We start from the raw sequence: 71,276 nt of genomic DNA on the forward strand, positions 1-71,276 counted from the left end.
GCTCGGTCCTCATTGGTCTCTGGGCTCCAAGCCTTCCTCTGCTGGGGCCGAGTGAGTAGGCAGGAGACCAGGCACTGGACAGACCCCAGCAGGCCCAGACCTTTTCCTGGACATCCAAAGGGATCAGACGGGTTGGTTTACAACAAACGCCTCCTGATTAATAAAAGTTTGATGGAAATTTCATATGTTGACCAGGGTCCTAAACATTTTCCAGGCACGTCTGGCAGAGGCCAAGCCGCCTGCTTATGTTCACAATGAGAAAATTTTTCCAGTGAGGTCCATAGTGATTGTCTCCTTCCGAACCAGTGTGGGGGACAGACACATTTGGAGTGGGACTCTGGGTTGCTGCTACTGCCCAGGCCCACCCCCTCAACTGGTGACAATCTGGGCCCTCCCCAGAAGAAGGCGCCAGGTCCTTCCCCACAGTGGGAACCTTAGGCCGGATTCTTCTCCCTCATCATCTCTTCCTCACAAGGTTCTCGAATGCCCCCAGCTCCACAGAGGGACTTCCTGGTGCACGGCCCACAGGTGCACAGCCTTGGAGGAGGCTGTTTGTGGAACATCAGAGAGGGTCCCTACCCTTCCCATGGGGTGGGAATTTCCTGCTGTGATTAGGGCCAGCTCCCCATGCCTGGCTCAGAGCCTGGACTGGACGTCTCACTGGGTAAGAACACACCAATATGTGTGTACAAACAGTGAATGTCTGGGGTGTTATTTGGGTTGGAAGAATGGGTGCCAGGATGGGGTCCCCAACTGTGTTAAGCACAATATACCAGGACTTCAAGAGGAAAGAGAGCCAATGACATCCGACCAGAAGTACACCATGACGACAAGGTCTTGATACGTCCCCCAAAGCACTCTAGTCCCTCGGAGTTCACAGCCCTAGGGCAGCCTCAGAGAGCAGCCATGTGCGGACTCATGGTTCTACCTATCAAGCCCAGGTCTACCCTCTAGGCTTCTACTGCCGTGGGGGTCCAGTTTGGAGGGGGCAGTGACGGTGCAGTGAGCCAGCTGGGGCCCAGCCTGCCCTGCGGCCGCACCAGGCCTCTGTGTGTGGTCCTTGTGGGAGGCTCTCATTTATTTTTCTTTCTTTTTTCTCCCCCCTTCCTTTTTAATAAAATGTGTGGGAGCGGAAGCCAGACACCACCTCCATCCCATGTCCTTATAAAATGTGTGTGCCTGTAGTGTGTGCACATATATGCAAATGCATGTGTTCATGGCTGGCTTCGGGCAATAATAGGTAGTTAACTTACACCAGTGTCCTCCCACTCCAGTATCCTCCCACTCCAGTGTCCTCCCCACACCAGTGTCCTCCCACTCCAGTGTCCTCCCACACCAGTGTCCTCCCACTCCAGTGTCCTCCCACTCCAGTGTCCTCCCCACACCAGTGTCCTCCCACACCAGTGTTCTCCCCACACCAGTGTCCTCCCACTCCAGTGTCCTCCCACTCCAGTGTCCTCCCCACACCAGTGTCCTCCCACACCAGTGTCCTCCCCACACCAGTGTCCTCCCACTCCAGTGTCCTCCCCACACCAGTGTCCTCCCACTCCAGTGTCCTCCCCACACCAGTGTCCTCCCACACCAGTGTCCTCCCACTCCAGTGTCCTCCCACTCCAGTGTCCTCTTACACCAGTGTCCTCCCACACCAGTGTCCTCCCACTCCAGTGTCCTCCCACTCCAGTGTCCTCTTACACCAGTGTCCTCCCACACCAGTGTCCTCCCACTCCAGTGTCCTCTTACACCAGTGTCCTCCCACACCAGTGTCCTCCCCACACCAGTGTCCTCCCACTCCAGTGTTCTCCCACACCAGTGTCCTCCCCACACCAGTGTCCTCCCATACCAGTGGCCACCCAATACGCTCATTCACCCCACACTGAGATGTGCTGTACTTCCCAGGTTTGGGGCCTCCTCTCCTCACTCAGTCACAGACTGTGCCCCTTCCCAGGCCTGTGCTCTGGGTGAACAGCAGACAGAAAATTGGGAAGGCAGAGCATTCTGGGAAGGGCATTTCATGGAACACCTTCTATCTTCATCTCTACCCTCTGGTAGGCCCCTTCCTGGGCAGCTCAAAAGAGGCTGTTGCACTCCTCCCCAGGAAGAAGATCGAAGGGAACTGGGGCTGGGTACTGGGGCTACCCCTGTGGTCACATGTATCTGACTGCCCTTGGGCCAGATGGCTCAACAAATGGCTTTCCTCTTAGAGATCACTTTCTCCTGAGCTAACACCTACACCCACAGCTGGCCAATTGCAGGATGGACCCCTCCTTGGGAACCCATCTCATTCACGCTCTTCCTAGAGGCCACCCCACACTAGCCAGTCCCTCTCAGGAACAACCCCTTTTGCTTTAAGCCTGCCTCCAGCCAGACACCTCTGGCCTAGGGCACTAAGGAACTGCCCCCCTCCTGGGCCCTTCCTCCTCCCGCTCCTCCATCATATCTCAAACCTCCTCCCACCCTCTGCTATATCCCCCCATGTGTTTCTTAGAAATGCCCTATTTGTCCTCTCGTGGGGCTGTGTCTGGGAAGGACGGTTTGGAAAAGAATGCTCCCATAGGCTCGTGTATTTGAACACTTGGCCCTTTAGGGGGAGACTTGGGGGTGTGGTCTTGTTGGTGGATGTATGTCACTGGAGGTAAGCCTTGAGAGTTTGAGGACTCCATACCATTTCCACTTCCTTTCTCTACTCCATGACTGCAGTTCAAGATGTGAGCTCACAGCTTCCCATTCCTGCCACCATGCTTGCCGCTCGTTGCTATGTCTCCCCGCCATGATGGGCATTTAGGCCTCTGGTACCATAAGCCAAATTAAGCTCCTTTTCCCTAAGTTGTTTCAGTCATGGCGTTTTACCACATCAACGGAAAAGTAGCCAATCCAGACCTCTAACTCGGCTGAGGTCCCCCGCCTCTCATCCTGTTCTGTCTCCGCCAAAGTCCTGGAAAGGAGGCGTCTTCAGCGGGGGCAGCATCTGGGAAGGCAGGTGCGGCAAGCTGGAGTCCTGGAGGCAGAAGGGAAGAGAGAGAAGGGGACAACGGAGGGGACGGTGTGGGGAGACCACCTGTGCCCCACTCTAAGGACAGCTGGGAGTGCTCTCAAAAGCAGTCCCAGTCACTAACACTCCCTACAGCCCTTGGTCTAGGCTAACCCTGTAGCCCCGAGTTTGGCTTCCAAGCTACGCAAGATGTCCTTGGTAGGAGCAGTCCCCATCGTCCTTGCCACTGTGTGTCCTGCCTGGGATCAGGACTGGACTTAGAAGCAAAGAAGGTTTATCCTGGAAACTTTGATTTGCCTGGAGGCCGGGGTAGCCTGTGGAATCCACAGAGTGAGGCAGGACTGACGTGTGACCCCTGAACTCAGTCAGTTTCAGTTTGTGAATAAGCAGCCATCATAGCATGGAGAGCTCCCCATGCAAAAAGACCCCACCCAGAAGCATCCTGCCTCCGTAGCTAGCCACCACACACGGTCTGCTCCCCAAGACGGTTCTTCCAGTTCCATCTGACCCTTAGAGGTCTGCTGGCTCAGTCAAACATCTAGTCAGTCATTCCTGAACCCTAGCCCATGAAGATCGTGGGGAAGAAATGGTTTGGGATTATGTGATTATTCAGTATTGGGGTGAGCCTCTCAGGTGCACGGGGTCATGATGCAGCAGAATGAATATCCTTAAGGGGTTCTGGGGTGGTCCTCAGCAGGCCTGGAGGAGACACAGTAAGCCTTTCCGGAGTGAGTTGTCCCAGATCCGTGAAGGCAGCTGTGCACATGTGTGTCTACAAAGAATGGGTGGCAACTTTGCTACCCCCGGGTCCCAGAGTTTCGTGTGTGGGATGCCATTCTGACTGAACTTGCCCCTGAGTCAGGATGTACGGTCACTGTTTCCACCACAGAGAGAAACAGGACCTGGCCCTGCACCCATGTCAGAAGTCTCTGTGACCTCTCCTGTGGCACCACATGTTCCCTGACCAGGGTCCTCAGGCCAGAGAGGCAGGATCCAGAGATCAGCTCATTGTTTCTGAAGGCAGGAGAAGGCAGGAGAAGTCGTGAGTCCTGCCCACTTCATAAGGGTCCCTTTTCCCCATAGGGCCTGTCCTGGGGAGCCTGCAAGTCCAGGGGCCACCAATCCACCCTAGTATACCTTCTAGAGACAAGGTAACTACAGAGGTCATTGCTCTCCCTCAGCCTCCAGCTTGTCTGTGACTGAGTCCACCAAACAGCAGAGACGGCCCTTGTGTGCAGATGGGCACAGAGCGCTGGCAGGAGAGCCCCAGCTCCATTTGCTCCCTCAGTTCATGGGTAGGGTAGAGAGGCTTCTTGTGGTGGTCTGAATGAGAATGGCCATATTTGGCTCATATATTTGAATGCTCGGTCCCTAGTTGGAGGACTGTTTAGGAAGACTAGGAAGTGTAGTCTTGTTGGAGGAGGGGTTTCCTGGGATGGGCTTTGAGGTTTCAAAAGATCACACAGGCTCTGCCTCCAACTTGTGGATCAGACATAAGCTCTCAGCCACTGCTTCTGTGCATGCCTGCCTGCTTGCTGTCTTGTTCCTGGCCATGGTGGCCATGGACTCAGTCTCTGAACTTGTAAGCAAGCCCCCAGTTAAATGCTTTCATTTATAAGTTGCCTTGGTCATAGTGTCTCTTCACAGCAATAAGAAAGTAACTAATACACTCCTGGAACTCTGAATGATACCACCTTCTTGTCTAACCAGAGAGCAAGACCTCCACTTCCAGGAGGACAAGAGGCCAGGGACAGGTAGGGCAGGTAAAGAAAAGACCTGACTCAGCAGGCACCAGGCAGTGAGAGTGCACCACAGGGGACAATATATCTGTGAGCACACTTACCTACGCAAGTGTGTTTGAGAGTACAAGCCATACTCATGCACATAAACAGCACATATGTGCACATACAAACAAACCTGCTTGTGCACATAAACATATGCTTACATGAGCATATGCACATAACTCCACACAGTATCTTCCTCAATCACACATACATGCACACAAATGAGCATATTCATGCACACACACAAGCACATAGCTGTACCCACAAGCCTGTTTTTACATACATAAGCAAACACATGCACACATATGAACATAAGCATATACCTATACATGGGAGTCCCCTCATGAACACATATAAAGCCCTCATGCTTATACACACAAGCACACACAAGCCTGCTTGTGCACATATAAACATACCCACACAACATATGTGCACACACCTAGACACAGAAGCCTAACTGGGCATACACGTGTAAGCATATACTTAAATGCAGAATGTGTGCTCTCATATACAAACACACTCATACATATGCAATGCACAGATGATCATAATATTGTGCACACACATGTACTCTCACACACACATGGTGTGCAAACTCATGTAAGTACAAACGTGCACCAGGACTGCTCAGTCCAAAATGCATTTTGCCTTAGCGTTTCTGGCCCAAGCCTTCTCAGTTTGGCCTCCCTCCCTTTCCCTGGCTCAGGGAAGCTTTGTGGGAGGCGAGGGGCAGCAGCCAGCAGCTGGACCTCAGAGCAGCCTGAAGCTTGGCTCCCAGGAGGACAGCCGCTGGGGCCTGTGTACACGTGTGAGAGGCCAGGCGACCCCCTGCATGGACGCAAGGGTGGACCCCAGGCTTGATTTATGATAGGCTCCTGCACATGTGTCAAACATGCTGTGTTAAGCACTGGCATAAAAATAATATATAGGTTACCACAACGTTTTTATGACCTTCCCCAGCCCTGCCCTGGAATGCCGGAATCAAGCAGGTGAAATAACACACGTTTCAGTGGTTGTAGCCACGCCGGGTGCAGGCATGGAGCCTGGGCAGCCAAGGAGACTTCATCTGGGCCGGGTTCTTATGGAAGATCAGTCAGTCAGATGCTGCAGCACCATGGGGAAGCAGACTCCTGGGTGTTGTAGAGGGAGCTTCTGAAGCTTGGAGGGAAAGCTATCCTGAAAAAGGATGCCCAATGAGTTCTCTGTATATCCCTTCCCATTCATAGTGCACTTGCTATGTGTCCCAGGACAGGCTGCAGGAGACCGTCTCTTTCCAGGTGTTAGGTCACGGAGGATGCAAAGGAGGAATTCGTGACAGCCTCAGGCTACAATGTGGAAGGCAGGTGAGGGTGGTCATGGAGAAGCTACAGATGTCCCCTGCATGTGATATCAGGCTGTGCCGCTAACGGCTGCCCTCACGCTCAGCTCCTTCAAGCAGAGTGTGTTCTTGTTTCTGTCCTCACACTGGGAAACAGGATTTCTTCTTTCCACAGATGGGGAATGTCTTAGTTAGGGTTTCTATTGCTGTAAAGAGACACCATGATCACTGAAACTCTTATAAAGGAAAAACATTTAATTGGGGTTGCTTACATTTTCAGAGGTTTAGTACAGTATCAACCTGGTGGAACGTGGCGGCATGCAGGCAGACATGGTGCTGGAGAAGTAGCCGAGAGTCCTACATGTTGACTGACAGGCACCAGGAAGTGGTCTGAGACACTGGGCATGGCTTGAGCGTATATGAGACCTCAAAGCCCACCCCCACAGTGACACACTTCCTTCAACAAAACTATTCTTATTCCAACAAAGTCACACCTCCTAATAGTGCCACTCCCTATGAACTTATGGGGGCAATTACATTCAAACTACCACAGGGAAAGTGGAGTCTTTTACAGGATAAAGTCACCTGTTGGCGAGACATCTTGAGGATACAAACCAGGTGTGGTAATATGGATCTGTAGCCCCAACACTGGGAGGCAGAGACAAGAATCTGAGTTGGAGACCAGCCTGGCCTACATAGCAAGTTCCAGGCTAGCCAAGGCTATCTATTGAGACCACGTCTCAAACATACAAGCAAACAAACAACCCAAGCACCATCATTTGGAATGCTAGAAAATAGGTGGGATGGGTTGTTCTCAGTTGACTATAGGCTGGATAAATCTCTGTAGCCAGAAGAACAGTGGGCAGTAGCTAGAGTCTTTTGTGATTGGGGACTTGGTGTCCAGGGACACAAAGAGGCAGATTAGGCTCCTTTGCTTGAAAAGAGGACATCTCTACCCCTAATCTAGGTGGGACCTTAGGGCTTCTGGCTAGAAGCCTTGGTCTTTCTCTAGTTCCCTGTCTATTAGACCTACTGTCGGGTACCCCAAGGTGCCTGGACTACTGGCTGAGACTACCTTCTGAGTCCTTGCCACAAGCTCCTCTTTTATGTCCCTGCTAGGCCCCTCCACAGAGACCTCTCCTGGATGGATTTCCTACTTCTCGAAGAGAGTGTGATGTCGGACCTATTACCAGAGCTGTCTCAGCAGTAAGGGGCTTGTGTCCTAGCCAGAGGACTTTAGTGGAAGCAGCCTTGCCGACCCAGCAAGGAAGGAAGCAGACACCCCTCCACTGGGTATGACTGGTTGTCCTCACGGGCTGCATGGATGGGGCCCAGAGATAGCCAGTCTGGGTTCCTTCTCTGGCTGGGCCCTGCAGTGTGGTGACCTCTCACCTAGACAGAACCATATAACATCCCAATGAGAGTGAGGCCTAAGACATCCAGCTCCACTAAGCCCAGGATGTATCCTCTCCAAAGAAGGTGCTACATCTCCAGCTTCCGTTTCCCCATCCGAGGGGCAGGGCACGACGTCACTCACTGAGGTCTGCAGCCCCTCCTTACCTGAGACTCAGAGAGTCAGTCACCTGGGCCTAGAAGAGCAAGAAACCAAAGGAAAAGTCTTTTTTGTTTGTTTGTTTTTTCAAGACAGGGTTTCTCTGCAGCTTTAGAGCCTGTCCTGGAACTAGCTCTTGTAGACCAGGCTGGTCTCACAGAGGAACTCACAGAGATCCACCTGCCTCTGCCTCCCGAGTGCTGGGATTAAAGGCGTGTGCCACCACCGCCCGGCAGGAACAGTCTTGCCCTCCTGTCCTTAGCAGGAAACAGAGGAGTCAGACCAGCCTAGGCAGGTTCTGGAAACCCTTTGTCTCAGGCTGTTAAACCATCATCCAGGTGCTAAGTTAAGGGATGCTGCCCACATGGTCCTGCTATGGGCAGCACTGAGGGAAATTAAGGGGGCATGGGAAGGGAAAAGAAGTCTGGCTGAAGCTTTTCCACAGCGGAGAATCAAGAATGCCAGCACAGTCACATGCCATGAAGATGGGTGTTGGGGAATATTATTTTCAGGTGTATGACTTTAGTTTACACTGCATTTATTTAACTTTGTTACTGTGCCTGTATGGTCTAATAGCGAGGCAGGAGCAAGGATAGGATATGCGGGGCTGGCAGGCAGAGAGTATAAATAAAAGGAAAATTCTGAGAGGAGGGAGAACAAGGAGAGGAGGTCACCAGGGGCCAGCCGCCCAGCCTGTCACGAGTAAGAAGGAAAGAAAGGTATACAGAAATAGAGGAAGATAAAAACCCAGTGGCAAAAAGTAGTCGGGATAATTTAAGACAAGCTGGCAAGAAACAAGCCAAGCTAAGGCCGGGCATTCATAGCTAAGAATAAGCCTCCCTGTGTGATTTATTTGGGACCTGGATGGCGGACGCCCCAAAAAGCCAAAAGTGTAAAACATCATACAATAGGCTGGTGACACAGAAATAATATTCCTTTTATATAGAGATATTTTATGTTGAATAGCAATAACTCCAAGCGAAGGCCTAAGTCTACAGGACCTTCAAGTATAACCTTACTCTTTCCCACATATTTTCTGGGGAATCTTTTTGTTGTTGTTGCTGTTTTGTTTTGTTTCAAGACAGGGTCTCACTGTGTAATTCTGGCTGTCCTGGAATTTGCTCTGTAAACCAGGCTGACCTTGAACTCGGAGAGCCACGTGCCTCTGCCTCCCAAATGCTGGGATTAAAGGCATGAACCACTCACTACACATGGCTTGAAAATTTACTATTTATTTATTTATTTATTTATTTATTTATTTATTTGCTTGCTTGCTTGCTTTAAGCGCTTTAATGATTATTTTTAGTGTGCATGTTTTGCTTACATGTATGTGGGTACCTCGGATCCCCTGGAACTGGGATTAGAGATAGTTGTGATTTGCTATATGGATGCTGGGAATAGAAACCTGGTCCACTGGAAGAGCAGGCAGTACTCTTAACCTCTGAGCCATCTCTCCAGCCCTCTGGGAATCTTTTTTTTTTAAATTTATTTATTTATCTATTTATTATGTATACAATATCCTATCTGTGTGTATGACTGAAGGCCAGAAGAGGGCAGCAGACCCCATTACAGATGGTTGTGAGCCACCATGTGGTTGCTGGGAATTGAACTCAGGACCTTTGGAATAGGAGGCAATGCTCTTAACCTCTGAGCCATCTCTCCAGCCCTCTGGGAATCTTAAAAACAATACTAAACCATTTTTGTTTGCTTTATTTTGTTTATAATATAAATGTCTTAACTTCCCCAGCAACTCCTGTGACCTAGTAGGGTTTTACCTTATCAACTACTACCATACACAATGCATAAAAACTACCCTATGATCTCACTTAGGTTCCTTAGCAACCCTGGAAACATAGCTTTAGATCCCACCCAAACTGATTGATATATGTCTATTGTGAAGAAAATCAAAACTCTCTTTGAGAAAGCCATACCCATGCCTCTGGGCATGTCTCACCATTCTCCTGAGTGCCTCTCTCTCTCTCTCTCTCTCTCTCTCTCTCTCTCTCTCTCTCTCTCTCTCTCTCTCTCTCTCTCTCTCTCTCTCTCTCTCTCTCCTCTCATTAATTTCTGTGCCAAAATCCACATTGAACTTTCTTCTCAATAAACTCCAACTCTATCTCATATTGGCTCATCCTGAAGTTATTTTCTGTGGCCAGGTCAGGAATCCAGCTCTGTCACCCACTCAAGGCCTAGGGAACATCACAGAAGAGTGTAGGAGCCAGGGAAAGGGTGGAGGGCTGCGGAACTGTGGGACAGTGTCCTCTGAGCATGACATAGCTGTTAGCTGTTGCGCTCTTTACCCTCAGCGACCATAACTGCTTGTGCAAGATTGGGCCCATTAACACTGTCACAGAAAGGGGAGGGGTCAAGAGGCCTAAACCATTCCTAGCTGACGGGAGAAGGATATTTTTCCCAGTGCTGTAGCCACTGGTAAGGTACCCATGTGCCTGTAAATAATCCCTGCCCATGATCATGTAAGCAACTCTAATTAAACTAAGTGGGTTACAAAAATAAGGGACACAGTAGAAGGGAAGAGGGAAGAGCTCAGGGAGATTTGAAGAGGACAAGAGAAGGTGTCTTAGTCAGGGTCACTTCTGCTGCAGTGAAACACCATCATCAAAGGAACTTCGGGAAGAAAGGGTTTCTCTGGCTCACACTTCCATATCACAGTTCATCACCAAAGGAAATCAGGGCAGGAACTCAAACAGGGCAGAACCCTGGAGGCAGAAGCTGATGCAGAGGCCATGGAGGGGTGCTGCTTACTGGCTTGCTCCTCATGGTTTGCCCAGCTTGCTTTCTTACAGGAAACCAGGACCACCGGCCCAAGGATGGCACCACCCAGATCGAGCTAAGCTCTCCCACATTGATCCACTAATTAAGAAAATGTCTTGCAGGTTGCCGACAGCCTAATCTTATGGAGGTATTTTCTCAGCTGAAGCTCCCTCTTCTCCAATGACTCTGGCTTGGATCACGTTGACATAAAACTAGCCAACACACAGGGTGAATATGATCAAGCTACTTCATATACATGTATGAAAATGTACTAATGAAATCTATTATTCTGTATAATTAATATATGCAAATACAAAACTTAAAATAATGAAAAGAATTTGCCTGTACCCGAGTGGGGTTCCCTGAAGGATATAAGAATTCCTCAGGCTGCTGGCAGCAGTTCCAGGCTATGCCTTCTGCTTGCCATCCCTCACCCCACTTGTCCCTCACCCCCACATATCTTGTATCTGCAAGGATGGCATCTTGGTTTAGATTCCACAGGCCAGGATGGTGCTAGAGAGGGTGGCCCGATGAAACTGAGCCTGAGGTGCCGTTGAGGCTGAAGATGCAACTGATGGGTGAAGGACCAGGAGGTGAGTGGGGAAAAATTTGGTCTCTCATCGGCCAGGGGACCTGCCAGGGTCATGCCACTGTAAATCTTTCAATGGGGCTCAACGGACCTTTTTAGGAATCGTACACACAGTCCCAATCCTCCATTCCATGTGATACTTCAATAATGTGTACCCTTGCCTGGTAGTGCAGAAGGAGAAACTGAGGCTCAGGGTAAACCAGCTTCAGAAACAACTTGCTTCTTCTGAGGGTCTCCAGTAGAACCAGCAGACCTGGGGAGATGCCCAACAACCTGCCACTACCCTGGCTGGTCACCACATTCCACCCTTGGGCTACCCTGACCCTGTCAGGCCTCCAGATAGCTGAGGGGCCACACATGATCTGGGAGGTAAGAAATAGTTGGGCAAGGACTACACCGTTGCCACCATGAGCCCTGTGGGGCCAGCGGGGCATGACAAGTCAGGCTTGGGGTTGTGTGGGATCATCTCTCGCAGCCGCTGCTCCAGAACAGTGTCACCTGCTGTTCCAGAATACCTCCCAACCTCTGGACATAGAGGGCTGGGTGGGGCCTCAATAGTTCAATAGTGCCCACAGTAGGCACAGGGTTCCACTCTCTCTGATATTCAACCTCCTGATGTTCCTGTCTCTGCTTGTCTTTGCCTCCTTTTCAACACATCTAATATCTTATTCTCTCTCTGTCTCTCTCTCTCTCTCTCTCCCTCCTTTTATTTCAATTGTCTCTGGGTCTGTTTCTCTTCTTCTCGGACCTCTCCTCTGTTTCTCCCCATCTCACTTTGTCTCTCTGCTTCTGATTCCATGGATCTCTCTCAGTCTCTTTCTTCTCTCCCTCACTGTCTCTTTTCCTAGCTTTTTATTTTGTCTTTTGTTCTTGGTCCTCTCTTTCCACCTTCTTCTGTGTCTCTGTCTCTTTAAATCTGTCTTCCTTAGCTCCGGTGTCTGTGGCTCTGTATCCTTCTCCTCTCTCTCTCTCTCTCTCTCTCTCTCTCTCTCTCTCTCTCTCTCTCTCTCTCTCTCTCTCTCCTTCTCTCTCCATCCATTCTTAGAGCCAGAGCAGATTCTCAGGAACCCTGGTGCTCAGGATTAGACACTATGAGGTTTGGCCAGCCTAGTGGGTCCTCCTGTGAGTAGGTGGAGAACATCAGGTTTCCAGTTCCTTCCAAAGCAGTCTTCCATCAATCCCTTTCCCAACAAGAGCCAGGAGTGTGAGCTGGGATCTTACAGCCCTGGGGGAGCTCTGAGGGCTGAGAAGCCCTGAGAGGCCAGGACTTTATCCAACCAGGAGGCCATAGGCCAACAGATGCTGGGAGAACTGCAGCCGCCTGCATCTCTCTCAGCCCTGCAAGGGGATTGGGGAAAGGAATTTCGGGAATTCGCTAGGAGGGAGAGGGAGGGTTGCCAAGGCAGGCGGCAGATGCCTGGAGAAGGGGCCCAAGATCTCTCTCTCTTCCTCCAGTTTTCGAAGGTTGCCAGAACTATTACATCTCGGACCAGCAGAGACCATAATGGCTAATGGCCACCCAGAGGCCATTTTCTACCTGCTGGGCACACTCTAGCCCCTCATGGCTACAGCCACCTCAGACTGGCTCTAGCCCTGTCCTCTGCTCTCTGGATCACAACCCCAGCCTGGGCTCATGGAAACATCCCCAGGTCTGCCTCTAGTTCTGGGGTAACAAAGGTAAACGGGAGGTTCCCTTCCAGGAAAGGTATGGGGCTCAGATATCAAATGGACCAAGGGGAGGTAAGACTCCATCCCAGAGACCCAGGGAGATCCTGGTTACTGGAGCCAGGCTTGGCCCTGGGCAAGACCCATGGGAGTAAAATGGCCTGGAACTTGCTCCACAGATCAGGCAGGCTGCCCTCAACCTCAGAGATCCGCCTGCCTCTGCCTCCTGATTTAAAGGAACATGCCGCCACACCAGTCCCACTTTGTGTTTGGTTTTGTTCATTTTTACTGCGTGTGCCTCCTCACCTGTGTATAGAAACAGTGACCACTGACGAGCAGAAGTTGACATGCCCACCTGAGCAGGTTAGGGAGCATGTATTATGCTGCTCTAGGCCAACACCCCCCAGGCCTGGCCCTGGTGACTCAAACTGTCTCTTGACTGAGGGCAGGACCTTCCCAGGGCACGTGTAGGAGGCAATAGTGTTCCCAACTGCCCTTTAGCAGAACACTAATCAGAATGTCAGACCTCAAATTCTCCATCCCAGAGTTCAGGATCTGAACCTGAGCCCTTAGATCCCCTCACTTAGTGTCCAAGGTGCCCCCCCCCCCGCCAAGAGTTGTGACAAATGCCATTTGTTACCTGACTGCTTCCACCCAGCAAGGTTACCTGGTACCACTAACATATGTGACAGGTGGCACGGCCTAAGATGGGAAAAGAGGATGAGCCAGGGAGTCACAGGCACTAGTGGAAGAAAGGGAGACACTCTCTTCTGGCCCCTGGTCCCTGTCCCAGGACAGTGAGGAATCTGGGGACTTGGTGGCAAGTGGAAACTAAAGGGCAAGGAAAGTCCTTTAGCTACCCCGAGCAGCAGCCCTGTCCCTTGGCACCAGCTGTGCAGAGACTCCCCTGTCACCTCCATGGTCTCAGTCTGCTGTGGATCCTGTCTTCTCTGTCTGTCATTGCTGCTTCTCCTTACAGTCCTCACAGTCTCTGTGACTCTCCCACGGTGTCTGTCCCCTTCCCCCAACCCCAACTCTTCTACTCTGTCACTCTGTGTCTCTTCTGTCTCTACCTCTGTCTTCCTCTGGCCCTCACATCAGGGTACCTCAGGCTGTCCTGAAACTCATGGTCATCCTTCCCCCTTAGCCTCTCCAATGCTGGAATGGCAGATGTGAGCCATCTGTCCCCTCTTTCCCCGACTCCTTCACTCTGTGTATCCCTGCATCCTCTGTGCTCCTGACCCTGACTGTAACTCCCTCTCGGTCTCCCGGTGTTTCTGTCTTTATGGCTATCTCCCACCCTCTCTGTCCCTGTCTCCCTCTCCCTTCTTGGTGTCTCCACCCATCTTTTTGTCCCCATTTCTCATCTCTGCCTTTAGGCAAGTCTCCTGTCTCTGTCACCCCACACATCCCTCCCTTCTCGTTCCCAGATGTCCTCTGGGTTGAGAGCGGTACGGGGGAGTGTAGCTCATAAGCAATCCTGTTATTGCAAAACTGCCTTCATCTTTGGGCAGGACTCTGAGATTGCAGGACAGAGGGGAAGCCATAGCTGTGCTGGCCACCAGGTGCACTACCAGGAGATGGCCTTCAGGTAGGCGACAAGAGGTATCCAATTCCACAGTACCTCTAAGAGAGAACATGCCCCTTCTCCACCCCACCCGCCCCCTGTCTAGGATGTAGCCTCAGTGACCACACACACTCCTTTTACTGCACAGGTATGCCATCCCTGCCAGGAGAGAGAGCCTGAGAGCTAGGGTTGGAACACAGTCACACAGAGCAGTCTGCCATTGATCTGCCAGTTCTGCCACAGACACAGCAGGCCAGCGCAGCCGACTGCCCGGTACCACCTGATGTAGAATGGCCAGCCAGTCTTTGTACCTTGTCCTTTCATCCTTGTTCCATGCGATGACCCCATCTACCCTCTCAGTGTCCTGTCCCTCATGATCTGAAGTGTCCCCCGCATGTCCTTGGATGTCCCATTCCTCATTCTTTGAGGTGACCCAATGTCCTCTTAATGTCCTGTCTCTTACTGTAGGGTTTGAATAAATCCAATAAATCCCTCATAGTACCAGATGTTTGCACACTTGGTCTCCAGTCGATGGCATTGCTTGGGGAGATTTAGAAGGAGCAGCCTTGTTGGAGGAGGTGTCCTGAAGCCAGGTTTTGGAATTTAAAGACTCCATGAAATTTCCAGGTCGCTTTTCTCTGCTTCCTGCTTATGATTCAAGATGTGAGTTTTCTAACCCTGCATGATAGACACATATCTCCCTGGAACCAAACGCCAAAATATATGCGTCTCTCTATAAATTCCCTTGGTTATGGGATTTTATCCCAGAACAAAGAAGAAATTAATACACTCATCTCCTGAAGTGACCCAGCTTGTCTTCGTGTGTGTGTGTGTGTGTGTGTGTGTGTGTGTTTTGCTTTGCTTTGCTTTGCTTTGTTTGGTTTTTCATGACAGGGTTTCCCTGTAGCTTTGGAGCCTTTCCTGGAACTTGCTCTGTAGACCAGGCTGACCTCAAACTCACAGGGATCTGCCAGCCTCTGCCTCTCGAGTGCTGGGATTAAACGTGTGCGCCAACATGTCTTCTTAATGACCTGTATCACATGGTCTGTGATCCTACAAGCCCTTTTAGTGTCCTGTCCCTCATCTCTGAGGTGACCCCACATGTCCTCTTGGTGGCCTATCCCTCATGCTCTGAGGTGGCCTTACATACTCCTTCAGTGTCCACACTTCCATAGAATATTCATGCAAGATAAACCTTTAAAAGTCTAGGCATCTGGGTCTGCCTAGGTCTGTGTCCAGCCCTCAGTGAGTGGGGTGTATAATGGTAGTGTCTTTGCTGGCTTCAAGGCCTCTCGCTAGCTCCCTGGCTTCCAAGAGTTGACATTCTAGAAGATAAGTCATCTATAGGGCTGCCCTAGGTCCTGGCACAGTTGAAGCACCCTCTCTTTTCCACATCTCAGTCCGCTGGAATGATCCAAATCTCACAGGAGTCTGGCTGGTTCAGGATGGTCCCCGGATGGTAGGACCTTGACCCTTCTTACTCCAGGCCCTGGAGCAAGAAGTCTAAATATACCCTTGAGCCCAAACAGGGAGTCCCCCAGCTGTTCCTTCTGCAGCTCCAGAGATGGTTGTACCCTGCAGTCCCTGCAGCCATGGGACTCAGATGCCTTTCCTTGCTAAGTTCTCTCACTGAGGCCCTGGTGCAGCCCCAGGCCAACTCAGCCCTCCTGGCCAGCTCCCCAGACCCTGAGCCAAGCAGTGTGATTTCATCTTGGGAGAATCCAACACCGTATGGCATTTACATAAATAGTCCTCCTTTGCCCTGCCCCCATAACCAGGCGAAAAGAAAGGCCTGAGCCCGGTGAGGCCAGGCCTCCTCCTGCCGGCTCCTGGGCTCCTCTTTGGCTCTTGGCAGTCAGCCCTTCCCATTGTCTCTCTCAGCATGCAGAAAGGATGTATGAGGCTTCTTCCCTCCCTGTCTAGGTACCCTGTGCCTGCAAGCATCCTCCTTGAGAACCCCAAGGAAGGTAGAGTCCCAACTTTCAGTCCTGACTGAGGCTACCTGCAGGTGGCGCACTGGAGTCTGGGGAATTTGACAGGAGAACAAGAAAGCCTGGAGGGTCAGGACTTGGTTCTTAGGCCTGAGGAAAGTCCAGCTGCTGTCCAGAGGAACAGAGCACAGGTGGATTCATTGAAAGCCTGAAGCCCCAGGTTTCTTGACTGGGGCTTGATAGGGGTGGGAAGATGGGCTGAGCATCCGGGCACAGAGGCACAGTGCTACCCCGTCCTCTAGGCTGAGCAGACTGAATTCTTGCTCCAGTGTGCCCTAGCAATGAAAGGAGAGGCTGTGGGGGAAGAGAAGTCACTGGATGGACAGGACCAGTTCACTTCTGAGTCTCTATCCCCAGATCTCCCCTCTCCTGCCCTTTCTCCTCCTCCTCTTCCTTTCCCCTCTCCCCCTTGTGTCTCTCTGCTTACCTCCATCTCTCTATCTCTCTGTATGTCTCTGTCTCTTCTTCCCCTCCCGCTTACCTCTTCATTTCTGTCTGTCTTTCGCTGTCCATCTCTATCTCTGATCTGTCTCTCTCTGACTGTCTCTGTTCTCTATCTCTTTCTGTCTCCTCCCTCTTCTCATCTCTCTGGCTCTACCTTTCTGACTTTTACTGTCTCTGTCTCTCCATCTCTTCCTGTTTCTGTCTCTATCTCCATCTCTCTGAATCTCATTGTCTGTCTGTCTCATCATCTCTCCATCCTCTCTTTGTCTATCTCTATTGATGTGTTTCTGCATCTCTCTCTATCTCTCTCCTACTGTCTCTATCTCCGTCTAGCTATTTCTCCATCTCTAGCTCCCCATCCCCCTGTCTCGTCTACCCCGACTCTCACTATCCTCTTTCCATCTCCCATGTCTCTGGGCCAGCCTGCTGGACCTCTGGCTTAAATAAGTAAGACAGGAAGTGTCTGGAGGGATGGAGTAGAAGGATAAAGGGAAGCTGGCTAGGCTGGGGCTTGAAGAGGCTGCAGAGGGATGGGGCTCTCAAGTTGGCTCTGGCCCCCAAGGCCTCACTCCCACTCCCAATCAGTGACGTAAGTGCTGTCTTTGAGAACATTCATCCTGCAGGCCTGGGGACAGGTGCTGCCAAATAGTGCTCTACTCTCCCACTGTGACCTGAGGTGGGCACAGCCCTAGCCCAAGGCCCTAGCACAGGGCAGGTTGGGAAGAGGTGCAGAGAGCACCTTGCAGAGAGACCCTGTGACCTCAGACTGATCTTTAAAGGCCATGCAGCAGCAGCCAGGTTGGGCCCCAGTAGGAAGGGGTCTGTCTTGTGGCTCAGAGGTTTGCTGAGAAAAGGCTGTGGCAAGCCCAAACCTCCAGCTGAGGAGGTGGCTTAAATTCCCACTCCTACCATCTGTAAAAATGTCAGCTTTGGGCCCTAAGCACTCCTGGTAGAGATGGTTCTAGATTGGACTGTTGGACTCAAGGCCTTCAGAACCAAGACCTGTCTATTCCCATCCTCTCTGGGTGTGGCTTTACCCAGTAGCAAGGAGCCCATCTATTCAGACCCTACCAATGTGCCTATGAGGCTCTCTAGCAGGCAGGATCAGCCCCCTCCTGTCCTCTGGTCGGGTTGGCTAAGAACAGCCGTTGTCAGGAGGAGCATGGAATATATATTTTCTTTTGGCTGGTCCCTAACAGTCACACTAGTTATGCTTCTGGCTGACCCCTGGCTCACACAGCTGATTCTCTGACTGGCACTCTAACTTGAAAGTCTGGTTGACCCCTGAGTCACCTGGCTGATATCTATTGAACTCCCAACTGGCCACACCGGACCCTGGCTACCCAAGCTGACCCCTCCTGTGCTTCAGGGATAGCATTGTGGAATGGGGGAGACCCTGGCCCTGTTTTCTTTTGTTACCTCTCCTACATGGAGGGATAGGCTTGAGGGGAAACAGTCCAGGTAAGAATCCTCATCCTCAGAGGGGAGGATAAGGTGGCTGGACCTGCAGGTTCCAGGGTAATGGAATATTACCTAGGGTAATATGTCCGGGGCACTTGGCAAGGCAGTGTCTACCCACCCAGTCCCCAGGTGGGCCATGTCTCGCAGGTCTCGGAATGAGCCCGTTCTCACAGCTACTGCCAATAGGATGGACAGGGGCCCCTGTCTTTTTTGTGTCTCTCTGACATAAAAGCATGCATTGAACACCGCTATGTACTGGTAGGCAAACACAGGAAGATGTCAAGTCTGCCCCACTGTCCCCAGCAGAGCAAACAGGGAGTCACCTACTTGACTGTAGTGGGTGAGTAGTCCTGAGAAGCTCCCTGTCCCCCCAGACCATGTGGCCAGGCACCCCACCATAAACCTTTTCAACCCCCTCTGCTTTCCTGGATTTCACACATTCACTCTCCATGTGTGAGCCCTGCTGAGTTACTTGGCATAGAAAATGTCCCCAAGGGCACCATAAATGTCATCAGCAGTAGTTGCTATCAATGACAGTTACCAACATCCAGAGCTGGCCACCCAGCCCACAGCCCTGTACTGGGGCCAACTGGAGACTGGGTGGGGACAGCTCATCACTCTGCCCCTCTGGCTGCAAACTTCATGAAGCTCTAATCATCTCTGGGCTGGCCTTGCCAACTCCCTTTACCCTCAAGCAGGGTTTCAGCCCAGACACCACAGAAGAATACAGATCCATGGATGCTGGGTCACTGGGGACCTGGGCTCTGCAGAAATGAGTCCCAGACAACCACAGAGCACCACACCAGCACCACAGTTCCTTCCCCATGGTGCAAGGTCTCCGCAGACCAGCTTAATAGTCCCGCCCCCAAGGCGCCTAGGGCAGAGCAGATAGGACAGAAAGGAAGTTCCTAGTGCAAGTCCCAGAAGCTCCTGGGTGCTACTCCAGGCAGTAGCGCATCTCAGGATGCCTCTGGCTAAATGTCAAGCACTCAGCTCCACACTCTATCAGCCTTCACTTCCTCATGGGAGCCAAACTCCTGGTCTGCCTGGGCTCCGCATCTCTCCTCAGTATGCAGCTGTATACATCTGCCCAGCTCCCTCCACATTGCTCCTGCCTATCTCCCTGCCAGACCCAGGCTGTGCATCCTAGCAGCCCATATCCCAACTGCATGAGAGGCAGGTGGCACTTTCTGGGCCAGGGGCTTATTCCAGGCATAGTAGACACGTGGTTCTCACCTTGATCATAGTTTGAAGGATGATGAGGGATGTCCTTCTGTATATGTGTTGTTTTATTGGTTGATGAATAAAGCTGTTTCAGCAAATGACTCAGGAATATTTCTAGCTAGCACTTATATCTTGAATTAACCCATTTCTATTAATCTGTGTATTGCCATGAGGCTGTTGCTTACTGGTAAAGGTTCTGAGTGCCTTTCACCTTCGGCAGCTACATGGCATCTCCCTGACTCTCCTCTCTCTCTCTCTCTCTCTCTCTCTCTCTCTCTCTCTTCTGATTTCCCACCTGGCTATACTTTGCTAAGTAGAGTTGACCCAAACAACTTTATTCATTAACCAATGCTAATAAAACATATTCACAGCATACAGAGGGGAATCCCACATCAGAAGGACACCCTGGCCAGTTGTGCAAGCAGTGTGAAGCTCCCATTGCTAGCAGTACACAGGAGTCTAACATGTGTTCTGACACGCTTCCATGGGAGTCCAGGGGGCCACATCCCAGCCAGTTTTCCCTGCAGAGCAATGTTTGTGTAAATCCCTGTTCCTCAGCTTGTCTCTTAGATGCAGGGGTGTGCCTCTGGGGATGAGCTTGCCTCAAGATAAGGACCCCACTAGTGGGAGGAGTAGAAGCCTCCGGGAGTCCTCGCTGACTCCACCCTGTGATGAACCCCTCTAACATGAGGCTCTGGCTTCCCACAGTCAACCAGCACCACCTCTTCCTTCTCCTTCTTGGTCAGTCAGCAGCTCCTCGGCTGTACTATGCACGTGGCCACAACCTTAATGCTCTGGCTGGATCCCCAGGCCAAACCTCACCACAATTAGGCTCTCAGCTAGGAAATCCTGTCACTGCATCAGGAGAGCAGACATTGTCCCCTGCCAGCCCCTTCCCCATCCTTGTCATGCCTCCATACCAGGACTCCTCTGCAGCGAGAGTGGTCCCCTGCTCTCTGCACTTGTGCCCTAGATGGCTCTCCTCGGAGAACCACCTCTCACTTATGCCATTGGTTGTTGCCTCTTACTCTCTTTCTTATTTACCTTGGATAGGGTTTATTTTTGTGTGTTTGTTTTTGTTTTTCAAGACAGGGTTTCTCGGTGTGTCCCTGGCTGTCCTGGAACTCACGCTGTAGACCAGGTTGGCCTCAAACTCAGAAATTCAGGTGCTGGGATTAAAGGCATGTGCCAGAGCATCTCGTCATTGCTTTCTTGCTGCTTCCTAGGGACTCTGCAGGTGGATGGGATTTTTTGTTCTACTGTGCTTTGTTGTGACTTGTCCACCAAGGAACGGATTCCTCAGGATCCTGATGGTAAGAGGTAGGAACTTGATGATCCCAGCGGGAAGTGGTTGAGTCACTGGGGTCCTCCCTTTGGAATGAATTAGAGATGTTTTCATGGGATCCCAGTTTGTTGAAGCCAGACACTGTGTTGGGATGAAGTTACGATCCTTCTTGCACTAGTCACCCTATGGCCACTCTGATGACCTCATGCTGGCCAAGCCTGGCCAATATGGCAGTTCATACCTAGTATCTGTCCTCTCTATCAGCAGCTCCCCAGACCTGTGCCGTTCTGAGCTGACCCACGGTCTGTCGCTCTGACATGTCCATGACTTAGTGTGTCTCCCTGCCATGGCAGGGGCTCCATGTATCAGCCTCACAGAGCCTCTTCTCTTCATGTGATCGTGGTGATGGGATCGAGGCCAGTAAGGCTCACTTAAAGGCCAAGTGGCTTGTGTGGAGATGCTGGGGACATGTTCCTCCTGTGAGACACACTTCCCTTCACGAAGAGCATATCCTTAAGTACTAATATGACATCCTTAATCTCAGTATTTGCAGCAGGAGAACATGCAAGGCTCTTGATAAGTGCTGACTGGATGGATGGGTGGACGGAGAGAAAAGAAGGACAAATAAAAAGAGAAAGAAAAGTAAATAGAAAAGAAAGGTAAGAAAATAAGAGAAAGAAGAAAAAGAGACACATATTTAAAAAAACAGAAAAGGAAGAAAGAGAACAAGAAGGGATGGGAGGATGGCTCAAGTCAACAGTGCCTGCTGATTGCCCATCAGCCTAGCTGAATCAGAGAGCTCCAGGTTCACTGAGAGACCCTGTCTCAAAAAAAGTGCGGTGGAAAGCCCTGGAGAAAGACACCAGACACCGCCCTCTGGTCTCCATACACTGCGCACGGACAACCACATCTGTGCACAGACATGCAGAAATACATACACTACATATACTTTTTTGAAGGGAAGGGAGTCTATCACTCAAATGAAAAAGAGGGAGAAGGGGCTGGAGAGGTGGCTTAGTGTTTAAGAGCACTTGTTGCCCTGGCAGATCCCTGGATTTGATTCCCAGCACCCACATGGTAACTCACAACCAGCTGTAACTCCAGTTCCAGGGGATCCGATTCCTTTTTCTGCTTCTGCAAGCTCCAGGCACACACAGAGTGCACACACAGAGTGCACATAAAATGAAAGTACATTTTTAAAAAGAAGGGAGCTAGAGAGAGGGCTGCATGGTTAAAAACACCTGCTGCTCTTGCAGAGGATCCAGGTTCAATTCCCAGCATTCACAGAGTGGCTCACAAACTGTCTGCAACTCCAGATACCCTCATCTGCCCTCCACGGGCACACACGGGGCACATATACATATATGGCAAAACACTCATATGTATAAAATAAAAACAAATCTTAAAAAAGGAAAAGGAAGAAGAGGGAAAAAATGAAATGTAGGGAAAAGGCCAAGGAGAGAAAAAGAAAAGTGGGACAGAGGCGTGAGAAAGGGGTGAGGGTGTCCCCTGGGCACAGGGGTTTCAGCAACTGAGCTCCAGCCATCTCTAGGAAGAGGATCAGCAAGGACACACAGCACCACCTGCCCCAACTCCCCAACCTCAGCTCTGTCAGGTCCGCACGCACATGGCCTCAGGCTCCCAGCTCCACCAGCCTTCTGTTCACCACTCAGAGCTATTTTCCCATGTATGTGTGTACCTATGCATACTTTGTACCTATCAATACACAATTTATGGTGATTTCTGTTTTATAAAAAGCTATCTTGGTAGGTATGGACATCTGGGCTGGAAATGCCCGTTCCTTGGACTATCTAGGTTTGTTTTGGTGTGGGGGATTGAACTCAGAGCCTCACACATGCCAAGCAAGCACTGTGCAACTGAGCTACATCTCAGCCTTTTGTTATTTTATTTTGAGACGAGGTCTCACTAAATTGCCCAGGTCAGCCTTGAACTCTTGACTTTCCTGCCTCAGCATCTGTAGTAGCTGGGATCACAGGCCTGTTCCATCAACCTGACTTCAAGCTTAGCCGCAGCTGAGATTTAATTTGTACAACGTGCCTGATGCCCAGAGTTTCGTGTGGCCATCACAGAAAAACGTGGTTTTGTTTTACCCAACCAAATCTACTCAAACAGATACTCTTTTTAAATTTTAAAAATCTGTTTATAGGCCAGGCGGTGGTGGTGCACACCTTTAATCCCAGCACTCAAGATGCAGAGGCAGGAGGATTTCTGTGAGTTCAAGGCCAGTCTAGTCTACAAGAGCTAGTTCCAGGACAGGCTCCAAAACTTCAGCAAAACCCTGGCTCAAAAAACCAACCCCCCCCAAAAAAAACCCAAACAAACAAAAAGCTTGTTTATTTTGGGGCCGGAGATAGTCTTGCACATGCTAAGTGGGTGTTACGTCCCTGAGCCACACCTCCAGCCAGTGTTCATTTGCCGTAAGTCACATGCACAACAGAAACAAAGGGTAATGCTGGAGCCCACGCTTTCTCTGGTTTTCCTCCATCAGCTTCAGCGTGTGGCTTCCCTACTGGTGAGCTCAAGATAGCTGCTGTGACTTTGCCACCAGATCTCGTGTTCCAGACAGAAAGTGGGTGAAGGGTGAAGCGTTCCGCAGAAGGGCGACCTCTCGGCATCTGGTCTTTGTCTGCTCATCAGAGGGGGGACTTTCAGACTTGTCATCCCTTGGTCAGAAAGGTGTCAGGTGGTCACGAGGCTGGCAGGTGGCCAAGAGAAGCTGACCTGGTTGCTTTTCGCTTGATTTCTTTAATGTTCTTTGTGTGTGTGTGCGTGTACGTGTGTGTGCACATGTGTGTATGTGTGCGTGTGTGTGCGTGCACACATGTGCGTGTGTGTGCGTGCACACATGTGCATGTGTGCACTCGCACCATGGCACATGCATAGTGCCAAAGGACAACTTGGGGAAATTAGTCCCTGTGGGTTCTGGCGATTAAATTCAGATCAGGCTTGGTGGCAAGCACTACTTGCTGAGCCATCTTGGGGTTGGAAACTGTAACCGGCTATATGATTAAAAGTTTCGGCTTTTGGAGTGCCTCAGATCTCAGGGTTTGAAATTCTCAGATTAGGGATGTTTACCAAATCTGTCAAATGTCCTCTAGTCCAAAACACGTCTAACCTCTGAATAGCCCTTTGGTCCCAAGCTCTCCAGGTGAGGAGTGCTCTGTCACGGCATACTGAACACCGACTATTAGTGACGCTAAAACCACAAACACACAGGGTCCTCGCACAACAGCATCTGGTCCTGGAGATGACAGAATTGGGCTTACTAGTTTATGACGTAACCGTTTCCAGAGCAGAAGGCCCCAGAGAAGAGGGGCTTCCTTATCACGTCCTCCGTCACATAGCCAGGGAAGAACAAGGGGAACATGACATTTACCCCTGTTACAGTCAGTGTGCTTCTGGCCCCGTACCATAGAAGAGGAGCAGCAGGGACAGAGCACCTGGATCTTCAACGTCTTTAAGACGGACAGGAAAACAACAGATATGTGTTTTCTGAGAGTAGAGAAGACCCGGCTCTGGGCCCGGCCGGAGGGCTTGGCCCGGAAAGGCTGCTCCTCCGTGGACTGTTGCCATCATTTGTCATCTTCTCCCACAGGGAGGATCTGGGTTTAGAAAATTGGAGGAGCGGTAGTGTGCACCCCTTTAATCCCAACTCGGGAGGCAGAGGCAGGTGGATCTCTGAGGCCAGCTTGGTCTACAGAGTGAGTTAGGGCAGCAGACATACACAGAGAAACCCTGTCTTGAAAAACAAAAAACAAAAAAACAAAAAAAAGGAAGCTGGAGGAGACTCTCTGGAGTTGCCACCCTATGCCAGGCACATGCCCTAAGGTCCTGTGCACACACCCTTGCCTCACCCCAACCCGACTACTCTCAGCTCCTACAGGGCTCTTCTTAATACCCCAGGGCATATCTTCTAGAGGCCCTCTCTGTGCCCCACTCCACAGGCTCAATGGCTCCACACTCCTGCCCTGACCTCTCTGCCCTCCCCACCTCCTCTCTCTGCTCCTCCCTGGAATGTCCTCCTCTTTTCCTGCTTGCCTTCCTCTCTCCCCTCTCTCCCTCTCCTCTTTTCTCTGTCCTCTCATTTTCCTTCCCACTCCTGTCCTTATTCCTGCCACCTACTGACAGACTGCAGCAGGAACAGCCCTGCACCCCTAGCCCCGGCTGTTTCCATGGATCTGGGCCCAATACAAACAGCCCAGGACCCCCCACCTTCAGCCTGGCCTTGGGAGTAGGGTTGGGTGGGCAGATGAGGTCATTGCCACAGGCCCCCCAGCAGGCCAGCAGGCCTGTGAGGGGAAGAAGTGTTTGTTTGGTCTTGTTTCCCTGGCAACTCGCTGGACCCCTCCCCCACTCCCATCCCTGAGCAGGCCCGCAAAGCTGCGGATAGGACCACTGCCCTTTTCCAGACCAGACCTTGCTATGCTGAGACCCCGGGCCATAATTCTGAGCAGCCAGAAAGGACCTGTAACCCTTAACCCCACTTCTAGAGATAGAGGTTGGAAAATGGAGGCAAGACCAACCCTGCCCAGGGCTGAGGATCATCCTAAAGCTCCACCTGCTGTCCCTGGGTGACAGCATCTCTCTGGGACAACAGGTTGGGGTCAGCTCCAACCTTACAGGAACAGAGCCCAGTCATCCCTAGCAGGCAGCGGATGAAGGATGGGGAAGAACAGTGCCCCAGTGTGGCTAGTCTCTAAGCAGCTCCATGGTCTAGGGTACCAGAAAGCCCCTGTATATGTGCCTCCACCCAGCCCCAGTCCCACAAAGTGAGCAGCAAGTTCTCTTGTGTGCTGAGGGATCATGGAGAGCCCCACGGATAGAGGGGCTCTCCCAGGTCAGAGCAGGTCAACTCAGTCTCCAGTAAGCTGGGAGCAGGGGCACACAGGCCTGAGTGTGCACATGTGGGCAGACTAGACCCCAGCCCCAATTCAACTTGTTCATAATTTTCCATTGTTAGCACTTCCAACCCTGACATCCATCCCTACCCTGACATCCTGTGGGAGCTTACCATGAGCAACCTGGGCCAGGAACTGGGGACAGTTAGGGTACCTTCTAGGGTCCTCATGTTCCTCAACACATCCAGGGCAACCAAAGGCTCGCTGCAGGTTATAGGGGCTCCAGGGTTCAGTCTCCTTTCCCTTCTCCCAGCCTGTCCTTTATCTACCTTGTTTTATTCTTCCCCCTTCCCTCCTCCCTTTCTCCCCCTTCTCTCTCTTCCTCCCCACATCTTCCCTTTCTCTCTTCCCTCCTCCTTCATTTCTTCCTCTCAATCCCTCCTCCTCTCTACCTTCATCCTTGGTGTCTGAAGTCAGCCTTACAGACAAGACGGGATCCAACCCAATACCTTCCCACTGCTGCACACTCAAGCCTTTCTGAGACATTACCTAAGTGCCTCCTACTTACCTAATCCCCCAGCCATCTCCCACACCAGCCAGCCCCGCTGGGAGGAGAGCCAGATGCCTGCCCCGGTCCTGGTCCCAGCTCAGGGAGTTGCCTGGTTGGTCTCTGGCTGGCCCCTAGCACCTGCAGGCTCTGGGCCTGTGTCCCTACCTATGAAGGACCCTAGGGCCATACCATTGAAGAATCATCTCCTGGGATCTACCCTTGTCTGTGCTCACTGGCCAGCACTCATGGTTGGATACCCTGCCCTCGAAGAATTGGAACCTCTTCTCCAACCAAGAGTATGAAGTACCTTTCAGGATTCAAGGGTGTCTTGTCCACTTGGGAAAGTAACTCAATGGAGAGGTCTTTCTCCTTGCCTCAGTGGCCAATGGGAGCCCAGCCACTGAGAAAATCAGATGGAGGTGGATCTAAACCTCACTGTGGTGGATGGCTATGCAAGGCAAAGCCTGTGTAGGGGCTAGGGGGTGAGCTACAGCCTGCACTGTGCCCCTACTGCAACCATATGCACACAAACAAATATGCATGCAGACATGCCATACATGCAGACACAATGTACCACACACACACATACACACACACACATACACATACATACATGAAAGGACAAGCTTATGGGTGCCATATACAGTCACAAGATACAGAGATATGTGGACACAGACATGGGACATGGCTCCTATGTGTACATGTACAAACACATACAGACAGACCTATGGATACAGGCATACACACACAGACATAGTCACGCTCACAGGGTCATGCTCATTGATCCTGAAAGAAGAGCTAGATGTCTAGGGGACATTATGCATAAATGATATGGCCTACATAGCTGGCAGCCAAGACTCCAAGAGAATGACCAGGACCCCCTGGGGTGGACGGTCTATATGCCCAAGTGGAAACAGATTAGACTGACCTGATGGCTGGTCCTGCCTGTCCAGCAACTTTGCACAGATGGGTTCAGCCAGCACTCACAGAACCTACCCAGAAAAATGACCCCATGAAGCCCCCCAAAACCCCAGGAAGGAACCGTGACCTCATTACCCCTGCTGTCTGTCAGTCACAGGGTCCTGAGGAGCTGAAGGGGAACACAGCTGGTAGACTTCAGTCTGTGATCAGAGGTTCAGTGAAGGGCCAGCATGGGCATGGGCCTCATCGTCTTGGAGGCAGGACTATAGATCTGAACCTCTTGATCAAGTAGATGCTCCATAGTCCCTTAGACCTAGTTCATAGACCTAGGAGGGTCCCTTCCTAGGCCACAGGATTAGAGAAGGCTTCCTTGAAGAGCCTCAACTCCCACCCAGCCTCAGCACAGGAGACAGAGAGAGACTGGCGTCTGGGATGGCCACACAGACTAGGGTGATCAGTCCTTCACGGTTAGCAAGTGTCTCTACCCTGGGTCCTCCTGACAGAAAGATAGGTTTTCCTTCTTTTCTTCCTCCTCCCACATTCTCTTTCAGTCTGAACCCTCCTCCCCATCTCCAGGCCTCCCTTTCCCTCCTCCTCCCGCACCCCCCAGGCCTTTCCCACATCTTCTTCTTCCCTGTCCTCTCAGGTTCCCCCATGACTTCTATGAAAGCAGCAGACTCAGGTTGTCTATAATTTAAAATACATTTATTTAGTGTTTCCATTTGTTTCTGGTTTTGTTACACAAAGCTGTTAAATAAATACATTCTCTGCAGTCACTCAGGTTCACACCTACTCGCCACACAGATGAGGTAGAGAAATCACAGGCTACACAGGACTTCACACACAGACCGTGCTCCCTTGTGTGTCCGTCGCCCTGCCAGGGAGGCCGGCAGGAGGCCTCGGAGCCAGCATACACTGGGTGGCCAGTGGTAGCCGGGCAGATGCTCACCCGACTGCCCACTGAAGAGAAGAAGATCCAAGAGGCTCTGGCCTGTGGGAATTGCTCCATCCAGAAAGACATTCTAATATATATTTATACAGAAACAAACCAGCCGGCAGACATTTTCATTCTGCCTTGTTTTAAAAAATACTTTTTTGAATATTGAGGACATAGAGCTAAATGTGGTATTCGATAAAAATATTCTTCCTCTGAACTGGCGGGCTCCTTTCTCCAGAGCTAACAGGGATGAAGCTCCAGACGATAGTGACAGCGTGACTGGGTACAGACTTCTGAGAAGTGCGGGGTGCCCTCCCCACCCACCAGTCACTGCGTATGCCACTCAGATTCTCATCCTGGGAACGTGGCATTCATCAGTGGGCTATCATAAACCACAGGAGAATAAACTTTGCTATTTACACATCCAAGAGGGACCAGAGGCCCTCATCCACATAAATAGGTTTCCTTTTAAGACACAGTCTTACCACCACCCCAGGCTTGGGCATTCTGGACCCCTGGAGCTCCAGGGGAGCCACCCCTTCCTCAGTAGTTCCTGCCTCACTGCCCACACTCTAGCCACGGAGCCACGGGATTCCCACACAAACCTAAGGCTGGGCTTCCTGGGAGCCAAGGAGTCACCATATTGCAGAGGGCACAGGCCAACTGGATGCTGGCCATGACAGCTCAGAGTACATACACTCACATTCTCACACAACCCATGCGCGCACACTCAACACCAGCTCAGTGTAGACATCAGCAAGACCTGGAGACAGCAAGTATGTCTGTCCCTCCATACCTCCCTTGGTGACACAGAGCAAGCGTGGCTTCCTGAGATGGACATTCGAAAAGCTAATCCTGCCTCTGTCACCACGCCCATGCCTCCTAGACCCCTAGACCCCACAATCCATATCCAGCAACCTGATCACTACACCTGCAGGGTACAGAATCACACCAAGGGCCTCGGAACCCCAGGTAAGGAAGGATGGGGGGAGGTCCCCAAAAGCCCTGAGGGCCATGGTTAGGCTCCATTGCTTCATTTCTTTCCAAACATGACATTGATTTAGTGGTTTCGAACTAGAGCAAGCAGGGGGAGTACAGAGGGACGGGAAGGCAGGGCTTCCCAGACTGGCTTGGTTGGGCCTGGGGCAGGTCAGAGGAAAGAGCCACAGATTAGGAGGCAAGGGGATAGAGAAAATAATAATTACTATATCAGTTAAATAATAATAATTTAAAAGTCTCTGATACTCCAAGGAAGTGCTCAGGGTCAGAGGGCCAGAGGCTGGGCCCTGGAGACGGAGTGGCTGCTCTCTCCTAGTGGTTTGGCTCTCTGAAGACAGTGCTGGCACCAGGCTGCTGGCCCAGAAGGGCAGCCATGTGATTATGACGGTGCACCTGCCCTCCAAGCCTCAGAGGAAGCCAAGAGGCAGGGAGGGGGCAGTTGACACACTGGTCCCTGACAAGGGCTGTACTCTAGGGACTGGTGTGCCAGGGACGGAGGCAACTGAGAAAGCATTACTGCAACGCTCTCGGGTCAAGGTGAGGAAGCTCGGGCCCAAGGCATAAGCAAAAGGATTGAGGAGGCCAGACAGGGGCCAGCCCCGCCCTCTGGGCCTTTGAGAAGGAAGACAGCCAACCAGCTGTCGGCATACCAGGGCCCAAGTGTGCTAGGGGCGCCTCTCCTTCCTTGCAGACCTTCTGTGTTGTTTGTGACACCTGTGCCCCACGCAGCAGGATAGGTTGGCCCTGCAGGGCTCACTCTCTGCAGGTTAAGATCCGTGCACTATGTGCAGTGACTACAGCCCCTGCGGAAAGGCTGGCAGGGACCAGGGTCAGCTCCTGCAGGTGGAGAACTCTTCTGGTGCTGTGTACAAAGCCCATGCCCTTCGTGGCAGGGCCACGGGGCCTGAGGTCAGCCCTTGCAGGTGTAGACTTCCTCCCTCTGTGTACACTGCCTGCACTCCACGTAGCAGCACCAGCGCACCTGGCATTGGCAGGGCCTCGTCACCACACGGCTCTGGGTGTTGTGGCCACGGCCACAACAGATACTCTCGCAGTTCTTCTCACGGTGGCACCTGCGGCCTGCAGTGCCAGGGGAAAAGCGGCCAGCCAGGCAGAAGCTGGGCGAGTCGTCCAGGTGGACCAGCTCTGGCGTTCGGGGCAGTGGGTCACCACCTCCTGACCCAGAGGCCCGGCCCCGTGGTGGGGAGATGGCGCCAGCCTCGCCCGTGGCTTCATTGGTAGTGCTGCCCACCTTGAGAGCCGTCTCATATTTGTGTTTCAGGTGCTTGCCCACTTCGTGGAAGGGCGCCAGCTGCCGCCAACAGGTCCGCACCGTGCAGGAGCCAGACACGCCATGGCATTTGCAGGTGGTCTCTACTCCCGCCTTTATCACCTGCAGTGGGGAGTGGAAGCATGAGGGGCATGCCAGGAAGGCCCGGAAACATCAGAGAGGCCCCAACCTCAGCCTACTTTTATTGCCCACCACGCAACCCTTGGCCAGCAGGGGTCAGCACTGTGCAGCACACAGGAAGCCCAGCAGCCAGGATCACAGGCTGCCTCTTCCCCCTCCAGTCAGGGCTGCCAGGAGACAGAGGCCTTAAGGCCAGTGCCTTGACTTCCAGGACAGACCTCTACATCTCTATGAGCACAGGCTGACCCACACCCCTTGGAGACACTTCCTGGCTAACCTTTATAACCATCCCTGCCCTGCCATCAATAATTACAGCCTTGCCAGGGACTCCTACTTCTGATCTTAGCAGTGGCTCACTGGGCCGCTGAAGACAAGGCTCCCTCGGGGCTGTCTAGGCTGACCACAACCCTCCTCAGTACCCAGCTCCACAAGGACATACAAACTCAAGCCCTACCCACTTGAGGGTCAGCCTATGAGGGGTGGATGCAGACACACAGGAAGTGGGGAAAGTATGCTTCAAGAAAGGTAACTTCTTAAGGAAATGCTGCTCCTAGGAGAACTTCCAGGGCTGACTTCCCAGGAGAGGCTGCACCCCGTGCCCCATGGCCATAGGTAGGAGCAGGCATGGCTGAACACCCAAATTCCAGGTCTGGGTAGGCTGCCAGGGAACCCTGGCCAGGCCCTTCCCTTCTCAGGGCTCTGCCTGAGCGATCTTCTGCCTGGCCTCTCATGCCCAGGGTCCCTCCAAATGCTATTTCAAATCTCAGAGAGTTGTGGGGCAGAAGAATGTCAGGGAGGGGGGGACCTCTTCCCAGGTTGACCCTAAGCCACTGCTGAGCTCCCAAGCTGGCCCCCAGGAGCGTCCATTGGAGAGGGATTAAGAAATGTAGCTACTTCCTCACTCTCCTGCCAGGCAACCAGAGTCCCACTTAACCACGCTTTCCTGAGAAAGCAGGGCAGATTTAATTAAAGCGCGGCTGCCTGGGAGCAGTAAGCTGATGGAGCACGTTCACACATTCTGACTTTTCATTAATAGCTCAAAAGGGTAAGGTGGGGAGGGAGGGTCCAGCAGGAAAGAAAAGAACAGCTCGGCCTTGAAGATTGAATCTGCCCTCCCGGGCTTCCCTCCCCACTAGCCTAGTCCTGAGAAGGCCCTGGCTGCAAAGGAGGCAGACCAATCCTTTAATAAGTGGGGGATTCAGAACTCCGATTACTCAATAACAAGGAGCTCAGGGCAGGACGGGCTCTAATTACCCTGCTGTCTTCCTTAGACTGGAGATGCAGAGCCAGGCAAGGGGAGGAGGAAAGGCCCCCAGCTCCCGAGGAGGGAATGGACCCTGTTTTCCCAAGCACAGGCTAGAGTTTAACATTTGGGTCATTCAAAGATGAGGTGGGGGTGCTTGGGGTTCTATCTTGTTCCCATTTAGCAAAGGGAAACCAGGAGCTTCGGGGCCGTGATATCCAAGACATCCAAGAGGCCAAGCAACTCCAGAGTTTGGTCATGCTCCCCAAAGGCCTTCTAGAGAGCTACTAAAATCCCCTTTTTGCTTGTTTTCAGAGTTGGGTCTCCATCTTTCAGAACAGAGTCTTGGCTATACACATTACTGGGCACCCTGGGCAAATGGTCCTGTACTCTTAGCTCTTCCTTGGAACCTCCCATCTACTAGACTGTGGCTACCTTCTACTTCTGTGGTGACTCTGTAGGTCACCTTAGCCCATAGGATACAAACCACCAGCTTCTGGAGCAGCTTGTCCAGAGAGACGATCCCAGGCCCTTGACTTGCCAGGAACAGGAGCAGAAAGTGAAGAAGACCCTTTCTTCGACCACCATGAGGCACCTCCATGACCAGTGACCCCATCTGTCACTGTCAGGTCTGAGAGGGTCAGGCCGTAGCTAAGCAGGATTCCAGGACTTCAGGATGCCTGGCTGGAACTGCAGCTAGAACAGGCAGCTCCTGCCCCTCTTCTTCTTGGGCCCCACCCAATCACACTACACTCCCCCAGCTGGTCACAGGCTCTTCATCCACTCCATGCCCAGCCTCCCCGGACCCAGCGGCTCTTACCTGCCCTATGTAGGTCTACTTAGCGCCTGACCCTCTCAGACCTGACAATGCCCCCCATCCTGCCCTGCGCCCCACCCGGCTTGCCTTCACACCCACGAGGTTGTTGTGGAAGTCCACTCGGGCTCGCAGATCCTTGCTCGAGCGCCGACCCAGGAACTCCTTGACAAACTTGCTGCTGTACTTGAGGTTGTCTCCACATCCACCCCACTGCCAGGCCTCACGGTTTTCCAGGTCAGGGGCCTCGTCACAGGTACAGCGTTCCATACGCCCTGCGCTGCACGCCTTGGCCAGCGCGTGCGTCAGGCCCGCAGAGGAGATGGCATAGAGGAAGGCAGTCTCCTTGAAGCCTGCGGACAGCAGTTGAGTTAGTGAGGCCCAGTGGACAGGCAGGCACGGCAGCTTGGCAGCCCACCGCCCAGTTTCACATGTGTGCTGGCTAGGTTAGGGGTTGGGGCATGTGCCTTTGAGGGCCTTTGGCAGGCACCTGGAGAGAAACGCCAAGGTTTCAGTAGTGTAGGACAGGCTGGGGAGTGGGTAAGGCTTTGGAGCCTACTGTGGTACCTCTAGCCTGGTGGTCACAGATCTCAACCAGGTCCCCAAAGTCTTGGCCTGTCCCTGGGGTCCTTGACAAATCCAGCCTTAGACCTTAGGTCTCTACTAACCTGTGTATCATCTTTCATCCATCCATCCATCCATCCACCTACGTATCTTCAGCATCATCTACCCATCAATCATTTATTTGTATATTTCCTATTACCTACCAATGTCTATATATTATCTATCTATTATCTATCATCTATCTATGCACATATATACACAAGTACTCTACCACTGAACTCACCCCTGTTCCCTCAGATCTCCAGTTTTTATGAAGAGACTCCCATGAGCTCCTGTGTCTAGTGGAAGAAGGGGCAAGGAGGAGGACTTGCCCTAGGCCCGAGGCTTTCCGTCAAAGCTGATGGTAAGCTGCCACCTGCACACCCGTGCCAGGGAGAGACTGGAGGGTACGGCTGAAGGGGAGCAAGCGAGAGCTTACCTCGCTTGAGCAGGCTGGCTCGGTAGCGGCCCTCCAGGGTGCAGTTCCAGCGCTCAAAGCGGAACTGGTACTGGCACTCCAGGGCACTCATGCTCACGGCCTCCACCAGCGTCTCGGCCACACCCGGGTCCCTGCGGCACATGCGGCGCTGCTTGCGCTCCAGCTTCAGCCTGTCACAGGCCTTGTAATGGGCTTGGGCTGCAGCTTCAGCCTCCAGGGTCAGGGGGAGGATAGTCAGGGGTTCACTGCCTGTTAGTCTAGGGACAGAGAGGAGAGAGTGAGTGTCTGTCTCAGGGCCAGGAGAACTGTCTGGGCTGTCTCTCTGGGAACAGAGGAACCAGTACACTCAGCCAATCAGGCAGTGCATAGAGACCTTCCCTGAAGCTGCCTGCTCTCATACCTATCAGCACTGCCCTGTCCCCTACAGAAGGCCTAAGGGACCCCCGTGGAACCTAAGGTCCTCCCGGTGCCCAGGCATGGCCTCTAACAGCTCTGCAGTTGTCCCGACAGTTCCGACTGACTCCAGCATTGACGGAGAAAGACCAGTCCCCGCTCACACTCTTGAGAGCACAGCAGTGTAGGACTCGAGAGGAAATCCAGGACTATACAGTGGGAAAGGGGCCACGACCCCAGCTATGTCTATACTGCCCTCCTCCCCTGTGTTATTACCAGCCAGGAGTATCCTGTCTCCCTCTTCTCCCTGACCCCCTGAAGCCTGTCTGGACGCTGTGTGGTCTGGCTATGGTAGTCTCTCAGCCTCAGGACCGTGGGCACACTGGCCCCTGGAGAAGCAAGCCCCAAACCTTCGCCGTTAGCGGCACCTAAGGGTTATGTGGAGAGGTTGCTTTTGGACAGGTAGAGGGGAACAATGAACAAGAAGCAAAAACAGAAAGGAGAAAAGGGGTAGGAACGGAATGCTGAAAGAGACTGTATAGTATCCCCTGATGCCTGGAGAGCCTGGACATGTTCAGACAGCATCAGTTCATGCTCTGCCTGAGGGGACTGAAGACAGGGTGCCCCTGGATTCCACCATGTAAACAGGGACTTGAAGAGACCAGGGTCCCTGTGTGGGCCAGCCTGCACATCTACTGTCCTACTGGAGCTGACTTTCCCTCAGAACCCTCCCTCCCCCCTTTTTTTTAGCTCTGGATGGACTCAATGCAAATATCTGGAAGGCATGTCATCAGAATGACAACATTCAGGGCCACAGAAACGGGGCTAGGATTTGGGGGTTTGGAGTGTCTGGATGAGAGGGCTTAGAAGGAGGCGGGGAGCACCTAGTCAGGGCAAGGTTGCTAGGAGACCAGCATCGAACGCAAAAATAGCCCACGTGAGTGTTGGAAGAAAAGATGAAGGGTCATAAGATCACTAGGATGAAATGTGTCCTTCTCTGTGACTGAGTGCAGGTGTAAGGGGTGAATGTATCTGAATACCTAAAAGAGCTAAAAACTTTTGGGGTGTTGCAAAGGGCCCAGAAATAAAAGAGCAGCAGACAGTCTTGGAAGCTGTTTGCAACTTATTTCCCAGAATAAATCTAACTCTATGACTGTGTGTGAGTGTGTGTGCGTTTGTGCACAGGTGCGGCTAATCACAAAGAGCAGACAGAAGAGGTCCTAGTGTGGTGTTCTCTGAGAGTGACTGCATTATGCTCCATGTGTGAGTGTGTGTGTGTGCACGTGTATGCGTGCATGCACAGGTGTGGCTAATCACAAAGAGCAGACAGAAGTAAGAGGCCCTAGTGCGGAGCTCTCTGAGAGTGACTGCTTTATGCTCCGTGTGTGAATGCCCGCCCTGGGCTCCTGCTTTGGTCTCCAGCAGGTGGCACTGCTTTGGGAGCCTTCCGCAGCTCCAGGAAGTGTGGCACGGCTGGTAGGCTATAGGGGTGGCCTTGGATGGCCAGGCTCACATCTTGGTTTCCTGGCCCAGAGTGAGGTAAACAGCCTCTGCCACACTGCTTCACCACGCCTCACCCACCACGACAGACTGAAACCCTCTGACACAGTGAGCCTGAACACATCCTCCCTTCACTTGTTTCTGTTGGGTACTTTAGTCATTGGGATGCAAACATCACCAACATAATAGATGACAGTAATGCACTGTGTCCCAAAAAGATAGAAAGACTTTGAAAGTGGAAGAACTAAGGTATTTTAGTAGACTGCTTAGTCTTCAAAACCAAACAACACCTGCAATATGAAAGCATCACTGACTCCCCCTTAGTAGACACAAAATTTTTATGTATCAGTTGAAAAATAATGAAAATAGTTGGGAAGTGGTGGCACACGCCTTTATTCATAGCACTCAAGAGGCAGAGGCAGGGAGATCTCTGTGAGTTCAAGGCTAGCATGGTCTACAGATCAAGTTCCAGGGTACCCAGGGCTACACAGAGATAACTTGTCAAAAAAAATTCACAAGAGAGGACTGGTTCAGGGGTCAATGAGATGGCTCGGTAGGTTAAGGGGCTTGCTGCCAAGCCTTCCAGCCTAAATCTGATACCAGAACCCACATGGTGGAGGGAGAGAACCAATTCCTGAGAATTGTTATGAGACACCCACACACATTCTGTGGCACACACGCATGCTCCCCACCCCAACACACAAACACTTTTAAAAAAATAAAATACAACTGCTCTTAGAACTCAGGTGCTCATCTTTACTGGAAAAAAAAAAGCCAACACATGATGTCAGGAGGCTGAGGGAGAAATATTATATGTTCAATGTCGTCCTGGGCCAAAAAAACGTGACCCAGACAGAAAAACAGGAAGAGGGAAAGGAAAGGAGAAGATAAGAGAAGAAGAAAAGAGGCGAGGAGAGATTTGAGCTCCAGAAGGTCTGTGCTGGCCAGTTTTATGTCAACTTGACACAAGCTAAGATCGCTGGAGAGGAGGGACCTCAGCTGAGAAAATGCCTCCATAGGATCGGCTATAGGCAAGCCAGTAGAGCAGTTTCTCAATTAGTGATTGATGTGGGGAGGACCTAACCCATTGTGGGTGGGGCCACCCCTGGGCTGGGGTTCTGGGTTCTATAAGAAAGCAGTCTGAGCAAGCCATGGGGAGCAAGCCAGTAAGCAGCACCCTTCCATGGCCTCTGCATCAGCTCCTGCCTCCAGGGTCCTGCTGTCTGAGTTCCCTGTCCTGACTTCCTGATACACAGTGATGAGGAATAAACTTAAGAAGCCCTCTTCTTCCCAAGTTGCTTTGGTCATGGTGTTCCACCACAGCAATAGTAGCCCTAACCAAGACAAGGTCCCCACTTAGAAAAGTTTGACTTTACAATGGCACAAAGGTGACAGGAATCCAGGAAAGATGGTACTGTGGATTTGCTTTCTGCTTTTCTTGTGCACTGTGCAGCACAAAGCTCCTTGCAGCTGGCCCCAGGATCCTAAGAGGAACACCAATGCTCAGAAGTGACATAGGAGGTCAACTTATGATGAAACAGGCTTGGTGTTGATTCTGACCCACTGAGCTAGGCTCCAGTGTGTGCTGGCCTGAGCTGGGATGCTGGGAGGGTGGTTACATTCCATGCATTTTGGACTAATAACATGCCATAGGTTTCTTGGGACATAAGATATTAAGTCACTACGTTGCATGGCCCTCACATTTGACAGAATGCAGTGCTGGAGAGTATGTGAGGAGGAAGTAGGGAAGGACTGGATCTGCCTCATCCACCGTGCCCTGGTGTGAGCAGCAGCCCTGTGCCAACACGGAGCCCACCCAACGCCCCACAGATGGCATTTCCAGCAGCCTGCAGACAGGCTTGGAGACAGAGGGAAACACTCAGGACAGGCCACCTGGGGAGGGGGAGCACATTCTTCCCGCACAGCTGTGTGCGTCCCTGGGCACAGATGGCTTTTTCGCAAACACGTGGCAAGTGCCTGCCTCTATGGCTGTCTACCCAGAGGTTGTGGCCCTGGAGCCCAGACAGCATCCCCTGTATCCTGTCCTGGCATGGCATTGGCCCTACCCACCGGACCAGCTGCCTGCCACACACAGAGCACCTGCTGCCAGGCTCAATGCAGCTGCTGCCCAGCCCTAGTGGTGTCTGGCTGAACATGGCAGACAGAGCCAGCTGCACAGCTCAGCACAGTCACCCAGCTGGGCACACACATCTTTCCAGGCAGGGGTGTGGGTTTCTCTTTCTACATGGTCTTTCTGGCAACTAAAGTCCATACATACCATGTCTGTCTATGATTCTGTATCTATCTACACATAGGTCCCTCATTCTGATCAGACAGACACACACACATACCCACACACATGCACACACATACACACACACGCATGTACACACATACACACATACACCAATTACAGTGGCTTACACAGGAGGCTGAGGATGCAGCTTCACTGGCAGAGTGCCTGTCTGGCATACAAAACCATGGGTTCTCTAGATGGGGCATGAGAGCACACATCTGTAATTCCAGCACTTGGGCAGCAGAGGCAGGAGGATCAGAACTCAAGGTCACCCTTGGCTACAAAGTGAGACTGAGGCCTGTCTGAGTGACAGAGACCCTGTCTCAGAAGAGACGGTTCAATGGTTTAGAGCATTTGTTGCTCTTGCAGAGGACTGGGTTTCAATTCCCAGAATGCATATGGTGACTTACGATCATCCATAAATCCAGGAGACCTGACACCCTCTTCTGACCTCCACGGGCACTGGACATGTGTGTGGTATACATACCCTCATGCAGAAAAAAACACTCATACACATAAAATAAAATAAATAAACCTAGAAGATGACGAAGACCAAAAGTGGATTACAATGACCTAAATCCTAGTCTAAACTAACTACTAAAAACACCAGGGAAATGACTAATCATGGGAGTTTTGTTGGTTGTCTTCACGTGGCCCTAAAATCACACGAAGGGAGGTAACGACAGAAAACAGGACTGTGTCAAGGCAAGATGCTTCTGCAGGACAAGGAAGCAATCCATGGAGAAAGGGACACCAGCAGAGAAGGAGGAAAGACTTTAAGGAGCTAGCATCCAATTTAGTAGCAAGAAATAACCCCCTGAAAACTAGCCAAGGTGGGCTGGAGAGATGGTCCTGTGACTGAGAGCACTGTGCTCCTCCGGAGGACCTGGGTTCCATTCCCAGCATCCACATGGCAGCTCACAGCTGTCTGTAACTCATCTCAAGGAACCCACTGCTCTCTTCAGGCCTCTGTGGGCACTGTGTGGTCACAGGCCACAAGCATACTTGCAGGCAAAACACCAGTACACATAAATAACAAAGAAACAAAAACAACAACAGCAACCAACCAAGGAGATGACTCCAAAACAGACCTCATATGATGACTCCAAAACAGACCTCGCCGGGCGGTGGTGGCGCACGCCTTTAATCCCAGCACTCGGGAAGCAGAGGCAGGCGGATCTCTGAGTTCGAGGCCAGCCTGGTCTACAAGAGCTAGTTCCAGGACAGGCTCTAGAAACTACAGGGAAACCCTGTCTCGCAAAACCAAAACCAAAACAAAACAAAACAGACCTCATACAAGGAAAACATTCCTTGCTCCTCATGATTAAGGAAATGTCAATCAAAACCTCAATAAGATATCAGCTCACCACTGGGAAGGATGGAAATTAGTACAGCCATTGTGGAAGAAAGCAGGGAGGTCCCCAAAGACAAAAACCAAACTAGTACTATCGCAAGATCCTCTGTCTTGTTACTCTTCTAGGGCTATGATAAAACACCATGACCAAGGCAATTTATAGAGTTCATTGACGGCTCACAGCTCCAGAGGGGGACTCCATGATCATTAATGGCAGGGAGCATAGCAGCAGGCAGACAGGCATGGTGTTGGCGCGGTAGCTGAGGCTGAGACGCAGCCATGAGGCAGAGCGGTAACTGGAAATAGCATGGGGTTCTGAAGCCTCAAAGCCCAGTGATATACCCACTTGCAACAAGGCCATGGCTCCTAATCCTCCCCAAACAGTTCCAAGTGTGGACTGAATATTCAAACATAGGAGCCTAAGGGGTCATGCTCATTCAAACCACCGCTCCAGCTACCCTACTGGGCATATATCTAAAGGAAATGGAGTCACTACGTCGAAGACATCTAATCTACATCTCTGTTTACTGCACTGTCACAAGAACAGACAAATGGAAGCATCCTTGGTGTCCATCAACTTATACACAGTCAGCGAGAGCACAGCACACGCACACATGCAGGAGATCATGTCTTTTATGTCATTTATGTTTATTTATAGCATTCGTTTAGGAACTGAAGATCGTTATGTTTGTGGAGTTAGTCAAGTACAGAAAGAGCAAGCAGAGAAAGCTCAATACAGAAGGTAGTGGACAGTGGCTACCAGGTGTGCTGGGCAGGAAGCTGGTAAAAAGATATCAAATCTCGATGAAGAGGGAGGAGGAAGCTCGAGGCCTATCTACTGCAGGGTGACTATTGGAGCAGTCTGTGCAGAGCCAGTGAGGTCAGCACAGAACAGAAGCTGGACAGTGCCCACCCTCATAGAACATGTGGGAATACAGGCTCTTGAACACAGTGAGTTCACTGCCTTGAGACCTCCAGAAGGGAGAGAGCTGCTTCTATTTTTAATTTCCTCAGGAATGGTTTAACTATTTTATGCTCTCACTAACTGTACAAGGATATCTTTTCCACCCCAATGCCATTTTTTTTCCCTTTGCTTCCATATAGCGGTGAGAGCCCTCAGCATAGTGTCACGGCATCAGCTGACTGTATCCCACATTCAGTCTCCCCAGCCCATATCGTTGTGGTCTTTGGCTAGCTAAGAGCTGATCTGGGCCGCTGCAGTAGATATAAAAACATACAGCCAAGCCCTCTAAGAGCTGACAGAAATACAGTCGAATCAACGTCACAAATCTGTCATCCAGATGCAGCCAAGCTGACACAAGAATGGCCCCCAAAGACATTAGAGAACAGAGAGGCAAGAGTTGGGACAGGTACCCACACATGTGACCAGACTTTGGACCACTTCATGAAGGAAATGAGGCAGCTAGCATCTTCCCAGTGTCTACGAGGCTGAACCAGATAGTCTGGGTCACTCCAGAACATCAAAGTCCAGCTCTTGACATCACACCGTTCGATTGAACAGGGTAGAACAGCTCTCTGGGTCTCCTTCCAGACTTGTCAGTGAAGGCGACACATAATCAAGAGTTGCTTGCATCTTTTGGGGAGTGAACACCCCCCTTATCTGCAGAGGGGAGGCAAAGAAAGCCACAGTTTTGGTGGTGCCTCTATTCTGGAGCAAAGCCCAGAGAACTCGCCTTGGTCAGGGTGGCTCTACCTTCTGTATGACTAGACTCTGCCTGGGGGCCTCACCTGTGTGCCCTTCTGTGCTCTTTCTATTGAGTCTCAGTTCTTAGTGAACCTTCTGTTGATATGCCCTAGAAGAGCTTACATCCGATGGAAGAATTTAAGATCGGCTTGGGCCAATTCTTTGGAAGAGTTTGCACTCCGCTTTGCCACCTCTTCTTTTGACACCTGTCACACTCATACTGGGATATAAATCCCCTCCCCCTAAATCCACACATTTAAGGACTGTTGGTGTTTCATTTACAGATACGTGTAATAATAGTATCAAATTTAGGACTTCCTCCATAACTGAGTGTGGTGGTGCACACCTTTAGTTCCAGGGTTTGGGAAACAAGAGGTTGGCAGATCCCTGCATTCAAGGCCAGCCTGGACAATAGGTCTAGTTCCAGGATAGACAAGGCTACAGTGTTAAATCCTATCTCAAAATAAACAAACAAGCAAACAAACAGAAACATTTACTTAGATAAGCATTTATTTATTTAGGGGTTGGAGAGATGGCTCAGTAGTTAAAAGGACTTACTGTTCACACACATAACCCAGGCTTAGTTCCCAGCACCTGCATGGCAGCTCACAACATCTGTAACTCCAGTTTCAGGGGATCTGACACCCTCTTCTGGCCTCCATGGATACTTTTATGTCTGTGGGACACATATACATATACAGACAAAACAGTATTGACATAAAATAAAAACATTAAAAATTTTAATTTCTTTATGTGGGGTGGTGGTGGTGTCTGTGTGCCTCAGAGCATATGTGGAGGTCAGAGGACAACTCGCAGAAGTTGGCTTTTTCCTTCCACTATGTGGGTCTTGGGGTCCAAACTCAGTCCACCAGGTTTGGCAGCCAGCACCTTTATCTGATGAGCCATCTTTCCAACCTTCAACCTTATTTTTTTTGAGACAGGGTCTCTCATTGAATCTAGAGCTTGCCAAGGAGGGCAGGATGCCTAGCCAGCAAGCCCAAGGAACCTTCCAGTCTGTGTCCCCAACCCTGGGGTAACAGGTACACACAGACACACAGACACACAGACACACAGACACACACACCTTCATGCCTGTATTTTTACATAGGTCCTAGGGGACCCAGGGCCCTGTGCTTGCACAGGAAGCACCTCACCAAATGAATGCTTCACATGAATGGAGCCAGGACACAGCTGTCCTTTGTGGCTGGTTTATTTCACTCGGTCACGTTCTCCTGGTTCACCCACAATAAAGAATATCGAGAGTCCTTTACTTTAGTAGGAAACATTCCATTGTGTGGGAGGACATGCTGCTTGTTTATTCACTGATGGATGGGCACTGGGATTGTTCCTGCCTTTTAGAGAGCCTGCAGACCTGTTTTGTTGCTCGTGGGTGTGTCCCTGGGATGGAATTGCTGGGCCAGGGACCTTCCAGGAACTGTCAGCGTGTTCTCCAAAGCAGCTGCCCCACCTTACATCATCAGACAGGGTTTCTGAGTTCTCCTGGCCCTTCATCCGGGTGCAGCCACGGCCACACGCTGCCTTCAGGAATGTGACTCTGCCACGGTCAGTTGTCTTCCCACGACTGCCTTTGTATTTGCTTAAAAGGTTCTCACTCCTCCTGATGGACTTCCACTCAGTGCTTCCAAGCCTGGCTCCGCCTCAAGCACAGAAGGCATCAACTGTCACCATGGCTAACCTGCAGCTTCATCTCTGGCCCCAGAAGGCCACACAGAGCCCACGTCACAGCACCATGGACCAATACAGAGCCCCGGTCACGGTCACAACCTTAGATCATACAGAGCCTGAGTCTGAAGCATACATAGATCAACACTGACTCCAACTCTTAACCTGAGTTATCCTACAGAGCCCACATCACCACCTCAGACAGAGCTATGCAGAGCCCAGTCACAGTCTTGGGTTTTCACACAGACTCTGACTCCCAGTTCACTGACAGGCTGTGCTTGATCTAAAACCCGGTCCGTTTTTTGTCTCTCTAGATTCCCCTGCTGTCTGTGCCGAGTTGGTGTGTTTCCGCTCACGCTCTCAACTCCCACATTCTCATGTTTAGATGGGTGTTTCACCATGAGCCTTCATCACACTGTGCTGGCTCACTCGCTGTTTGCTCAGCCTCACCGTGGAGTGCTGACCCTATAAGGTCACGGTTTTGGCTTGCTGCTTTCTTTCATCCAGGTGTGGACCACACCTGTTTGCTTTAAACCTTCTCTTTATTCATTTTAGGGACCCCCCTCCACCTTCCCCTCTTTTTATTTGCAGTTTAGTAGTTGATACCCCTCAATTTCTCAGCTCTCCTTGACGGAGGTTGTCACTCATTCAAGCCCAATGCAAGTGTAGGTCACCTGTTCACATCCTTGCCACCAAGGATGTGCTATTACGTACGTTAGGTACAGCTCAGGGCCAAGGAAACATCCAGTTACAGTCGGCATTGTCTCCCGTCACTTCACAGAGGCCATTCTCTCTGTACTTCTAGGGATGGGGTGGGAGAGCTGCCAAAATGAGTGTCAGCCCCTTGGCTCCCGTGAACATCATGTCATGTGTGTCTTGTTCTCTCTGGCTCCTCCACAACTGCCTTCAGTATTCACAGATGTACCATAATTGAATAAAATCCTGTGAAATTCACTCTTATTCTCTGTCTGGGCTTTACCCATCCACTGTTTCTTCTGCATGGCTTTATTTTCCCTCAGAACATCAGCCCTGTCCAGCTCAGCTCTCTCCTCTGCTTTGGACCTTCCCAGCAGGGAGGTAGCGCCCCTGTCCCACATCTGTCTGCCTCTCCACCAGCTCTGGGTAATTTCTTCTGACCGGCTCCCAGCGTGCTAATTCCCTTCAGCTGTTTTGAATCTGCTTCTCAATCCATCTGTCACTGGCACTTTTCCCCCTGGTTGTTTGGTGTTTCCAAACTGCTGGGTCAGTTTTTTTGTGGGTTCTCTTTGTACAGAGATTCCTAGCCTATCTGCTTTCATCGTAATTCCCCCACCCTCTACTTAAAGCCCAGCAAGCGTTGAGTGGGGTGCTCTAGAGCCTGGTGTGGCTGTGGCTACCTTTCCACGCGTGCCTGGTTACCCTGGCTGTGTGCTGGCTGCTGTCTTTGACAAGAACAATGCGAAGTACAGTATAAACATGGAGATGGGGGTAAATGGTGACCCCACAAGACAGACATCTACCCAGAGCCTCAAGGAGCCATCCTTGTAAGAGGGCATCCTTGTAAGCAGAGACGACTCAGTGGGTCAAAGGCTTGCTGTACAAGCACAAGGACCTAAGTTCAAAACTGCAGCACCCATGTGAAGGCCTGGCATGGTAACATGCATCTGCAATGCCAGTGCTGAGGTGGTGTGGCCGAGCTAGGTGGATCCCTAGGTCCCGATGGCCAATCTAGCTTAACTGACGAGCTCCAGGTTCAGCAGGAGATCCTGTCTCAAAACACAGTGTGGAGGAAGGCATCTGGTGTGGGCATCTGGCCTCTACATGCACATTCATATGTATGCATGCACCTACGTGTGCACATGCGCAAAGACTCGCCATACAAAAGAAAACAGTGAGGGTCCCAGGAGCTGGAGGAGACAGGAAGGATTTGCACAGGCGTCTTCAGGAAGAGCCAATACCTTGAATTCAGACCTCTGGTCTCCAGAACTGACAGAGAACAAATTCTTGCTGCATTAACACATCACACTGGTGTGTAGTCACTTGTACAGACCAGAATCCAACAACAGCCCACAGAAATGTTTCCCATGTCAGGTAGTCAGGCCGCTGTATCCATGATAGTCCCAAGCTCAGAATAAGTTAAGTCCAAGCAAAGTTGAACCCTGGGCTGTGCTGGAGACTCAGGTCATCATCAGGTGTCCTATAAGCTTCAGGGCTCTGATGCTTGTTGGGAAGTCTGCATTGAGTGTCCCCTGCTGTAGCAGGCACTGGCCTGGGCTGTCCTTTCTCCTGTGAGAGGCTCCAAGCCAACACTGTTTTATCTCTCTGGGTCTATATCTATGGGCTTCACCTTATTGGCCTTTGATAGTTTTGACGTTAACCGTCCTCATACATGTATATGCACATACATACCAATATACACAGGCAACCCTACAGAAACATGCATACAGGTGCACTCGCACACATACCAAGACACATACAACACAAACACATTCACAAAGAAACACACTCATTCACGCACTTTTACACATGCCCACAGGCATACATGTACACACACACACACACACACAAATCCAGCTTCAACTGGTTTCAACAAGATGGTGTGGTCCATCTCAGTTGCTGCAACTAAGGTACTTATGCCCACAGATGTTCTCATTTTGATGAACTGGTAGGTGTGTTCACGCCATACACAGGCAGGACTCTAAAGGACAGAGGCTAAAGTAACGTGGCCAAGTCGGCACTGTCTAGAAGGAGAAGCCAGATAAGACCAGGATCCAACAGCAGCCCCCAGCCTAGCTACAAACAGACCTGTCTTAAGATTGCTTCCTTGGCAAGAAGCCCAACATGGTCTCCAGGAGATGCCCACACAACCCCAAGCCATCCCAACTCGGCTCTCATGCCTTCTCCATCATTCAAGTGGCAGCCATATAAGATATAAGACCAGCTTGAAAGAAGGAAGATGCTTGTAGCACACTGAACCACATGAGACAGAACTGCCATTCCAGCCCACAAAGTCCCACGAGTAGAACCGATGTAAGACTGTTGATCCCCGAGGGTGCTGAAAGGTGGCTACCAAGAACCCGCCCCTTGCTGATCTGCGGGAACTTAGTGGAGACCCTGTTAGCTCTTTAGAGAGCTCACAGTCAGTGACCGCTCCTGAGTCCTGGGCAGGCCTGAGGCTGTGACAGCTGAAGGACCTAGGAGCCTCCGTGGAGCACTAGCTGGTGATCAAGAGCTGAGGATAGCTCAAGACGGAAATGTATCTCAATTCTGAAGCCCAAGCTGTTCCCCCAAACAGGAGCAGGGCAGACAGATGGGCAGCCCCCCTTATGACAGCAAGCCCCCAGAGTTGCTCCCACAGTCCTCCATCCCACCAACAAGCCAGGCCACCCCTGGGCCACCCTGCCAGGGAACCAGCTCTCCCCTGGGCCAGGGTGGAGGGAGCCAAGGGTACAGTTCCAGAAGCCACAGCGCCCAGCCGAGGAAACCTCAGCTCCGCCAGACAGCATTTAATTTCTGTGTGAAACAAAATCAAAACAAATTCCAGCACTGAGAGACGGAACTGAGATTAACCCTCCGCCCTCCCGCAGCCCAGCTTCCAGCCCAAGTACCTCCAAGTCCCTGGGGGTGGCACTGTGCCCAGGACAGGCCAGAGATGTTTTCCACAGAGACACTGGTTGAAGGCTGCAAATGGGCAACCATCCAGTCTCCCTCCCTCACTGCCCACTGCCCTGGAGGAGCCAAGCTCCTGGGGATTGTAGGGTAGACAAGCACTATCCAGCTACCACCCCGGGATCCAAGGTGCTGTCCAGCAGACCCCATCCATCACAGGCAAGCATGTTGTGGGGCCCCAGTGCTGTGCTGGACCCCTGGGAAGAAGATAGGAGCAGAACTTCCCAGAACAGCTACCTCTATGGCCAGCAACAGCCTTCAGAAAGGCCAGCCATAGGCCTTAGGCAATGGAAGCAGGCAGATCTGTGTGCCCCTCAGCAGCCATGACCTTACACAGCAGTTCTCCCTGGAGGTCTATACCCCTAGCTTCCCAGCCTTGTGACTAGGGTGCTCCCATCTCCATAGCCCCATCTGCCAGGATGCAGATGGCCCCAATATCCTCAGGCTCTGGGAGCTCCTAGCAAGCATCTTGTCCCGGGCCAGACCTCCAGCCCACTTCCCCGAGCTGCTCCGACCTCAGGTATTGAGATGAAAAACAAACGCAGAACTTGCGGCTTGCCTTTTCCATCGTCTCGTCCGGCTGCCTGACCCAAGGTACTTAGGCTGCCAGCTGGGCAGCTGGGTTTCCTCCTGTGGGCAGGGGCATAGGGCCAGCAGGGACCTTGCCAGAGGGGCCAGGCCTGTGGGTCACAGGGGCAGGGCAGTCTGGAGCCACCCAGATCGGCGAATATGGTGAGCCTATTCCCTGACACCTGCCATGGGGGCAGTCAGCCATAGGTGTACGTTCTGATTTTCCCAGCTGGCCTCACAGTGCATGGTTGCCCATGAGTGTTCATCCACATGCCCAGGCCACTTCCTCATAATGACCTCAGACATGCCAGAAGGTAGGGTGGCATGCCAGCTGGGGAGCCATGAGCTTGGAGCGGGCAGCCACACCTCTTCTAAGACGCATTTAGTAGGTGAAGTCAGGACTCCAGTCAGGGTAGGAGACCAGGCTAGACTATGAGATCAATAAGAAATACAGACATCCCCAGGGGAACAGAGGGTCCTGCATTGGCCTTGGACCTAGGGGATACGGTGAACAGCTAAGAGACTCATAGGAGACCCTCCTGTATGCTCCAGAGCTGAATCAGGCAAAGAGCAACACATCTGGTCTGTCATGGAAGCAGTAAGCTAGGCAAAAGCTGATTTCACCCCACTTCCTAGCAAGAATCCCCCCCACCTCAAACAGTCCACTATGTGCTTCAGGGGGCCTGGCTTCATCCACAGGCACCTAAGGCTCATGCCAGAAGCTTCCCTGACTACACAGACAACTGTGCCTTGCCCAGAGCCTGCTGCAGCCAGCCGGGCACCAGCAGGGCACCCGCCACACGGCACAATACACAAAGGCAGCGGGTGCCCGGCAGGCTGGACTCAGAGGGCAAGTGCAGGGAGCCTGTCAACAGGTGTCGTCTTTCCAGCGAGGAGCCAGGCGGGCTTGGCTACCCCGCCTCCACCTACCCCTTATCAGCTCATCACACTCCAGGGTTCAGGGCCTCCCCGGGAGGAATCTATCCTTGTACATTCTTTCCTAGGGTACAAATTACCTGCACACCTTACCCATGATTGCCAAACCTGGGAGTTGGCAGGGAGGCAAAGGCTCAGGCAGAAGGTGCCTGGGGCCTTAGGCCACCTAAATGCTGCCCGGCACCTACCAGGTCCTGCCCAGGACAGGCACCCCGAGCCACAAAGGCAGGAGGCAGAGCGTATGGTGAGGACGGGAGTAAGATCAGGCCAGCTGTCTTCCCATCCAGACGGCTGCCGGCTGTGAGTAGGACATCTGCTCACACAGCTGAGGGGGGCCAGGTGGCCCCGGGCTGGCCTCACCTTAAATCCCACCACACTGCTGCTAAACACCATTTCCCATTCCCTCAAGGCACACGAGGGGCACTGTGCACACTAGTCTGGGGGTCTGAGCTCGACCAGTGTTGAGGGTGTCCAAGGCAAAACCCGGCCCCAATTTCAGGAACATGCAGATGGGAGACTCACAGGCAACTGGAGTGGGAGGGTGTAAAGGGTTGCTAAAGCAGAATGAAGGTAACCAGCTTCTACCTGGGGCTAATGCCATACCTGCCACACAGCCTAGCTGGGAAGCCAGGCAACTCTAACTTCAGCTGGCCACTTGGGGTGTGGGGACACAGGGTGTTGTTCGGGGAGCTGCAAAGGAATGCTGGTTCCACCTCCACCTCAGCAGGCCACAGGGAGCTCTTCTCCCCTCATGCACCTCTTGGTTTCCCCTAATCCTCTGCCAAAAGGTCTCACCCACAGAGCCCCTTGGCAGAGGCCTCCAAGGCCAGCCGCTCTGCTTCCATGGCTGCCCTGCAAAGCCCCACCACCCGGGTGCCACACTTTGCTGACCTTCCAAAGACCTGTGAACATCCTGGAGTGTTCTGAGTCCAGCAGCTCTGTGGATACACCTGACCCTAAGTACAACTGCCAACCCTGACCTAGGCCTGACCTTCCAATCTGCCCCTAATCCTCCATGGATTCCCCAATTCATGCCTACTCGGCTCCTGGCTGGACCCAGACTCCTGGCTTCTTTGTAACCTCTTTCTCGTCTCAACACATACAGTGAAGGCTCCATATAGCTCGGGGAGTCTGCGCTCTCAGGCCCAGCATCCTGTCTGGAACCCTTCCCAGCCTTTCCTGACTCTAGGAGCTACCAGGTGCCTCTAGTCCAAACAGCCATCAGGTTTGGGCAGATGGCCACAGGGTACTCCCATCCAGGCTCCAGGCTCCTGCCCTTCTGACCTGAGGGGATCTTTCTCTTCTAGTCTCCTGAACACCCAGAATTCTTATGAATAAAGGATGCCGCCTTCACCCTTACAGTCAGGCCGGGGCAGGCACAAGAAAGGCACATAAGGATTGCCACCACCTCTGTGTATGGGATGAAAGAACCCATTTACTCTCCAGTCAAGAAATAAAACTTCTCTATCTAGGAGAGATCCAGAATATGTAAAGAGCTCTCACGCACAACAACAAACCAAATAACCCAACTTTTAAAAGGGCAAAAGAACTGAACAGATGGTTCTCCAAAGGAGGGATGCAAAGAAGTCTGCAAAAGCCATGGCCCTTAATCCCTTTAATTTCAGCACTCCAGAACAGTCAGGCAGATCTGAGTTGAAAGCCAGCCTGGTTTATACTAGTTAGTGAGTTCTAGGACAGCCGGGGCTAAATAATGAAGAGATCCCATCTAAAAAAAGAAGAAGAAGAAAAGAAAAGAAGACTACAAAAACCCAGCTAACCAAACATGAAGCCTACAAAAAGCAACCAGTGTCTTCAGCCATCAAAGTCACAAGGAGACACGCTTCACACCCGCTAGGATGGCTAGAATTAAAAACAACAATGAAAAAAAACAGAATGTGGGCGGTGATGACATGGAGAAACTGGACCCTGCACTTCATGGGAGGGATATAAAATATTGTAACTACTTGGGAAAACATTTTGGCAGTTCCTCAAGAAGTGTAAAGTAGAATGGCCTGAGGACCTGGCAATTCCATTTCTAGATAGGAACTCCCCAAGAACCGAAAACACAGATATGCTGGGGGGTACATCCACAGCCACAGAGACATCACTAGAAATAACCAAATGGTGGAAACGACCCCAAAAGCCATTAACTGACAAACAGGTTTGCTTTTTTAACTGTTGTATAATCAATTCGACCATAAGAAGAACTGAAACACTGATTCATGCTACAACATGGATGAGCCTCCAAAAACACGACACCGGATGGAAGAAGCCAGACACAAAAGGCCACGGAGCGTATGGTCCCACTTCTACAAGGAGTCCAGAGTAGGAAAATCCATGGAGACAGAAAGATTAGTGGTTGCCAGGGGCTGGAGGGAGGGGAGCGGGGAGTGACTGCTGAGTGGGTATGAGGTTTCTGGGGTGAGGAAAATGTTCTGGAATTAGACAGTGGTGATGGCTGACAGTTTTGTGAATATACCCCAAACCACTGAGCTGGGGGAGTTTCTCGGGATGTGAGTTATATTCAATAGCAAAAAGAGGGACTTCGTAGGCTCTGATACCACACAGCCCCAAAGAGTGCCTAGTGATTCCAAGTGAGGGTGCCTTTCAGAAGGGAACACACACAGGCATTCCCTGGGAGAAATCGACACACATGGCCAGAACAGAGAAATGAAGCGAGTCTTAAGGTTTATAATGCACCTTCCTAGTTCTTTACAAGAAAACAGGGTGAAAGCTCCCAGAGGCCTCTGCAGGAGCTCTTAATCCCTACCTCCACTTAGTCTGGGGCCTCCTTTCTAGATGCCAGGGCAGTTTAGCGGGAAACAGAGTCACGGGTCTGTTCCTGACCCCTGCGGCTCACACCAAGCCTCTAACCAGTTGATTTCCACAGAGGGGCAGAGGGTGAACGAAGCAAAGCCTCCAGAGGGTCTGTGTCTGTGTCCCCAACCCACATGTGACCTCCGACCAGCCTCTGGAACACAGGCCTGCAGCAGGCAGCAGCTCTGGAAGAAACTACTGGAACTGCCACCTGCTGATCTGCTCAACTGACTGGGATGCAAAGCAGAGCCAAGGGAAGAAGAGAGGGGAGCCCCTTCCCCATGGCTGGTGGCCAGCCTGGAGGGGTCCAGCAGCAGGGTGGCCAGAGGCCTCTAGAAGGGAAGGGCAGCCAGAGCTGTAGGGTTGGGTTGCAGCTCTGGGAGGGGGTGGGGAGGGCTCCTGTAGCCACGTGACCCTCCCCCGGGCCAGCCTCTCCTCTCTGGGTTCCTGGGCTGTAACTGGAGCCGTGTTCCTGCCTGGGAGCCTCCGTGCCAGGCAGAGCTTTGGAGAGGGGGAAGGGAGAGGAGAGCCCCAGATTCCAACTCCTTCTCCCTACTCTCTACTCCCTCTCTAGTTGGGAAGCACAACACATTCTCACGGTCGCACCCACAGGCTCCCCCTCCAGCTCCAGGCCACCAGGCCTTTCAGGGTTTCCAGACTCATCTCCTTCCTTGAGGCTGGATGGGCCCCCCTGGACACAGAACAGCCTAGGACACACCTTGTGCCCCCAACAATACATACACACAACAACAACAACACCCAAAGAGCAACACTATACATACTCCTCAGAAGTCAGCTTGAGAGAGGCCCAAGTCAGCTAGCCATCCTCCCAGGCTCTTGGTTCAACAGGTATCCACTCTGCTCATCTTTGGTCTATTAGAGTTCTTCTTCCAAACCAAGAAAGTGGGTCTCTATGGCAGCTGCTGGAGAAGAGCACTCGGCTTTCCTTGAGGAGCCCTTTGGGGCAGAGAGCTACGAAGAGGTTGACCCAAGCCATAGCAATACTGATGTCTTCAGTACCTACCTGCTTGGGAGCCAGCTGCCCTGTGCTTAAACCCTGCCACTGAATCGAAGGGTGCCAAGAACCCTAAAGCAGCCTAGCGAGAAGACTTCACCAAGGCACAAGGTCTAGAGACAACAAGGAGAGGATGTGAAAGAGAGACTGACCAGGGGCAGTGCAGCTAGTACCCTAACCCCATCATCTGTAAATTCTGAATCCTGGGAGCCACAAGGCCAGCAGCAAGAGATCCCAGAAGGAGCAAAGTGGCCGCCCATGCAAGCCTAGGGCGTGTCAGGAGCCTGGCTGGGCCAGAAGAGAAGAAGGCACAGCTGGCTGATGGGCTGCTGTGACTCACCACGGACCTGTGGCCAGACGGCCATCCTCAGCCCTCCCTCTTGCCCGCGGGTGAGGCTTAGGGCTGCACAGATGGCGTGCAGGGGCGTGCCAGGCCAAGGCCCAGGGGCTGGATCCACAGTGGAAGCCAGGGAAGCCAGGGTGGGAGAGACCCTGGGAACCGAGACATGGAACTGACCCTGGAAGACAACCCAGAAGAAATGGATAGACAAGGAGAAAGGAGGAGAAAGAAAAACACAAAGGGAAATTTTCCCATGAAAATATTTTATTTTCTTTGAGAACAGGATACACCTGCAGGGCTTCTCGGCCCAGCCGCCTCTCCCTGTCCTGGCGGGTGCCAGATTCCTGGACCAACGGAGCCCTCTGCCGGCCACAAAGCTACGAGCGGGCACCGCAGCCAGGGGCGAGGGAACAGGTGACCGGCGAAGGGCGGCGGCCCAAGAGCAGTTCAGGGCACCTAGGACCAGGGCTGCGACCTGAGGGGCCAACCAGGGCTCCCAGGGGGTCAGTGCGGGGGTGAGAAGCAGGGAGGGCGGAGAAAGCTGGGATGCTGCCTCTCATGGTGCCACCCAGGACCTAGGCGAACTCAAAGTGCAGAGGGTATCCCTCTAAAGATCGCTGGGTTCAGGCATCCCAGACCTGGGAAAGGAGTAGAATGGGAGGGACAAAAGGAACTAAAGGCGAAGAAACACGCCCAACAACGCGGAAAACTGCTAGCGCAGAGACAAGCGAGTACGGGCGGCGACCCCGCGGGACAGCGGTGGCGATCACCCCCCGGGCCAGGTCTCCCAGACGTGTTCCCGAGGGCCGAGGTCGGAGCCGGGCTCGGGCGGGCGCCAGAAGAAAGCGCAAGAAAAATAAATTTCTCCAGCTTGAAGGGTTTTTTTTCTCCCCTTTGGGGCTCAGTGCAAGGAACATCTGGATTTTGTACGTGTTTTTTTGTTGTTGTTAAATTAACTTTTCCAGGAGAGAAGGGGGGTAGTGGGCAGGGGCCAGAGAAGCTCCAGCCTTTTGGCAGGAACACCGCGGCCTAAGGCGGCGGCGGCGACTCGGGAGTCACCGTGGACCGCGGCCCCTCGCAAGCCCGTCGGGGACACCGGCCCCTCTACCTCTAGGGCGCACGGCGGGCAACGACCTGCGGACCGAGAGGCGCGCTCGCTGCCAACTAACAACTCCAAGCCACCCGTGCACCCCGCCGAGCACCTGGCGGGTGCTGCCCCGGACTCGATGCCCCCGTCCTGCCCCGCCGCCCTCGCCCGCCCTCGCGCGGCCGCCCGCCGCGGGCACCTACCCGAAGTAGGCGGCCGAAGGGCGCAGCGCGGCGAGCAGCAGCGTCAGCCCGAAGGCCGCGGCCAGCCAGCGCGCCAGAAGGGACCCATCCAGCATCTTGCCGCGCCGCGGCGGCTGACCATCGCGCTCCGGGCTCCGCGCAGGGCGCGCCGCGACCGCCGCCCTCTTATAGCGTCCGCAGCCGCGGCCGCGGGGCGGGGCGCCGGCCAGCTGGGCCAGGCCCGCCCGCGCCCCGGAGGAGGGGTCACGCCGGCGCCGGGGGCGGGCCGAAACCCGAGCTGCGCGCCCGCCGCCGTCGCCGAGCCGCTCGGCTCGCGGGGCGGGCCTGGGGCGCTCCGTGGGGAGGGCTGGGCACGTGGCGCGGTGGGAACCCCGGCCGAGTAACGGGGCCAGGAGGAGCGGCGGGGCGGGGACCCGGTGACCGAGCAAGGGTAGACCCTGGGGCTAGGCGTCTGCAGCCGGGACACAAGTGCGAGCTCCGCAGAGTCTCCCGACAGTTGGGGCCGGCTGTTGGCCGCCGGGAAAGGCATCTGAGAGTCGGAGAAACTTGGACGACTGTGCTTGAGGGGTGGTGACTGGATGTCTTGGGGGCGATTTTAGCTACCGGATTACAACTCTGGGGCGTAAATCCACTCGCCGGAGATGTTGCCAAGGATGGAGCCACTGCTGAAAGCTGGGGTGCTGTGGCTGGAGGAATGGAAAAGCGACCCCTCGAGGGAGATCAAAAAGGCATTTCTGCAGAGCGGGGTTGTGGATAACATGGGGCGATATGGTCCTTAGGGTCCCTCTCACGACTAACTGCAAATTTCACTGACACGGGGACCTCATCCCCCGCCCCCAAACAGGGCGAAAGACGAAGGGGGACTGCTGCTGACCGTGACTGGTGACTGAAGCCCAGAGCTGTGACTCATCCTCATAGACTGCATCGTCTTATAAGTCAGACCTGAACTAAGATGCAGAGAAACACAAGTGCCTCAAGCACCAAGGAAGCTCCTTACAAGTTCCCTGAAAGGTGATAGGACTTATGCAGGGACATACTAAGCGCTGGAGAACAAAACTGAAGGGTTGGGTTCCGTGGGTACCCACCATATGTCAGCCTTCCATGCTCGAGATGCACTTCTGTGCAAGACAGGGACCCACACACACACCAGAGCCAGGCTGATAAAACCCAGGGCACACTGACACCAGTGAGCCTCACTGACCTGGGCTTGAAGGGGCAAGCTCCACTTCGGTGGAAGGCAAACCTCCCTACAGGCCAGCACCTTCTGAACTTCAAGGGGCTGATTCTGGCTGAACAGACTTCCACCACTAAGGATTGGAGCACCTCTGGGAGGCTGGGCTGTCCAGCTGTGCACAGCTACGGCTCAGTCACCTGTCACAGGAAGGGTGCTCCAAAGGAACCAAAAGAGGAAATGAGAGAGGAAAAAAATCACATCAGCCTCCACCGGCCAGAGCCAAGCAGGTTACTCCTGTGGGCGTGGACCACCCAAGCGAATATGCTATGTCCTGACAGAAGTTTCCAGATGTGGTGGGTGTTTGGCTGGATGAGGGGTGGAGCGAGCCCATCACTTCCTCTCTGAGCCTTGGTTTTCCCATCAAAGGCCCACTTTAGTGAGCAGTGTCTTTCACTCACGTTGTAGCCTGTACTCTGCCTTCCTAATGGGTGTGGCAGACTCGCATCCCTCCCCCCATTGCTGGGAACCCTTCCTTCTCCACCCCACTTAGCCGTCCAGTGGTGCTTCTGCAGCAAAATGAACCCAGAAGGCAGCCCCAGCCTCCTCAGCTTTGGAGGCCTCAGCATCAGGGAAACTTCCACCTGGAGGCCTGGCTCCTGCTCCTGGGAAGAGGCAGGAGACTGGAGACCCTGAGCGATGACATATTTAAAGGCATGAGATTGCTTCCAAGAAAAATGATGTGTGAGATTGTAAACGAGTGTCGCCAGGCACTGCAGGCGATACAGACTCGGCAAGAGTGGAGCTGGCACCTAGGCCACCCAACAAGTGCTGAGGAAGGAGGCAGCAGCCTGGAGCCAGGCAGCCCAGGCACAGAGAGGCCTGGTTTCAGCCCCGTCCCTCTGTGGAGATGGGGTGTTAATAAGGATGACCTATCTTTTAAATACTGGGGAGGGTTGATCATGATGGGGAGGTAGGAGCAGCTTATCTCTGAGTGACCTGTCAAACTCAGAGCCCTGGCCCACCTCTAGGGGGCCAAGGCATGTGGATGGCAGGATGCATGCGTGGCATAAGAATGCCAGCTCTGGGCTGGAGAGATGGCTCAGAGGTTAAGAGCACTGACTGCTCTCCCAGAGGTCCTGAGTTCAATTCCCAGCAACCACATGGTGGCTCACAACCATCTGTACTGAGATCTGGCACCCTCCTCTGGTGTGCGGGCATACATCGAGGCAGAATGTTGTATACATAATAAATAAATAAATCTTTAAAAAAAATTAAAAAAAAAGAATGCCAGCTCTGAGTCTGAGGGCTACCCCAACCTTCTGTTCCCATAGATGGGGAGATGGCAGTGGATGGTGGAGCTACCATAGCTGTCCCACCTTCAACAGAACTTCAGGAGACGCGTGCCCCCAGCGTACTCTCAAGCTGCATGCTGTCTCACCCAGGGCTAGGGGCAGCCTTGCTCCGCTGCACTGCACGGTGGCTCTTCTCTGTCCCTCACAGGTCTTTGAGGTGCTTCTTCATATAGAGCTCTGCCCTCCCACACACCCCCAAAGGAGCACCCCAGCCTACCTGTCCCTCTACATCTGCCCAGACTGCCACCAGTTAGCCCAGCACCAGAGCAGGGCGGAGAGAGCACCTGCCTTGTGGAGGTTCTGCCCTCTGCCCCCCCCCCATGTCAGTGTCTCTGCTGAAGACAGGTAGAAAGGAGGGGCCACTGATGAAGAGAGTGAAGAGGCTCAGGAAACAAGATTCTGGCGCTTTTCTGGTGTCGGTCAAAATGCAATGCCTGAAGGAAATCCCTAAAGTGAATCCCTAAAGGAGCTCTGCTGGGTGGGAAACTGAGCCCCCTGAGTTTGGTAGCACTCACCTGCCTAAGGTGCAGCAGGCGAGCAAAAGAAGCTTCCTCCCTCCCTTTCCTCTTCCCTCCATCTCTGCCCTCTTTCTTTCCTACACTTCTTCCCTTTCCCCAGGTAGATGATCTCTTGGCTTTGCAGAGTGTGGGAAGGGCAGCCTACTGAAGAAGGCCAGTCTCCTCCCAAATACTGTGCCCTGGAGAATGGCCAAGTGGCCCTCTGGTTTCCTTTTGGGTACAGGGCTGGAAGGCTCACTGCCATCTCCCTCAGTGACCACCTGGGCCTATGTAACCTTCCAAATACAGGGTAGGAGCCAGATGCCACCGTGTTCACAACTGAGAGGAGCAAAAGTCTGGTTGAAGATCTGAGCTGAGTTCACAACTCTTTGATGGATCCTCTGGCATGAGCCCACTTACAGGCGCAGAACCCCCAAGTTAAGGGATGTTCAGGTCCCCTTGACAAAGGACCCTGCTAGTTGCCCTAGCTCTTTTCCAAGCAGACCAGCCACGAAGGGAAAGGGATATTTTCAAGATTTCTGAGCTCAGTTTCTGAACTCAAATGAATTCCCAGGGACCTGAAGTGTTACCGTCTTCCACTGAGAATACAGGACAACTGCCAATGCTACCTTAGCTCCACCCACTTCACAGGGTTCTATGGACCCCACGGGCATCCTGCCACCATTTCTGCAGACCAGGGTTGCATCATGTCAGTAGACAATCAGCAGCAGGCCCCACAGTAGGCAGGAAGAAGTTAAAGTAGTGGGATTTGTCCCTGTCCCGTACACTCGCTAGCATTTGGAACCAGGGGAGCCAATCTCGGGTGGTCTGGGAGGAGTGGGGCAAGGGGCCACTTATCAGGAAACACTGCCTAATTGAGAAGGTTGGGCAGGGGTCTCCCTGGGGGAGAAGTCAAAACCACGCATGAGTCATTTGAAATGAAGCTGGACAGAGTGTGAGGAGAAACGAACCCACCCAGATTGCCAGACATGGACAGAATGAGCTCATGGCTGTGATAGTATGTGGTGGTGGTGGTGGTGTGTGTATGTGTGTGTGTGTGTCGGGGAGGGGAGGGAGAGAAGGGGAGAGAAACACAGCCACAGCCAAGCATGGCATGCTAAATTGCAAGGCCAGGCTGCCCTCTGCTGGTCAGTGAGAGAATGACCAGCGTCCCAACCAGTGTCCTGGCTACCATCCCAGCCTGCATGTACATACCTACTGTCTGGGCAGCACCCAGTCCAAGACCTGGCTTGGGACAGATGCCAGGCAAGAGGCAGACTTGTCGAGAAAAACATTCATCCATACCACTAAATCCTCGGGGAGACGAGTGTGAGGAATTTGGTTTTTTTCCCCTTTATGTAAGACTTTTATTAAATTGTCTTTACAAAGCAATATTCAGACTCCAGACACAATTCCCAGGCTCTGTTTTGCTGTGGGTGTTGGCTGGGGCACAGAAAGTGGCTTCCAACTCTTCTGTTGTGAAGGTGGGGTCTCAATGCTTGGTTTCACAATGCTTGTGTTACAAGGCAGGAACTTCTCAGTCTGGCATTGTGCACCCCAGAGAAGAATGAGCTCTTCTTTGATGCCCAGAACACCTGGCTAAACACACAGTGATAGCAGTGTAGACAGGATAGGATCTCCACTGTGGATTGCCAACCCTCATGGCCTCTGTCCTCAGTGTTCCCCCTATCCCAACCTCAAAGCCCTTGGCTCTGCCATCTTTGGTGACCCACAGAACACTATAACTCAGAAAACCCCTTCCATGACATTCCTAACTCCCTCCCTCCCTTCCTCCCTCCCTTCTTCCCTCCCTCCCTCCCTCCCTCCCTCCCTTTTTACCTCCCTCCCTCCTTCCCTCCCTTCCTTTGTTTCTTTCTGTTGTTCTTACTGCTTTGCTGGCCTTGAATTTGCTATGTGGCTAATGATGATCTTAAATTTTTTATCTTCCCGACTCTGTTCACAAATGTTGGGATTAGTTGGACATCATGCCAATTTATGTAGTGCTAGTCTCTGAATCCAAGGCTTTGTAGCATGCTGGGCAAACACTCTGTCAATGAATTTCCGTACCCCCCATCCAGCCCCATCTCTTCTTCCTCTTCCTTCTCTTCCTCTTCTTTGTTGTTGGGTTTTTTTTTTGTTTTGTTTTGTTTTTTGTTTTTTTTTGGTTTTTCGAGACAGGGTTTCTCTGCAGCTTTAGCGCCACCACCGCCCGGCTGTTGTTGGTTTTTTAAAACAGAGTCCTCTCAGATACTCTGTATCTCAGGCTGGCCTTGAACTCCTGAACCTCAGATGTGAATTACAGCTTTGCACCGCTCCATCCCAAGAGTTTCTGACCGTGGGGCAGTGGTGGCGCACACCTTTAATCCCAGCACTCAGGAGGCAGAGGCAGGAGGATCTCTGTGACTTTGAGGCCAGCCTGGTCTACAGAGTAAGTTCCTGGACATTCAAGGCTACACAGAGAAATCTGTCTCAAAAACAAAATAAAACACAAGTTCTGCCTAAGTAATGCACGCATATTTTTTATGACTGTGCTTTCAGTGTGAAGCTCCATAGGCCCTTGAAGATTTTGCTCATTTATCAATAGTTTCTTTCTTTAAGGTCTCACTGCTTCCTACAGTTGTCCTTCAGTGAGGGAAAGCAAGAGACGAGAGAGAGAGAGAGAGAGAGAGAGAGAGAGAGAGAGAGAGAGAGAGAGAGAGGGAGGGAGGGAGGGAGGGAGGGAGGGAGGGAGGGAGGGAGGGAGGGAGGGAGGGAGGGAGGGAGGGAGGGGGGGAGGGAGAGGGGGAGGAAGAAGAGGAGGAGGAAGAGGAGAATTCAAACCCATCAGAATTTCTGGGCAGCATCCTGGAAAGGGCAGTGTGGGGTGAGACAGGAACAGAATGCAAGATAATCCACGTATAGTAGAACAAGCCTGTAATTCCAACACTCAAGGATGAGGCATGAGATCTCAAGCTCAGGACTAGACCCTTATCTTAAATGGCAAGACTGTCTTTTTTAAAAATTCAAGAGAGGATAGAAAATTGCCTCAGCAGTTAGGAGCACCGGCTGTTCTTCCAGGGGACCCAAGTTAGAGTCTCAGTAGCCACATAGTGGCCCACAGCCATCTGTACCTCGAGTCCCAGGGACTCTGATGCCCTCTTTTGACCTCTCAGGGCACCAGGCATGCAGTGGTGCACAGACACACAGACATATATGTAGAAAAAACACAATGCACACACACACACGTTTAAATAAATTGGGTTTAAGCGGGGCAGTGGTGGCACACGCCTTTAATCCCAGCACTCAGGAGGCAGAGGCAGGCGGATCTCTGTGAGTTCAAAGCCAACCTGACCTACATAAAAGTTGCAAGAACTGGGTTTAGTGAGATGGCTTCATGGTTAAGAGCACACTGGTTGCTCTTCAGGGATCCCAGTTGGATTTCCAGCACATACATGGCAACTCATAATCCAACTCTAGTCCCAGGGGGCTCTTTTTTGTTCTCCGTGGACACCCAGTACACGCCTAGTGCAAATCATATATACAGGCAAACATTCAGAAGATAAGGAGTAACCTTTTTTAAATTTTAAAAATCAAGAAACTTAGCAAACTGTCAATGGAAGAGACACAGAAAAGACCACACTATGATGTGATGGTGACCTGGCAATCACATCTGCCACCTTTTGAGTGCCAGCGTTGATCAGGTTGATCTGGCTATTGTGGAAGACCAAGGTCACCCTCCCCCCGGAATTTTTTTTTAGATGTATTTATTTATTATGTATACAGTGTTCTGCCTGTGTGTATGCCTGCAGGCCAGAGGAGGGCACCAGATCTCATTACGGATGACTGTCAGCCACCACGTGGTTGCTGGGAATTGAACTCAGGACCACTGGAAGAGCAGCCAGTGCTCTTAACCTCTGAGCCATCTCTCCAGCCCCCTCCTCAGGATTTTTTTAAAAGATTTATTTATTTTTATTTTCCATGTTTGTTTTGCCTGCATGTGTGTGTTTGATGTTGTTGGAGGCTAGGAGAGGATATCAGATGCCCTGGAACTGGACTTACAGACTGTTGTAAACTGCAGGTGGATGCTGAGAGCCAAACCCGTGTTCTTTGCAAAAGCAAAAGGAGCTCTTTTCCAGTTGACCATCTCTCCAGCCCAGCCTTCCATCTGTCTTTTGTCCTCAGGTTCAAGCGTTGGGAACTTGACCCTCTATGTAGCATTATTGGAGAGCATTAAGATGGTGCCTAGAAGCTGGTGAGATGGTTCAGCAGTTAAGAGCGCTTGTTACCCTTGCAGAAGACCCAGTCTGGCGCAGCTCATAACTGTCTTTAACTCCAGTTCCAGGAGAGCTAATGCCCTCTTGTGGACTCTGCAGGCACTGCACAAATGTGGTGTGCAGACATTTCAAAATAAACAAATCTATAAAATAAATACATCTAAGAGGAAAAAAGAAAGAAAGGATGTCTAAGCAAGGCGGGGGGAGGTGCTCTTGCAATTCCAGCACATAGCATGTGTCTTTTCTGACCACAGTGACATAAAATGAGAAGTAAATAAGAGCCAGCTGGGAAACATCCCTTTAATTACAGTAGTCAGAAGATAGGAGCAGGACGACTGAAGATATGGGGCCAGCTTGGGCTACAGAATGAGACCCTGTCTCAAAAAAAAAAGTTTGCTGTTGTTTTGCCAGTTGTGATGGCACAAACCTTTAATCCAGCACTCAGGAGGCAAACAGCCTGATTTACATAGTGAGTTCCAGGCCAGTCAGGCTACATAGTGAGACACTGCCAAAAATATAATAAAATAAACAAACAAAAACAAAAAACCTTTTTTTTTTTTGAAACATGAGGTCAGAAAGTAGAAAGTGGCTGATTCATTGAAACTTTAAAGTGGCAGAGATATTTATGGCTCTAGTTGGTACCCAAGAGCTTTGTTTTTAAACCCCTCAATCTCCCTGGTCTCCTGCTTTTCAACAAAATCTCTTCTGCCTAGACATGCCCCTGTCATGATTTCATCTTCCCTCTCCAGAGGCCAGATGGGCTGCCGGATGCTGGACGTTCAGCCTTCCAATCTGTTTCTTAACTAAACCTCTTTCCTTTGGTGCTGTCTATGGGAAGATGGACAAATTCAAGAAGGAAGGGAAAGATGGAGAACGTATAACCCCCCCTCCCAAAGAGAGAAACAGACTGTAGAGAAATGAGCCGGGATGGGAGGAGACGGAGTGAAGGGCCTGGAGGTGCCAAGGGCTCAAGTTCAGACCCCAGTGTGTGTGTGTGTGTGTGTGTGTGTGTGTGTGTGTGTGTGTGTTTTCGCGCGTGGGCGGGGGGGGGGAGGTGCAGTTGAGGGGAGGGGTCGGGTGGAGGCTATGTCGGTAGACAAGAATGGAGCCTTCCTGGGATGTGGTATGCAAACCTCAGCGCTAACGGTGAGGTATTGGGGAGGTCTCGATCGCATGGCACCGTCCTACCTTCTGCGGAATGGATTTTGTGTCGTATCGTCCCCTCACCTCCGTGACTTGATCTTTCTCCTGGGTTTAACTCTGGGCTGGAAATATTCCTAATGACAGAGTGAGAACAGTTCCACTGCAAAAAGAGACAACACTGCCCCCTGCAGGCCCTGACAGTTCCACTGCAAAAAGAGACAACACTGCCCCCTGCAGGCCATGACTTGTACCTGTCCCTCATGAAGCTTGAACTTACCTTGGCCAGGTGAGGTCCCCATCTTAGTTTTTGTTCTGGCCAAAACAAGCTGGGCCCACAACTTCCAGGCCATGGAGACAAAAGGGTTTAAAGCTGAGCTCACATCCTAAAGCTATGTCTGGCTTTCTCCCTGCTCTTGAATGGCTGGTCCACAGACGGAAGATGCAGGGGTAGGGTCTTGATACCTTAGTCTCCCTTAACCAGATGGTAACTGCCCCTTACCCCACACTCCCATTCTCTAGGACCAGGCCCCACACAGTCTACTTGCATGGGAGAGTCCCGGCTTCAGGCTCTGATTGATGCCTCTGATTGAGGCTCTGCTGTGCCCCTTGAGGCGGGTCTGGCCTATTAATGGTGGGGCAGGAGAAAGTCAGAGCACAAGGGAACTTTTCCATTGTTCTTCACTCCTGCTTTAAGAGAAACATTTTTCGTTTCCCAATAGCGTGTAAGGCACACAGCGCTTGTCTTTCTGTGTCTGGCTTAACTCCTCTATATACCATCTTGTAATTCAGGTCACACCACAAAAGGCACCCATTTTTACAGCCAGCAGATAGGGTAGAGTACTACATTTCTCTTAGCCATTCATCAGTCATGGCACTTGGGTTGCTTCTGCTTCTTGGGCACTGTTAAATGGTGCTGTGGTGAACATGAGCTTGCTGACACCTCTTTGGCAGATTGGCTTCATTTTGTTTACACACACACACTCACACAGCTAGTCTAGGGCAGGAATGTCAGCTGACTTCTACCTCAGGGTGGTGACACCTGTATCTGCCAAGGGGACTAACCTGGCTCACACAGAGCCTGGCACGTAGCAGGGAGGAGTTTTTGTCACCACTGTCATGAGATGCATCAACCGCACAAAACAAAATCTGACTTGGGCCACGGGAATGTTGAGAGTAGCAAGAGGAGACACCACCAAATCCATCCATACCTAAAGGGATGGACTACCGCAAAGGGACAGGGACGCTGAGGGTCCTTTCCAAGTTGCTTTGCCCCAAGCGTCTCCACGGGGTGGCAGTATTGGCTGAAAAGCACAATCCTGTCACTAAGAAAGGCTGAGTGGTCTCATGACTTCCTGCTGCAGCCCGGGAACCAGAACTCCAGACAGGAATCTACAGATTCTGACCTGCTGGGACAGAAGTCTGGGTTCTAGAAAGCCTTCATGCTGTGATTTTTCTTAATCCAATTTCCATTTTTAAAAATCATTATGTAATGCTCCAACTACGGTCCTTGTTTCAATAATCATAAAATTCCAGGATTCAAAGGTTCCATCTACCCAGCTGCCTGGGCCCCAGGATCTCACAGCTCATCCCACCTTCCACAAGGGATTTGATGCTAGCTAGCTCCACCCACAAGCTGGAGTGTCCTGCGCCCGTAGAACTGAGATTCTGTCTGATTATGTCTTCTGCGTGGAGATCCACGATGCCACACACCTGCAGGGAGGGTCCAGACAACTTGGAGTTTGTTCTCGGAGAAGAAGGCTACAAAGTATGCAGCAGTCCAGCAGGCAGAAGGGAGAGGGTGTAAAGCACAGGAGGATCCTTGGGGTAGGGACCCCCAGACCAGGATCTAGACTAGGTCTCACTCTGCCACCTCACTGTGAGCCTGATTTTCCTACATGAGGAGGTGCTGGCCCGGGCCTCTGGTGAGGTCCATGAGTCTGAGACAGCATCAGTATGATATGAATGCATTTCATGGGTTGAAATTTAATCCTCATTATGGGGTCCTAAGAGGATAGAAATCTAATTGACTGTGATGTTCAGAGGTGGAGCCTTTGAGGTGATTTTTTTAATTTGAGACAGGGTTTCTCTGTAGCTTTAAGCCTGTCCTGGAACTAGCTCTTATAGACCAGGCTGGCCTCGAACTCACAGAGATCTGCCTGCTTCTGCCTCCCGAGTGCTGGGATTAAAGGCATGCGCCACCACCGCCTGGCAGCCTTTGGAGTGATTAGAGTTATTTAAGGTCCACAGTGAGTCCCGTGAACAAATAGCAGTGAATTTATAGGAATAGGGAGCGAGGCTTGAAGAGACAAATATAAATAAGTAAAATTATCAGATGCACCTCTCAGCTGCAAACCTCCAGAACAATGACCCCTTATAAGCTTTTTTTTCTTTCAAGGTTACCCAGCTGGTGTTACCATGTTATAACAGAAAGCAGACCAATACAGGGTCTAAGCTGGAAAGGCTAAAATTAAAATAGTATTCCAAAAGGGACATTTGGAGATGGGCACATGAGAGGGGAATGCCCATGCTGAGGCCACAACTGAGAAAGAGAAGCTTAATTCTCCTCTGCAGTCTCTCCAGGAAGAGCAGCGGGGAAGCCAGCCATGGCACTACATCTGCCGTCTCTATTTGGAAATGAGTATATCAGGGATCAACTCAGAAAAGCAGTCATGCATGGCGTGGGCTCGCATCAGCTCATCTGCTGTGTTAGTTACCGTTTTCATTGCTTGGCTCGCAGTTTGAGGTTTCAGCCCATGATGGCAGGGAAGGCATGATGGTGGGAGCTCGAGGAGGCAGCTGCTCAGTGCTCAGCTCCATGTCTCCTCTCCAAGCAGCCTAGGACCCCATCCCATGGAATGGCAGTGCTCACATTTAAGGCAGGTCTTCAACCTCAGTTAACCTAACCTGGAAACTCCCTCCCCGACGTGCCCAGGGGTCTGTGTTCACGGTGACTCTAGTTCCTGTGCACTCAACATAATCACCACAGCTGCTTCTCCTCACAGGAGACGTAATCCACCTGGCACATCCCACCACGCAGCCCAGATGGCAGCTCATCTTCTGAGCCCAACGGTCTCTATCCCCACCTTAGAGGGGTGGGATGTAACCCTCAGAGAGGTGGGAACAACCCCCAGGGCATCGGGAGAACTGCTACACCATGTCCACAGAGCCCTGACAGAGGCCCAGGCCTAGAGCAGTGTGGTTACTGTCCTCATCCTCCCAGGGCCTTGGAGAAATCTTCTCACTGGAAGCCTGTATTGCACTAAGAATTTCCCCAGGAACCAAGAGAGCACGGAGTCGGCACTTGAGGAGGGAGATATACAGTAGCCCCCTGTAACCTTGGGGAACACTTTAAGAAAAACCATGAATGCATGAAACCAACAACAACAACAACCACATCCTACATATATTAATCCCCCTCACATACCTGTGATGAAGTTGTATTTATAAACGAGGCATACTAGGAGCTAAACAACCAAACTCAGATGAACTGGAACTGCTTCCCGCCTCACGGCTCTGAAGACAGAAGACTCAGTCTTGTGCAGCTCTGAGCAGCCTCAGCAGAGAATTATTTTTCTTTTCTTATTGATTACTCTTACCATTTCGATCAAAGGAAACACTTTCTAGCTCCTATCTGCATACTTGAATCCCAGCACCACTATTCTTTTGGGCTATTGAGGAAAGGAAGGGCCACTTGAATGGAAGCACTTTGGTATGGATTCTAGCAATGTCCTAACAGACTTAGGGTAGAGTCCACAGCATGGGGAGTTGGACAATGGGATAACGAGGTAATGCCCACTCCGCACGAGGCAGATTTCATCACACAGCACACAAGGGAGCAAAATTTAAAGCTCATAAATTGCTTATTTCTGGAATGTTCCCTACAGTGTTTCTGGACTGTCGTTAATTGAGTGAGACTGAAACCAGAGAAAGTAAAACTTTGAATAAAGGTTGGGGGGAGGCGACTGTAAGTATTACTGTAAACGAAGAAAACAAGGCACTCAGAGGCAGTGGCATCATGACCAAGTTATCCATAGCTACATGACAATCAGCCTTGGATACAGGAGCCCCCTGTCTCAAAACAAATAAGAGATAATGGAAGGAAGGAAGGAAGGAAGGAAGGAAGGAAGGAAGGAAGGAAGAAAAGAAGGAAGGAAGGAAGGAAGAAAAGAAGGAAGGAAGGAAGGAAAGAAGAACAGGCAGGCCCAATGTAAGAAATAGACAATTTGATAGAAGAAACACACTAAGTCAGTAGGAGGAGATGTCAAAGCAAGGGGAATGGTTGAGGAAGCAGAACAGCCAGAAAGCTGGTGGGCACAACACCACAAATGGAACGGCTGCTAGGGCTGCACCTGCCCCACACAAAACCAGCCAGCAAGCAAGAGTCCAGCTCAGGCTGGACTCAGGACGTGTCCAGCCTGTGTGAGCTGGCAACAACCGCAGTGCACGCTGGGGAAAGGGTATAGAATAGACATAGACTGTGCAAGCAGTCTCGCACAGAAGACCAAGTGAAGTGAGCCTCATAGACAAACCACCCTGGGCTGGAAGCCTTGCTTGCAAAGGCCCTGCAAAGACATGTCCATATCAGTGATAGCCACAAACACGGCCAAGGAAGTGGCAATGCTGTTGGTTCCTGAGAAGACGCAGGTGCAGGGGGCAGGGGAGAGACAAAGACGTGGAGAGAAGGGACAAGAAGAAAAAGCAGTCCCCGGTGAACAGGATGCTCACTAGCTATGAGGAAAAGAACACACCATCAACAGGACAGAATAATGCACACAGAAAGGCTAAGTGACTTAACAGAGGGTAGAAGTGGGTAGAGGGAGAGCAGAGTCCAAGGTCAGGAAAGTTCAGTCTTCAAGGACAAATCCAGGAGCAGATGTGACTGAATCATTTTCTTCCTTCCTGTCAGCCCCACCCACCCATGCATCTGGGGCACAGTTCCACCTGCTTGCTCTAGTGCTGTCTTTCTTGAAGTGTGTGCCAAGGCAACCCAGCGGGCCAAAGAACGCCCCCAGTGTGATGTAGAATGGTTTCTGCTCTCCAGGGAGGAATCTCTCTATTAGATACAGGTACATTTCATTTAAGTGCAGATGGTTCCAAATTCCTCCCAAAGGTTTTGTCTCTGTGAGGCGGGGCTTGGAGGCTGATGCAAAGACGGTGTGCACAGCAGCCTGCAGGCTCCATAGTGTGGAGGGATGAGGGTGCTGCCTTGGGTCAGCGGGGAACTACAGTTCAGGGAGGGGAGGATGGAATCAGTCAGGGCAGTGGTACATGCTTTTACTCCTAGGATTCAGGTGGCAGAGACAGGCAGACATCTTGGAGTTAAGGCCACCCTAGTCTACACAGCAAGTTCCAGAATAGCCAGGATTGCATAGAGACCCTGTCTCAAACAGCAATAAAAGACGAACTTAAAGTAGCACATGTGGCTGGAGAGATGGCTAAGTGGTTAAGAACACATCCTGAGGACCCAGGTTCTAGTCTCAGCATCCACATTGCAACCATCTATTTCAATTCCAGGAGATCTGACACCCTCTTTCTAGCCTCTACAGACATTGCATGTACGTGGCACATGTGCGCGCGTGCGCGCGCGCACACACACACACACACACACACACATACATGTAAATAAAAAATAAAAAGGCGGCTCAAAAGATGACTCAGTGATGAAGAACATCTGTTGCTCTTGCAGAGGACCTGGGTTCAGTTCTCAGCACCCACATGGTGGCTTGCAAACATCTGTAGCTCAAGTTCCAAGGAATGTAATCTAATTAGAAGTTCCACTTCTAATCTCTTTGGGTACCAGGCACAAATGTGATTGTGTTAAACATGCATACATTCAGGGAAACACTTAATATCCATAAAATATCACAATAACATGTGTTGACTGTGGATGTGGCTCACTGTCAGCATACTTGCATGCTGAGTTTGGTCCCCAGCACCACACACACACACATACACAAACATACATACACATACATACATATACATACACACATACAAACACATACATAAACACACACATATATGTATGTATATATATATATATACATACACACATTCACACACACTTGAATCAGTATGCATTTCTTTCAATCTATGTGGATTTTTTGAAGGTAACTTCTGAATATTTCTTGGATCTAATTTCTTACTACAGAAAGCCATTAGGTGCTTCTTTTAGCCTGGATGCAGATGAGCTTCGAGGACCCACTCCTGTAAAAAGGTCACGAGAAAAACTCCGTAGGATCAGTGAGGGGAACTCCTGCAGGCTGCAGGGTAGGGAGGGAGGGGGCTGCCTCCTCTGCCCTCAGAATCCCATCCTGCCTGCTTACTAATTACTCCATTGGGACAAAAATGATTTTTCCTCCAGGACCACTCCCACATAGTGGCATCTTGTCTCATCAAATCCATGACTAGTTCTTTGTGGCTCAACTCCAAAGTGGTTTCCATAGAAAAAATTCAAACGCCCTCTGACACCACAAACCATTTGTAATACTGACTCAAAGTCCTCACCCACATCTCTGCCCCACCCTAGCTCAAATCTCTCAGTTATGCCCTATGAGAAGGTCTGTAGTTAAAGACACTTGGTCTCAGGCTAGCCTCGAACTCACAAAGATCTGCCTGCCTCTGCCTCCCACATGCTGGGATTAAAAGCCTGAACACCCAGTTCCATTTCATGTTCTTATTTTAAAATGTTTTACTAGTTGAAAGTTTCATACATTCATACAATATGTATTGATCGTGCCCACCCACTCTTCCTCACTTCTGCTCTCCCCTATGTGCCCCATCTGTCTTCCAACTTCATGTCATCCATTTTTAAAGCTGCCATTAGTAATCACTGAGTCAGGTTAGTGCTGCACATGTGGGCATGGGCTTAAACCATCTCCTGCGGCATGTGTAGCCTGCCAGTGGCTGGTAACTCTTCAGACAGTATCTTCAGAAGAAGGGTTCCGACTCCTCGTGTATGCTTCCAAAATTCTTTCCGAGGCATTAAACTAATGCCTAGAGCTAATCCTTAGCATTTGTGTGGAAGGACACCTGCTAGCAGAGAGCCTGCCTGGACACCGCAAGTACACATTATATTCAGAAAAAAATCTACAGATTTCATAAAAAGATGAAATTTTGGTCGCTCAAAAGAAAGAAAGAAAGACAGACAGACAGACAGACAGACAGACAGACAGACACTTGGTCTCTCCTTCTAGTATCTGCCATGCTGTATTCACCAAGTGCCCACCCTTGTGACCAGGGTACAGATGCTGTTCTATCCCCTTACTTTCGTGGTTTGGCAGCATACTGGCTGGTTAAGGGATAGCTCCTTCTGAGACAGCAGAGGGCGCTCCTAGGAACACCCTGACCCCCAGACAAGAAGGAAAACCACAGGCAATGCAAGTGCATCCAGTAATGGAGACGAAATGCAGGTGTGTTGAGGACTACACAGTCTCCAAAGCCAGACTGCTAGTCAAAGAGCAAGCAAGAAACACTGGAAGTAATGGCACAGAGCTTCTGCAAAACAGAGGCTGAGACAAGTGGATAACAAATCCAAGGCCAGACTGAGTTAGAGAGTGAGTTCCAGGCCCAAAAGGGAAGACAGGCAGGAAGGAAAAGGTAGTGGTGAACCAGGGAAGGAGGAATGCAGAAATGGAGGGATGAAAGAGAGAATCCCAGAGGTTCTGGTGTAGTAGAAAATCCCCCTACTGCAATGGTCCACACCAACCGGGAAGCCATCTTCCAGGCTCCACCGAGGCTGCCATTCTGCTGTCCAGTGATGAGATCCAGAAAAGGGCAGGGCCTCTCATATCTTGGTGGTTGCATACTAGCTGAGAAAACCTGGCACGGGGTCCTTGGAGGGCTAGCGATCCCTCAAACTTCTCCCCCTAGCTGGAAAGCCAAGGCACTCTGTTCTCCCCCCTCCCTCTAGCTGGTTGTGTAAGGGCCAACACTACTGCAGGGGGTCAAGAAGAGCCTCTCCCTGCACTATCCGGGATGCCCCAGTCCCAAAACAACCCCCACCTGCCCTGGCTGGCTTTGCTCCACGGTCCTGAAGATATGGTGTGATCATTCAACTCTCCAGCAAAAGTCCAGCAGGACAGAGCCCCCCACCTGCAAGCCCTGGAGGGGGCAGAGCTCAATCCTCACATGGGCTCTCAGTTCCAGCTCTCCCTGTATTGATAGGAGGTGGGGTACTGGCCCTTCACAGGTGGAACATAGGTGGCCTCTTAAAGAAGATGCTGAGAGACCTTTGTAGACATGAGTGGGAAGGGGACCTGAGGAAAGAGTACCTATGTGCCTCATTCGGTGGAATCTGAAAAAGTTCTTAAGGTAACCCTGTGTGTGGAGAGCCAGCAGCCTCTGGAATGCTCCTAACTAATGCTCTAATACCCAGACCACGGCACTGGGAAGGTGGAGGCGCTGGGAGTTTTCTGATTGGACTCAGTTCTCCACACCATCCACAGCCCAGGTTCTCCCAGCAATTTGATAATTGGGTGTGGGATTTTCACTGAAAAGGGGACAGTTCAGAGTACTGAGGAGCCAGCTCTCCTTCTGCCTCATTCCAGAGCTCTTCCCTCTGAGGATAGGGGTCTAGCAGTAACTCAGGCTAGGAAGGGTGGACGGAGGCCAGACTTACTTCAACCAAGTGGCCTCACAATAAACTTGGGTCTCCTGGTGCCATCTCCAGGTGACTCCTCAACATAATGACCTCCCTTTACTGATGGTAACCAAATATGGACTTTGGGTGGGCAGGTCCCGGGAAGCAGTCTGTTTCTTCAGTCTGTACTAAACTTACAGAAACAGCTGGCCACCTCCTGCTCTGAGAAACAACGCTGCATAGGGTGCTCCCCCCATCCCACACCACCACCACCGAAGACCACTTCATGCTCCCAACCCCAAGTTATGACAGAGTGAGTCATAACTCAAGACCAAGGTTCTAGAAATGGACAGTACACCATGAACAAGCCCGAAACTTGCTGGGCCATGGTGGCTCTTTCTTCAATCCGAAATGTCACGAAATTCCTGCTGAGCTTCCTTCCTTTATAGCCTCAAGTGCCTGGTGGGAGGTGTTTCTTACCTGTCATACCTTTAGGTGCCCCAGGGGGAAGCTGGGCACATCCAAACTCGTACCTTATTCTCAAATTACAAAACTCCTTAGGGTCTTTCCCTGGGCTACAAAATTCTGCACGCGGCTCAGTCAGGAGGAATCAGTGTGTGTGACTTTGGAAAATTCTCTTTGCCTGTCCAATCAGCAAAATAATAAGGCTTGCCAAAATCGTCAGTTTGGGTTTTTTGGTTTTTTTTCTTCCTGAATAGGCTGCTACTGCCTTGAACAGAACTAGAAGTGGTGGTGGTTCCAGAACCCGAGCCCAAGAACAGCAGCTTCCTTCCAGTGGGCTTCTGTGTTCCTTTCCCTAGTTGGATATGAGGAGAGTGTTGAGGGATCAGTTCTTGGGCTTGGAGTCCCTAACTGCTAACTGCCCAGAGGTTTCTGCAGTGGTCCCTGCTCTGGGCGGGTGGCTACAGACTGACTCCTACTTCTCTCGTCAGGAGTAGGAGTCATGGTCGAGAGCTTCCATGCTGCCAAGAACAAGAGACGGGATGTAGCAGAACATTAAAAAAAAAATTTATTTTAAAAAAAAAGCGCTGTAGTGGTGGCTGTGTGTCTTTCTTGCCGTGAGCTTCGGTCGCCCAGGGTTGGAGATCCGAGGCCTGGCAGAGTGACCCCATGGGTTGAGATCCAGAAAGAACCAAGACTGAGGACTATGCCGTGGGATTCCCCGCTGGCATAGCGCGGCTTTGGAAGGCCACCAACCCCATGCACAAGAACACCCCATACACACCTGGACAGATCCAACACCCTGTGCACCCTGGCGCGCATTGTACACCGGCACATACCTGAAGTGCCC

At 51.6% G+C, this 71,276-nt stretch overlaps 1 protein-coding gene across 1 annotated transcript; it reads right to left on the reverse strand.

Moving 5' to 3' along the window:
* Window positions 1-28,087: 28,087 nt before the first annotated feature.
* On the reverse strand, window positions 28,088-53,088 carry Wnt9a (Wnt family member 9A). The gene is made up of 4 exons (XM_038328339.1): window positions 52,965-53,088; window positions 33,418-33,674; window positions 32,466-32,728; window positions 28,088-30,300 (listed from the first exon to the last, which is right to left on the reverse strand). Exons 1-4 carry the CDS (start codon window positions 53,057-53,059, stop codon window positions 29,818-29,820), a joined length of 1,098 nt encoding a protein of 365 aa, XP_038184267.1. The 5' UTR covers window positions 53,060-53,088; the 3' UTR covers window positions 28,088-29,817.
* Between the last annotated feature and the right edge of the window lie 18,188 nt (window positions 53,089-71,276).

This window comes from Arvicola amphibius, chromosome 4 (assembly GCF_903992535.2).
Source record: "Arvicola amphibius chromosome 4, mArvAmp1.2, whole genome shotgun sequence".
NCBI lineage: Eukaryota > Metazoa > Chordata > Mammalia > Rodentia > Cricetidae > Arvicola > Arvicola amphibius.

Excerpts from the sequence above, each read along its gene's own strand:
- Wnt9a (XM_038328339.1), bottom strand. The coding sequence starts at position 53,059 with ATGCTGGATGGGTCCCTTCTGGCGCGCTGGCTGGCCGCGGCCTTCGGG. Across the intron at positions 32,729-33,417 it reads AGCCAGCCTGCTCAAGCGAG|GCTTCAAGGAGACTGCCTTC; the intron begins GTAAGCTCTCGC and ends TGCTGTCCGCAG. Across the intron at positions 30,301-32,465 it reads ACAACCTCGTGGGTGTGAAG|GTGATAAAGGCGGGAGTAGA; the intron begins GCAAGCCGGGTG and ends TCCCCACTGCAG.